This window comes from Notothenia rossii, assembly GCF_949606895.1.
Source record: "Notothenia rossii genome assembly, chromosome: 1".
NCBI classification, from domain to species: domain Eukaryota; kingdom Metazoa; phylum Chordata; class Actinopteri; order Perciformes; family Nototheniidae; genus Notothenia; species Notothenia rossii.
In genome coordinates, this window is record NC_136912.1 from 63,608,641 (window position 1) to 63,680,729 (window position 72,089).

The window sequence follows — 72,089 nt, forward strand, 5'->3', positions numbered from 1 at the left end:
TTGTGGAGTAAAATGTACAATATTGGCTTTTAATATGTTGTGGAGTAGCAGTAGACTCACATTTATTTATTTTTTCAACAAATGTCATATAACTGGATTAGTTTAGTTGAAAGCAATACTATTAAGTTGGACCTAATGCTTTCAACTAACCTAATACAGTAGTGTGAAATCTGTTGACATAATACATTTATTTAAAGTCAACGTTTCGGTTTTTGAGGGTATAAAGTAGCATAAACTGAGAATACTCAGGTATATAACAAGTACCTCAAAATTGTAACTATAAGTACAGTACTTGAGTACATGTACTTTGTTACTATCCATCACTGAGCATAAAGATGTTAAAACATTTTAACTCCTAGGGTTTGTCCACCTGAAAGTCTCGTTGTCCATGCCCTCATTGTTGAGGAGGTTGCTCTGGAGATACAGCTCTCTGAGGTTTGACAAGGTGTCAAAAGCCCCTGCAGGAATTTCCTCCAACTTATTACTCTGCAACGACAAGAACAATCCTTATGCTATAATTTACTGTAGTCATTAAGGTGATGTATTTCATCCACCTTACGCCTAAATGCCCACTGAACAGGTGCTGCACCTTCAGATGAAGACGGAAGAGGCTGGAGGGCAGGTTCCTCGGGACGACCCGCAGGAGGTTGCTGGACATGATGAGGATCTCCAGGTTGTCAGAACCATTGAACGCATGTTCAGGAAACCCTGCGTCCGTCAGCTTGTTGTTATGGAGATACACAGACCTGGGATCCATGATCAAGGGACATTGTCATGCGTACAGTAAATGGACATGATTCCAGTAACTAGGAGTAAATTGACTCAAACACACACATACGTACCTCAGTTTGGGTTTTTGGCCAAATGTATACAGGTAGATCTTAGTAAGCTGATTAGCAGCAAAATCAGCACTAACCAAAGAGGGTGGTAGGACTATTGGTGCTGAGGTGAGCTGTAATCACAATAAAATAAGCAGGACAATACATATTTAATGAGATACGGTCATGAATACCGGTCGGATTGTCCCGATTCATGGTCCCAGGATCCTAATGTCTTTTGGGATCCCCTTTTATATAGTGCCACGAGCGGTTCAGTGTTTGTAGAGTCAGTTAAAGTCCCCTGAGCATGTACAGTATAATGATGAATCTACTGATCCCCTTGTCAAACTTTGAATCTGTAAAATTGTTTGACCAATTTCTGCCAATTTATCCCCAGCTGACTTTGTGTTTACTGCTCATAGGAATATGTTAGCGTGATATAACAGAAGACCAAATGGTTACCATGGTGAAGATAACACCTTATAAACATGTGCATGTTAACACTCCCATTATGATGATTTAAGCATGTTAACAATATTTGTACAATATTAGCATTTATATGTAAGAAGAAGAAGAAGATCGACCCTAACCCTAACCCTAACCCATTATTAATCCCCCGAGGGGGAAATTCAGTTTCCACTCTGTGGTACACACACATGCGTTTTTATACAGGTAATACAGTACACACTTTTTACAACATGCACATACTGTACATATACAAATAAACACAGTTATATGCACACATGCACATGCAGTTGAGAGGTCAGAGCGGAAGCAGCCAGTCTAGCCGGGGTTAGGTGCCTTGCTCAAGGGCACTTCGGCAGTGGCCCAGGAGGTGAACTGGCTACCAGTCAACACTCCGTATTTTTTAGTCCGATCGGGATGTGAAGCGGCAACCCTTCGGTCCAAAGTCCAATCCCCTACAAACTGAACCACTGTAGTGTACAGGTAAATAGAGCTGATAGTTTTCTATGACCTTAACCATCTCAAATAAACACTCAAATGTATTTTTACTTTAGAGATTATAGTGGTTTTGAAAGACAACACATCTATATTGTTGTTTGTGTAGAAGAATTTAATTATTTCCTACGAGTATTTGCTTTGATGCCGTCTGTCTTCTCTAAAGAAGTGGACTACTGTACAATAAGCTTTGCAGCCCTTATTAAAAGCAAGGTTTTCTTCACTTCTTTCTCCACAGAACAAGTACACCATTGTAAAAAATAGCAAATCCGAGAAGCACTGGTGAGATTAAATGTTCATTTAGAGCTCTCTCCTTTATAACATGGTTCATGGATTAAAGCAGCATGGGTGTCTTTGAGGCTTAGTGAGCATTTTAAAATCCCCTATTCTTCCTGTTTACCTATTCATCTCTGTGAAGGCAAAAAAACAATCTGTCCATCCTTTCTCTGTCTCTCGCTGTGGCCAAAAGGGTCAGTAACATTTTAGCTCTCACCAGCTGGCACAGCCATACTGGAAGTGATTATCAGCATAAGCTCGCACACAGTGAATGAGAGGAGACTGCCACCTCTCTCTGCCAGCTGGCACTATGTCAGCGTATCGGAATAAAATGTAATCAAATGATTGTGTTGCCTTTGCATAATTTAAGCACATTTTAAGTTTCAGTATTGAGAATAAACACGAGTTTACTGGGACTCACCTTGTTATTTGCCAGGTATAAATAAGCCAGCTCTTCAAGCATCTCAAAACCTTCATCTTCAAGGCCTATCAAAAGAAAAACATCATGAACTATTAATCAGCTATGAGTAAGTCTCAACTGTCTCTTTTGTTCAAAAGTTAATTGGCTTATTTTAACAACGTGATCACATGATTCCTTCCGATATTATTGAAGGTCTGCTGTAAGCTAACTAGCTGACCTAGCTAACCTAGCTAACAGTAATTTTAAATACTTATGAAACAGACTAACTCTACCAACAGTGAGAGCTGGACAACTTTATCATCCCTGAACTTCAACCATCTGTGTGCATCCATTTTTAGTTTCCCCTGATTTCTGTTGTGTTTTGAGCTTCTTGCAGCATTTTTATTTGCAGTGTTTGTATGTGATGTAACTCTGCAATATGTGTCTGACTTGTAATATGCTCATTTGCGCAAGGGTGGAAATGACCAATAATTTTGCCAATTTCACTCGTGTTCTATTTAGTACATTGATTTATTGGCAATTACTGGACTTAATTTTATTCATAGCACAGTGACGCTAATGTGATGCTTCTGAATGTTTTTTCAGTTCAGCTTGTCCTTCTAAAGCATCTAAAGCAAAATCTTTATTTGTGTAGCTTTCACATTGATGATAATCTAATACATCAGTGCATACCTTAAGTCAGTCCCACTGATAATCAGTGTATGCTCAGTTCAGCTTGACAAATCTGAAGTAAAACTTTATGAAACTAAAACTATAGACAATCCTTGTTCTGACCCTGAGAATGAGTAGTAACTGGGGATGGCTTAAAAATAAGGTATTTTAATGATTGGTTTCTCCCTCTAAAATGTAGAGAAAACCAAAGCATTGACCAGAACATTGTTAGGGCAACTACATGGTAGGTTCAGGAGTCTACAGATAAAGAGATAGATAGAGATTTGAAAAAGAGACTGAAGGAAGAAGAGGTTCTAACTTTCGACTGGACCAATGCAATTGATGCTAAATGATTCCAGGCACTCAAGACTTGATTGGAGATTTTAACTGGGACTGGTTAACTGCAGTGTCAGAGGATTTTAAAAACCTTTGTATCTCTTTAAATTTTATTAAGATTGTTGACAGTCCTACTCGTCCTAACACTAAGTCCCCGAATAAATCCTCCCTAATTGATCTCATTTTAACTAATGTTCCCCTATAAATACTCATCTGTGGGAGTATTTGCAAATGATTTGAGTGATCACTGTGTTGTAGCCACAATTAGGGACACTAAGGTCCAAAAGGTTAAACCTCACATTATCATTAAGAGAGACAAAAAACATTTTGGGGAGCAAGGTTTTTTTCATGATCTGTTTGGGTTTGATTGGGGAAAAATCGATTTGTGTGCAGATGTAGACACTGCATGGTCTTATTTTTATCTTGGTTTTATGGAGATCATTGATAGACATGCACCCCTGCGTAAATTTAGAGTAAAGGGACGAGACAATCCTTGGTTTTCTGCTGAACTGTCCAGTCTCCTTCATGAGAGAAACAAGGCCTGGGCAAAGGCTAGGAAATCAGGCTCAGAGGTAGAATGGCTGCGTTTTAGGCAGCTAAGAAATAGCTTCACTTCACATATCAAAAGTGCTAAATCAAAGTACTATCTGTCAGTAACCACAAAGAATCTGAATAATCCTGGAAAATTTTGGAAAGCCATTAAATCGTTATCCACCGGTGATATCCGTAATGAGCTACCTCCGTGCATTACCACAGCATCTGGCTCCATATCGGACAGGGGCAAGGCTACTATGCTAAATTGCTTTAATGAGCATTTTGTGTCCTGTGGTTCTCTATTTGATTCTGTCACTAACTCTGTTTCTGTGAACACTACAGTCTGTGACTCTGAAAAACGTGTTTTGGAAAACCCTTTTAGTTTTACTCATTTTACTGTTGATGTTGTTCGTGAATCTTTAACCAAGTTAGATCCTAAGAAACCGGCTGGCCCGGACAACTTAGAACCTTTCTTTTTAAAGATAGCTGCAGATTTTATTGCTCCACCTCTTACTACTCTTTTTAACCTCTCCCTCAGCACAAACACAATTCCAAAATTGTGGAAGTCAGCGTATGTCCTGCCTTTACTAAAAGAAGGGAGGCCACCTTATTAAATAACTATAGGCCAATCTCTAAGTTGTCAGTTCTGGCGAAGGTGCTCGAACGCCTAGTGAGTGAACAGGTAAAGGAGTTTTTATGTAAAAATGACATCCTGTCTAAACATCAGTCAGGCTTCAGAAAGCAACATAGCACCATCACTGCCACAATGAAAGTGGTGAATGATGTGGCGAGTATTTTAGATAATAAGCAGAGTTGTGCAGCTCTATTTATTGACCTGTCCAAAGCGTTTGACACCGTTGATCATCGCATCTTAAAGCAGAGGCCAGCCAGTATAGGCATGTCCAGCCATGCAGTGGGGTGGTTTGTGAACTACCTCTCTGAAAGGTCTCAATGTGTTCATTTTGATGGGCTGTCTTCTGAGTGGTTGAACATTGCAAATGGTGTTCCCCAAGGTTCTGTTTTAGGTCCACTTTTATTCTCCATCTACATCAACAGTTTAGGTGAAAATGTCGATGAAGCCACTTTACATTTTTATGCGGATGATACCGTGACGTACTGTGCAGGTCCCTCCATTAAGGAGGCTGGTGTTAAATTACAGGCTGTTTTTAACATTATTCAGACTCAGCTCTCTGAACTAAAGCTTCTTTTAAATGTTGATAAAACCAAGGTAATGCTCTTTTCTAAAGCTTAAAAGACAACAGAGCCTGTTTTAGATATTGTAACTACGCAAGGAATAAAACTTGAAGTGGTTACCTGTTACAAATACCTTGGTATCTGGCTTGATGATTGTCTCACTTTTAAACTTCATGTAAATAACCTGCTTAAAAAGCTGAAGGTTGGGCTAGGTTTCTTCTACAGGAACAAGTCCTGTTTCTCGCTTGAGGCCAGGAAAAGGCTAGTCACTGTGACCGTTTTACCTGTGCTGGACTATGGTGATCTGATGTATATGAATGCACCTGCCAATTGCCTGGTCAAGTTAGATGCTGCGTATCACAGTGCTCTAAGATTTGTGACAAATTGTAAAGCAATAACACATCACTGTACCCTGTATGCAAGGGCTGGTTTGCTTTCATTAATTGTACGGAGGCTCAGTCACTGGTACATTTTTATATACAAAGCCATGTTAGGGAAACTTCCATCTTATATCTCCTCCCTGATCTCACGGAAAATTGTAAGTGGCTACTGCCTGAGATCAAATGCTGTGGTTTTATTAAATGTGCCAACTGCTAGGACTGTCGAAGACAGCTTTTAGATGCGCAGCTCCTCTGTCTTGGAATAGTCTGCAAAAGGAATGGAAGCTGAGCAATCTGGTGCCACTAAATGTATTTAAAGCTTGGTTGGATGCTACTCAATCGGAAGCTATTGGTACCTGTTTCTGTGGATAATTATGTAAATGATGCTGTACTGATGTCCTTGTTGTTCTGTCTATGTTTCTATGTTTCATGTGGAACTACTTGAGCAGGTCTCCCTTGAAAAAGAGATCAATGATCTCAATGGGATTCATCTGATTAAATAAAGGCTTGAAATGAAATGAAATTGATTGACATTTCAGGAGAGCAGTTCCCAGTATAATGTATTTAAATGACTTAAATAAACATTGTGATATTTTGTCTTTACACTACAGACATGTTCACAATCTTGGAGTTATTATATCCCATATAAATGTAATTTTCATCTGAAGAGTGTATGTTGCTCTATTAGGGCTACTATAATAACTAAATGCTTGGTCCATAAGATTTGGGAGACGAAGGAAACAGAAACAAAGCTAGCTGTCGCACGGCTGGCCAGAAAGAGAAAAATCCTCCAAGCTCTCTGTTCCTCTCAGCAGACTGTCAGAATTATAATGACATGTTGGCATTCAGCTACACATCTAGCACACACAACAAAGGCTTAGTCAATGGGGAAACTATCGTTAGCAAGAGGTTTGACGCCTGTTTTGCCATTTGTACTTTTGATGCTTTTGTGAAGACCAGTCTGGTCTCCGTCTTCTTAAGTTAACTGGGAGAAGAGTGAGGCAGTTTTGGTAGGTCAGTGGAGTGTAGGAAATAGGCCCAGTCTTCCTGGTAACCTCAGCTGGGGAAACAAGGGTTTAAAGGTCATGGGAGTATGGTTGGGGTCTGAAGACATGGTGGAACAGAACTGGGAGGGATTGCTGGGAAAGGTGCAAGCGAAATTAGCCAAATGAAAATGGCTGCTACCCCAGCTGTCCTACAGGGCAGGGCCGGCCCTCGGCATAGGCAATATAGGCGAATGCTAAGGGTACGTCAACCCATAGGGGGCGCCGAAAATTGAAAAAAAAAAAAAAAAAAAAGTTAGAAATTTAAAAGATATATTTTTTTAAATTTCATAACACAATTTCCAGATTTTGGATCAACAAAGTACATCTTATTATCTTATACTAACAGAACTACGCATATATTGCATACAGCGCCCGTAAACTATGGCACACCACCCCCCCCCCAAAAAAATCAAATTGAACTGCCCCAGCCCCAGTTAAAACCAGAGGTTTATGTGAAATTGTTCTTTTTTTGAAATAATGGTTTTAGTGTGCAATTATAGGTTTTAATTTTGTATTTGTTTTCATTTAAAATAAATCAAACTTCCAAAACACATATACAGCTTCTGTGTGCTTTTATTAACATTGGAACTTACTGTGTAAGCGTCCGCGGGGGGGGGGGGTCTCCTGAAAGACTGAGCGGCTCTGATAACCTTTGCTCAGTTAGGTAAAGGCACACCTTTATATGATCATTATAGGCGCGCCCCCCCCCCCCCCCCCGGGGGGGGACGCCAGCTAAAATCTTGCCTAGGGCAGCAAATTGGTCAGGGCCGGCCCTGCTACAGGGGAAGAGTTCTTGTAGCCAACAATCTAGTTGCCTCGTCTCTGTGGCACAAACTCCATGTGAGGATCTGCAGTACTTCCTCCTTCTGTTTCCCCTGTCTGTGTTTGTTTTGTCTGTGTGTCTGTCTCCCTGGCTGGGCGTGGCTACCTACATTCCGATTCCAACCTACTCACCTCGTCAGCTGCTGCTCATCTCACTGATTGCCACTACTCACCTGCACCTGCTTAAAACCCTGGTTCCCATCTTCAGACTTCGCCAGTTCTTTGTTTATTCTTCAGTGGTAAACTATTGTCCAGGCCTACTAGTGTTTTTTCCTAGTGACTTTTTGATGCTCCTAGTGAAGGGAGATCATTTCCTAATCCTGCTTGTTTTTCCTGTTCCAGATCCACATACTCCAGCCGCTCTGCCTGCCACGTCCAGCCTCCCCTCCTGATCAGCCCAGCTCCACGTCTTCCCCCTACGTGTGCTTACTCAACTCCTTGTCAGTGTCGTGGACAAAATAAAGCCTTTTTGACACTTCACCACAGTCTCAGTTGTAGTGCTTGCATAGCGGGTTCTCATCTTCAGTCACTTCTCGGGAAGCCTAACACTCCAGGTGTTAACCCCACCGCCGGGCCTCATGAAACATCTGCAGCGGCTCCTCGTGGATTTCTTCTGGTCGGGTCATCACTGGGTGCCAGCATCGGTCCTGTACCTACCTGTAGCGGAGGGGGGGGCAGGGCCTTGTGGACATTACTGCGAGGACTGCTGCTTTTAAACAGCAGGCAGCTCAGCCTCAGCGGCTGCTGTATGGTGCCTCTCCCTGCTGGCTGGCTATGGCCCGGCTGTTGCTCTGGAGGGTAGGGGGCTTTGGTTTTGATAAACACCTGTTTCTGCTGAAGGCCCCTGCGTACAAGATAACTGCACTTTCACCTTTTTACTGCTCTCCGATTGGCTGGTTTAAACCATTTTTTACAGGAGTGGGTGGAAGGGTTGGGGGAGGTTTTCTCCATACCACTTTTTGTCCATGGCCCCAAATACACCCTGAAAAATAAGGAAACTCTAGTACTGACACATTTCTTGCTTGCTAATGCAAAATTAGCGATCTGGAAAAGTCGGAAAAACCAACTTGCTGGAGTGGGATGGACGGATGCAGTGCTCTGTCTGAGGGAGCTGGTGGCAGCGCGTCTGAGGGTGATTGTATTGCACACAATGAGATGGTGCTTTATTCACAAAACCTATTGAAATACACTAGAGAATATTATGGGAGCTAGAATATAGTGTGTACCACCTCATTTCCATGGCATGGTACAGCTCAACTTGATTCTACTTGACTTACTTTTGATGGCGGGTACATGCCTCCATTTCGAAAGAATATTGTTCCCCATCAGTGTCGGTGGGAGGCTTAGCTTTGTAAAATGTTTTTTAAATATGAGTAAAGTGAGCTTGGCTAGTAGGTTGGCAATTTAAAAATGGCGGGTTTCGGCACGACACAGGACACGGTGTGGCACCAAGAACATTCCTTGGGACGATTCTCTGATGAATCAGTGCCCTGTAGTGTTTTCAATGTACCTTTGAGTATAGGTTGAGGTTGCTTGGAACCACAAATGAGGTGGTACTAAAAAGAGCACCAGGTACTTCGACCTTTGTCTATGGAAGCAAACCAAATAATGCTGCAGAAAATAGGCATAATATAAGGGTAGTGATGACCCTATTAAACTAAATGAGGCATACAGTATTTAAGCGGCTTGCCAGTTCATTTTACAGGTAGACAAATAGAGCTCAGATATCCTTGACAGCAGGTCACTGCATTTCTTTCTGCCTTAAAAGACTATTATTGACTGTAAGCAAAGCCTAGTATTGATTTGTGGGAACACTTGACAGCCAAAGCACTTGTCTTTTATAAGCTGTGCTTCAATAAAAGTGTAAAAGTAAATATGGACGCACACCAAACTGCATTTCTCCTCTAAAATATCTCCCAATGGCGATAGTTAGTCATTAAAAGAGTAAAATTGCTTTAATTTGACCTGACAGTGATCCCACTGCTGAGCAGGGAAAAGCATGTACTGTATTCGACAGAACCCTTTCCAACAGAACACTGCTGGGTGTTTAGACTGTTAAACATTGTTTACCAGCTGATGTAAGCCAGTTGTTCTGAAGGTTGAGGGTCTCGAGCTGATGCAGATGGGAGATGTGCTCCACTGTTATCTCCTTGATTTTGTTGTTCTGGCATCGGGGGACAAAACACAGAGAGTTCATACAAAGGCAGCCAGATTGCTTTAGCCTACATAATTTCTGAGCAGAATTACAAAATGTTGATTTAATGAACTGTATGTGTATGCAGTCTACAGACCTGCAGAGAGAGCTGGCGAGTTTTTTCCGACAGCTCGGCAGGAAACTCTGTGAGATCGACTCCAGCACAGTCCACCGAGCCTTCTGCCGTACAGCTGCACTCCAGCGGACATTCAAGAAGCTCAGATTTCGTCACCATTGTTGAGATGTTGCTCTCCTTTATTGGCTCTTCCTCCTCCTCTTCCTCTGGCTCAAGAGGGGCCTGGCAATGCACCAACACCAAGGCCAAGAGCAGCACACTCAGGGCCTGCAGGATGGAATGCTTGGGAAAGGCCATGCCGAGCTTTCCTGTTGCACAAGCACATGGAAAGAAAAGTTCAAAACATCAGGAGGATTTGGTTCCTGGAAATAGGGTCTTGTTTATAGTACAATCTTCTACTGTTGGCCATTAAAGTGGTGGTAGATTCTTTGTTGATCAATGTAACCTATTATTATGTTGAGTGAATGCACCATACACCACTGTGGCTCCCAAATAAATGTTGTGTTGGGATAAGCCATCTTCACTGTTTACTACCCTACTGTCTGTCAATAACGGCAGGAGAACTCTGTCTGGTTATTACTAACTCATCCCTACAAAGCAGATGGGCTATAATTGGCATGGTTGAAAACACACTTCTTGATGTTGTTAAAGCACCCCAAAATCCCAATTACTCACTGTCGATTTCTAAAAGAAAATATTTAGCTCACAGCTACACAACTTACAGGGACACTTGAATTGAACAGAGCCAGAGTGTGTTTAGTGATTTTCCTATAATGACCCGTAAAAAGGCATTCTGTGAAAAATGCCTATTGACTTAGACGAGATGACAGGGGTTAATCTATTTGTCAGACACTGATTATTAAGCCATTCTATCATGCAGTGGGTTTGAACAAAACAAATTACATTATCTAACTTCCAGCCTCTTTGCACATGGTCTACCATTTTGTTCCACGATGAAATGTCAGAAGAATTTTTGTGGATGATTAAGAAATGTGCTGCAGACATTCATTTTCCCTTCAGGCTGAATTTCAATAGCTTTGGTATTCATCTGACTTTTCCTCATCAAGTTGACATTTAAGTTTGTCTAAACATTGGTGTATAACCAAATACATGCAAGACTAATGGTATTCCCATTAGCTTAAAGCTGTAGAAACCGATTAAGCTAATACTATCGTTGCCTTTACACAGATCTGGGCATAGTGACGGGTGAGCCAGTGGCTACCGGCTAACGATGCTAGTCCGTGGGGCACACAAACAAGTACTAACATGAACTAGGATACTAACATTGTAAGTAAACAAAGCACAGAGAAACTTGGATTACACCCACAACACATTATTTGCCTAAATGGGCCCTATTATTCCAATTTTCAGGTTCATAATTGTATTTAGAGGCTCTACTGGGACATGTCTCCATGCTTTAAAGTTCAAAAAGCTCTTTATTTTTCTCATACTGCCTGTGCTGCGGCACCTCTTTTCACCCTCTGTCTGAAACCAGAGCCCAGCCTGCTCAGATTGGTTAGCTGGCCGGTTCTGTTGTGATTGGTCAACCGCTAACAGATGTGTTGGAAAGGTCCAATGTCTTTCCCGATCTTTTTCAATGTGTTTGAGCGCTAGCCAATGGAAGAGTGAGTGTTATCTATGTTACGGATGTAAACAAATAAGTCTAATGGAGCCATGGGATTATGTACGACATCATTTCATTTCAAATCTTTTTCAAAACAGCAACACTGGTCTATCTCTGCAGGGCATTTTATTTAATTGATGAAGGGTTTGCCATATTTACGTACCAGGCTAGCAACAAAAGGCGTCCGGTTCTCTGCCCTCTGCGTGTCTGAAGCTTCGAGCCTCAACAACTTGAAGGGCTAATTTAAAAAAAGAAAACAAGCATCAAGCATCTTGTCATTACACACACACACACACACACACACACACACACACACACACACACACACACACACACACACACACACACACACACACACACACACACACACACACACACACACACACACACACACACACACACACACACACACACACACACACACACACACACACACACACACACACACACACACACACACACACACACACAGATACACACACACACAACAACAGTTTTGAAAACTGGTTCTGATTGTTGTCATTTATGAGGTACTTATCCCTAGTAGTTGTGTAAACTAAAGGCCCTGACACACCAAGCAGTCACCAGAGAACTCGCCGATGCCAACGCCGACTGTTACGTCGGCGTGTTCTCCTGCATCTTGGCCATGTGTCGCACTGGAACACACCGCAAAGACTTCAGCCGAGTACGTACGAACTGCGCATGCGTGAGTGGCAATAACTCTCCTTACCAGCAGGAGCGGTAGGTGTATTCGTCATTAAAAACAGGAAACAACCGGAAGACAGAGAAGAAGAATAGTCTACATGATATAAACAAACAACAAATGACGTGTGCGTTCCATTTTCACTCTCGTCCATCGAAAACATGTTTCGTGCGGTACTGGAGCTATCAGCCATTGGAGTGTTGCTTGTGGAAGACATTCTCAAGCAACCGTTTCGCTTCTCATGCACTGATTCGCTAACTGAACAGCCAATCAGAGTGATTTCTTTGTCCGACTGCCTGTGTCGGCCATGAAAGGACAAATAAGGCGTGTCACACACCAAATCGAGTTTGGGCGACAGGGCATGCTTCGTCGTCCGACTAACGAAAACGGCCGATTTCGGCCTGGTGTGTCAGGGCCTTTTGGTACATGGTGGCCACATTGCCCCCTCCTCCCAAGTAGTGTGCTACTGTGTGAGTCAGCAGCCGTAAAACTTACTTTAGACACCTAGAGGTAAGTCCCTCGTGAATGAACTGAAGCCATTATGTATGTTCTTTTGCCAGATACACCAGACTCCATAAAGAAAAACTGTTATTTAAGCAATGTATAACTCTAGTCTACTGCCCCTCTATTTGTTAGTATGATTGTGTTATTGCATGTCTTTGGTGAATCCGAAGTTACCCTTTAAACCCACAACAAACATAGCTTGTACCTCAACCACTTGACCCAACACTTAAATGGTCTAGTCCATTAGAAACTAATTCCCCAGCACTTACAATGCTTTGGCTTATTTGAAGCGAACATATATGCGCTATTATTTTTGTTCTGAGTTTATATCTTTTCGGTTTATTGCATTTATTGTTAGTCTTTGGATAAAAGCTTCACTAAAAGGAAATGTAATGTAATGTAAAAAAACTGAAACAAACAAAGTAATCAAGGCAGCGGTAGACCAATGGAGTCTGTTGGTTTTGGCGAAAGCATGGATGGACATGAGAGCTTTAGTTGCTGTGGCCAAAGAGCTGTTTTAAGGGAAGGGAAAGCATTTCCACAGGCTGGTACTCAACTCTGTTTCTCCAATGCTAAAGCTTCAGGTATAGATCAAATGAAATAATAAGAATCTAGCCTTTTGTTTCTGTCAGACAAGCACAATAGTGTTTATTTGAGGCTAGAGTTTAGGGAAAGCCAGGAAAAAGCCTGCTGTCCAGAAGTTTTGATAGAACCATTTAAGGGGGCAATCAAGTCATGCTCTCAAAGCAAAGGTCTAAAAGCCATCTATCAGAAGAGCTTGTTTGTTTGTCCACACAGAAAATCCACAAAGCTGAATGCTTACACTCACAACAAATACACACTAAAAGCTTTTGCACTTTACTGCACTTATTGTACATGTGAACGATGGCTAGAATATAAAACAGCAAAGCATCCAGGGGTCAGAGAACAGTTTAAAGCTGTCATAAAGTCAACAGCACTCTTATGCTACCTTGTAATTTAGAGGCTTCAAGAGCAAGTATTTATTAGCAGAGGCAGAGTATTTTAAAAGTCTTCATATCATTTGCATGGTCTTTCTCGGCTGAGCAGAGGTCGTAAGGTTGCTTTGCTAAAGTGGATCGTCTGGAATTCATATTGTCATGCACAGAAGAATGAAGCTGACACTTAACAGCCCAGTATAATATAGAAAGATGACATAACAGCAGCCATCCATAAAACATGCAGCGAAGAAGTCTGCCAAAGCAATATTCTGCTGGTCTGCTACTTTACCCCGTCCGACCAAGGTTTGCTGAAGCGCACGGAAGTCTGACGTCCAGTCCAAACACAAGCTGTCCCATAGCAGGCGAGGAGTCACACAGCCACGGCAGATGCCCTCCAGATGTGAGGAGAGAGAGCGGGAGAGGGAAAGTTAAGAGAAAGACATGAAGGGGAACAGGCAGGAGTGAAAAAGGAAGGGAGTGAGTAAGCGAGAAAGCTTGGATCTGAAATCGAGCCAATACCCAAATGATTCCCTTTTTTTCTCATATTTTCTTCCAGAGAATTTGTTTTTTTGTCCTTAGTGTAGCAGTTTCTGTTGAAGTATAATATGTTTCAACAAAAACTTTCCATTCCCACATGATTGAAGTGAGATTATAATCATAGACTTGGGATAGAAGGCCTGATCACTTCAAATAGATCTTGGGCTGAAAAAATGTGTTCCAATGTATAAAAAGAACATTATCCATTAAACATGTTACTTATTTGAAAAATCTGTACCTCTGTTTGTTGACATGTTCTGAGGTATCTTCTATTTGTGGAAGAAAGAATTTATTTTTATCATAGGAATAAATCAGAAAGAAGATGAGTTGCCTTCCAGATTGGGGCAGCATGTGATCTACAGTAATGTCCCACGTGTTTTTGAAGAAGACCTCTTCAACAAGCCCACCTCCCATTAGGAGCAGTGTGTGAACATCTGCTGCCATTATGATGCGTTAGCACAGCTCATTGAACTTCAACTTCACGTGCAAAATAGTTCTGGTATAATTTATCACCGTGGGCAATCAAAATGTGCTTTTCCTTTTGTCCGCTTTGTTTTCGCATTTTCACACCTAGTTTTTCATTTAACTTTGAATCAAAGGTAAGCGCTATATAAATACAATTTATTATTATTATTATTATTTTTAATTTCCAGCTTATTATTAAAACAATTTCAACAATATGCGAAGTGAGCAAAAATGAAAGCCCAGGTTCTCATCTCTACTATCATAGATTAACAGCGTTATGTTTGGAAGGCATTCAAATAAAACAGTTTAAAACAAAGTAAATGTATAAACATGGTTGGAATTTGGTTTTCTTATCAAGCTCCACTTTTGTGGAATCAGCTTCCAGTTTGTGTTCGGACGGCAGACACCCTATCCGTTTTTAAGAGTGCACTTAAGACCTTCCTTTTTGATAAAGCGTATAGTTAGGGCTGATTAGATTTAGCCCCTAGTTTTGCTGATATAGGCTTAGTTTGTCGGGGGACATCTTACTTCTTCCTTCTCTCTGTCTATACCTGTGTATTCTCATGTTCCGATTAACCCAGCTTCCCCAAATGTCTTTCTTTTTGGTGTCTATATACGCCGGGATCCGGAGTCATGGATGATCCTGCGGTCCTGTGTCATGGATCGCGAGTCCTGGATCTTGAGTAGTGGCTGTGGTCATGGATCATAAGTCCTGGATGGATATCCTCGTGGATTCATCTTCCTATTATACACACATGCATTTCCAAACATTTGGACTACCTATGTTACAAATGTATTATCTTTTCAATTTACACACGGCATCTATTGCACGTCTGTCCGTCCTGGGAGAGGGATCCCTCCTCTGTTGCTCTCCTTGAGGTTTCTCCCATTTTTCCCTTTAAACTGTGGGTTTTCTCCGGAAGTTTTTACTTGTACGATGTGAGGGTCTAAGGACAGAGGGTGTCGTATTATCATACTGATATTCTGTACAAACTGTGAAGTCCACTGAGACAAATGTAACATTTGTGATATTGGGCTATATAAATAAACATTGATTGATTGATTGATTGATTGATTGATTGATCGATTGATTGATTGATTGATTGATCGATTGATTGATTGATCGATTGATTGATTGGTTGGTTGGTTATTAATACCTGCACTATATAAACGATAAAAGTTGTATAATAAGAAAGTTAGATAAGAGGATCGATACCACTCTATAGATATGGTTAGTAGCGTTATTGTTAGCCTAGCTTAGCATGAAGACAGGAAACAAGAGGAAACTGCTAGCCAGCCTATGTCCAAAGTAAAAACTAGTTGTTAACTGTAATTTAATAATATCCATTTTGGAAAACTGGCATCTTGGTTTCAGTTGTTTATAACTGCAAGAAACCACCTTAAATAAGTATTTAAAATGGACTAGAAAGCTCAAAGAACATCATTTTGATATTTGATGTAAATAAAACTAAACTAAAGTCAAACGTATTTCTATAGCACATACACAGCCTGAGTTGACCAAAGTGGTTAGGGCAGAATATGTAAGGGATAATGTGCAGCGATGCCGATCTAGATCCCTCCGCTTCGCGTCGGGCTCCTGATCAGCCTGTCGGTGTTATTTTCCCCATAATGACCAAGTCGCTGCACATTATCCCGCTTATTACATGGCCACATTCTCAACAAAGTAACGTTATGACTCCCAATATTAATTGAAATGCTTTTATGGATTTAGAAAATGATTTTATTGATTTAAATTGACATGCATCCGCTAAGAAAAATAGTCCGTTGTTACCGTTTGAACTAACGTAGCAACGGCAGGAACTGCTTCGATAACGTTTTTGAGGAGCTTTTTGATTACAGATTTGAAAACATCGCTGCTTGCTTTAAAAGTAGCACAATTCATAATGTCAAACCTTGGAAAGTATCTAGATATCCCTGCCCTAATGCCAAAGTAACTGGCAACTGAATATGTGTCGCCGTTTGATGTCTATGTCTGGACCGCTGCGTAAAAAGGAGGGTTTCTGCCCGTTACTTCTCCGCTGTTTTCTTGTCGCTCTTGTCTTGTCTGCATGCAGTTTGCTTTTCGGCCAAAACTGTATACAGTTCAATCGAACGGACTTGTTTGTGCAGATGTGAGCGTCCTTAACAACGGTCAATACAGCGATAAATGTGAAAGCTCAGATAACCATTACAAAAAGGCCGGCCTGTCGTCGCAATTGAAAGCCAAAGAAAAGAGTCTGGCCTTGAGCTTCAGGTAGTTCTGATATGGTGGTGCAATTTATTCCACAGACAAGCGGCCAGTAATAGAGATGGCGCAGTCAACCCTGGTTTATGTGCTCTGAGTTAACATTCTGTGAACAGATGTTATCATGTCATTTTTCGAGGGTATGTTACGTATATAAGGCAGGAACACTTTTCTCCGTTTTTTTAGGTATTGAGGAACTAGTCAAGCCTCATTCCTTGTCAATAACATACTTTTACAAATTCAAAACCAAGATCTATTCCCAAATCTAGTCCAATAGTTGCACAAACCATTAGTCACGCCAAAGGCTCTCGACCAAGTGTCCGTTTGGGAAGTTGAAAATAAGAATAGTTTTGGGAAACAACTACTTCAACTTCAATCTATTTTTTGTTACTTTGCCACGGCCTTCCTCCACCAGATCCACTTCCAGTCATCATATCAATGCCAGGTGAAGCCCATCAAGAGTCCACTCCTCACCAAATCCTGGTCTTCAGCATCCTCTTCAACCCATCAACATCACCAACTGTGTTTAGACCCTGGGGGCTAAATGAAATCACAATGGGGTTCTCATCTTCAAACACTTTTCTTAATTCTGTCATCTTGTGCACATGTCAACAAATATTCTCTAATCAAAATGTAAATAAATATGACAAACATCAGACCCTTGGATCAAAGAAATATTCCCCATGAGTGACACGGAATTAAAACATCATATACTGTAAGTAGGAGGGGACAAATAGTAGTAGTTACTGGTAACTAAGTCTTAAAAATGAATCTGAAACTGACAGGGAGACAGTTGCCAAGTTTGAGGGCAAAATGTATTTTTTTACAGTCCCTCCCGTCTCAGCCTGTCCCTCTCAGGAGCCAAGCCTGGAGATGTTGGCCTAGCGTGGGTAACGCCCCTATTTGCACCAGCTTCCTGAGACAACGCCCCCCGGACCTGAGGAACCGTCCAGGGCTGGCCCACCATCATCTGTGTCACCTCTTTGTACCACGGCGCCAAGCGGCGACCTGGGGCCACTAGGAGAGAATGAGACGCAGCGGTGGAAAGGCGTAGAGCAGCTTTCTTGGTCATGGCTCGTGTGCAAACGTGTCCACCCCCAAGGGTGGATTGTCCTGCAGAGCCAGGGAGAACCACCATTCGTCTGGCAGGGGCCCACCTCTTGACATGAGGCCGGCCGTCCTGTTCTCCAGTCCCGGAATGTGGAGATAAAAACATTCTCTGAGGCCCACAACCACAGGTTCTCCGCTTCGCTAAACAAGGCGGCGGAGCTGACTCCGTCCTGCCTGTTGATGTAAGCCTCTGTGGTGCGTTTGTCGCTCCTCACCAGCACATGTTTTCCCTGTAGTAAGGGTTTGCAGTGCTGTAGGTGCAGTACTACAGCCCGTAGCTCTAGAACAGGGGTCTGCAACCTTTTTGAGCAAAAGAGCCATTTTGCTCCTTTTTCCAAAAAAATGTTTTGTCTGGAACCGCAAAACATATTTCATAGCTTGATAGCTAATAAAGTTGTATTTATTGTTATATCAGACAAAAACTACAGTTTTGTTGCATTTATTAGGCTATTTATTACATTATATAAAACTGTTAACCTCTAAAAAGAAACAAAGAACTCCTATAAGGAGAATTAAAAATAATACACAGGCCTACTTTAAAATAAATTAAACACAGCACTTGGGGAGTCCTCTGCACATTTGAAGGGAAAAAAATATAATTAAAATGGGCCCATTTTGAAATAAATAAAACATATAGCTGCACCCTAAAAAGAGATAAAGGTAGGGTAGGTAAGGTAAGAATGGAGAAACCAGCTCGAGTGCGCTAGAATTTGAAAATACAGAACCGGAAAAAATCTGCCTCTTCCTTCAGACTTCCTTACAGAGCCCCTCCTCCAACACACACAAACGCGCACATGACGTGACATGATGAAAGGGTCACCTGGTGGTTGAAAAACGTTATTGAATTTTATTATTTTATTATTAGATATTAATAGGATCCCTATAAAGTATATTCAGTACTCGTTATTCTCTACTAATAGTTAATTAAAGACTGTATATAATGACTATTTTGATTTTCTAAGCTAAGGTTTATTGACATATCATATTATACACAACTAGGTGTCCCTTTCTATCAGCTCTGCACCGTTATGGTGTAAATACAGCCTATCTACCAATTGGATCAAATATAAAAGTCAGCCGAATTAGTGTTGATACTGCAAGGAGACGTATTGTGTGAAAAGAAATGTAAGATGTTGTTTAATTGCTTATATATTTATGATCCACGTCACGTTTTCAGTTTTGGCGGCAGTTCTCCTGTTTGTCCAGAAGTCTTCTCAGCAGGGCTCTATAAATAGAGAACTTCGGCAGATATGTAATATTTAATGCAGCCGAACCGTGTATTACAATGCCATAATATGATGAATTTCAAAGAGAAAAGCAAGCACACTCGGAATAAAGTATTATTTTATTTAAAAAAAAACGTTTTCAGATTTCACATCACATAAAAACCAAATCCCAGCATGCATTGCGGCTAAACCATCCAAATCATCGAGCTGAGAATCTTGCCTACTCAGTTTCCGGTTTCGTTTATCACCGATGCATTTTGTTATACACACGTTCCTTCACATTTACATTTTAATTTGCATTAAAGTATTTCGTGAGGCCTTCTAACATGTTTTTAAATATAACTACGGTTGTAGTTGAAGAGTTTGTAAATTAACATGAACCGAAGCTGTTGCGTGGCAACTCAATCTCAAAACGTCACGTCCGTTAATTCCACATCCACACGCATGGATTAACATCGATTTAATACATTAATGTAGCCTTTGTTTCTGCTAAAAGAGGTGTCGACCAGCTGGGGCAACAAGAAAATTGGCGTAATCGAGTGTGACTATTAAAAAATAAATCATTATTGTATTAATATTGACAATAACAACCAACCGTCGGGGTAGCATTTGCTTGGCATTTCCGGTTATTTCTCCACTGGTTAACATGGGTTAACAATACCGTGTAACTGTCACGTTTGAAGGGACGAAATTGTAACATCTTCACGTCTCCCAGCATGGTAAATTGTCACATGTTCACGTCTCGCCGTGATGTCGGGTTAAATTTTTATTAGCCTAACAAATTATTAGCCTGTTATGAAGTAACATTAAGTAACCCAAAATGTTAAACAGTCATATTTCGTGAACCCTTTGAAAAGTACTGTCACCGGTGTGATCATTCTATAATAGACAATTTAAGCCCGGGGGAGAAATGCTAACGCTAGCATCGGCGATCGCCGATCTTTTCTACTTCATGCTATCTGCACAAATGGTTGACATTAAACATTAAAAAGACCAGGCAGTTCAGAGAGAATCAAAGGAAGGCAGGCAGGCAGCTTTTGCATGATATTCTTTGTGTTTCATTGTGGTGATAGTGAGGGTAGTCATTCGTTTTGTTGACAAGACAGTAGTGACGGCCATCTTGGTGACGTGTATTGTTGTGCAAGAGATGTAGTTCATTGAGAGTTTCACACAAAAGAACGTGTTACTTCACAGTTTTAAGACAATTTTTTTTTTTTTTGACTTGCAAAATTATCTTTTAAATTGACAAACATCATATGTTTAATTTGTGGCACAAAGAAAATCTTTCTCTCTCCATTGACTTCAATACATAATTTTTTCAAAATAAGGTCCCATGGAGGTCCACCGGAAGGGGAGGGACTTTGCCACTCTATGAGGGCACGAGATAAGTTTCACCAGACGTTGTTTGTGCCTCTTGGGATCTAAACGAAGGCCGGAAAACCACCTCTGCAGGCGAGTAAGTAACCCCAGCGGTACCACGAGGGGAGCAGCCGCCATGAGACCCATAGTGTGCATGATGGTCAAAGCTGTCACCGTTGCCCTCTGTCGCAGTCTGCAAACTGCCTGAAGCAGGGATGCCTGTCTGCTCTCTGACAGGGTGGCACGTATGTGTAATAGGGGTTTCACCAACTAATCGACTAGTCGACTAGTCGACTACCTTTACCACTAGTCGGCGCTGTAGGCCCTAGTCGACTAGTCGTGGAAAAAAATGGAGGTAAACGAGGTGCTGCAAAATGCTACAAAACACGTCCGACATTCTTATGTATGGCAGTACTTCAACGAAGATGTAACCAACTCCACAGTGAAGTGTCAGTTGTGTACAGCTGTACTGAAGTACAATACAAATGCATCTGCTATGCGCAACCATCTGAAGATGAAACACCCGCTGCCGACAGCTAGCACTAGCAGTAATGCTAGCACCAGTGAGCAACGGACCGGCGTCAGCACTGAACAGAGGCAAACGAACAGCAAGAAAACACGGGTCAACAGTGATGCGGATGATGAGCTACGGGATTACTGCCAACGGACACCGCATATCCCCACAATGGATAATCCACTGGAGTGGTGGGCAGAAAACGTGCACCGCTTCCCCCGCTTTCGAGGAGCTACCTGGCTATTCCAGCCACAAGCACCCCGAGTGAGAGGGTTTTTTCCCTGGCAGGCAACACTGTCACCCGAAAGCGGTCAAGCCTCCTTCCCTCACATGTCGATGCGTTGGTGTTCAAACCAAAAATATGGAAAGGTGGACGTTATCGTGGAGGACAGCGAATAAAGTATTGCGCAATGCGCTGTTGCGCACTGGATTTACGTGGCATTTATGTAAACAAGAGTTTTTTGCTGTCGATTTTGGTGAGTCCAGTGTTTGTTATTTACTCAGCCATGTAACACAAATTAAAATGCAGTGTTTAATGTTACTGTATGAGTTCCAAAAGAAAATACAGTTGTAAACCTCTCTTTGTGTGTCTCTATTATGACGTAACGACTAGTCGACTAGTCGACTACTATTTTGAAAAACTAGTCGACTAGTAAATATTGGTAGTTGTGAAACCCCTAATGTGTAATCACATTAGTTTCCAAATCTATCAGTAAGCAATTCGAATTTTTAGCCTTAAATATAGAAGTGGCAAAGGGGCAACAGGTCATGGTGGTGGGCTTTTACAGACCCCCTCAGCTGTCAAGGACTCCTTGTCTTCGCTAGCAAATCTTTTATGGCAACTAGGTCTTATTTTTATCTTGGTTTTATGGAGATCATTGATAGACATGCACCCCTGCGTAAATTTAGATTAAAGGGACGAGACAATCCTTGGTTTTCTGCTGAACTGTCCAGTCTCCTGCATGAGAGAAACAAGGCCTGGGCAAAGGCTAGGCAATCAGGCTCAGAGGTAGAATGGCTGCGTTTTAGGCAGCTAAGGAATAGCTTCACTTCACATGTCAAAAGTGCTAAGTCGAAGCACTATTTGTCAGTTACCACAGAAAACCTAAATAATCCTAGGACATTTTGGAAAGCCATAAAATCGATATCCACCGGGGAAATCCGTGATAAGCTACCTCCTTGCCTTATCACAGCATCTGGCACTATATCGGACAGGGCCACCATGTTAAATTGCTTTAATAAGCATTTTGTGTCCTGTGGCTCTCTGTTTGAATCTGTTACTAACTCTGCTGCTGTGAACACCCCAATCCGTGACTCTGAACAATGTGGTCTGGAAAACCCTTTCAGTTTTACTCCTTTTACTGGCAATGTTGTTCATGAAGCCTTAACCAAGTTAGATCCTAAGAAACCGGCTGGCCCGGACAACGTAGAACCTTTCTTTTTAAAGATTGCTGCAGATTTTATTGCTCTTCCTCTCACTACTCTTTTTAACCTCTCCCTCAGCACAAATGCAATTCCAAAAGTATGTAAGTCAGCTTATGTCTTGCCTTTGCTAAAAGGAGGAGAGGCAACTATTTTAAATAACGACTGTATAGGCCAATCTCAAAATTGTGAGTGCCTAGTGAGTGAACAAGTAAAGGAGTTTTTATGTAAAAATGATATCAGTCAGGCTTCAGAAAGCAACATAGTACCATCACTGCCACAATCAAAGTGGTGAATGACATTACGAGTATTTTAGATAATAAGCAGAGTTGTGCAGCTCTATTTATTGACCTTTCCAAAGCGATCATCGCATTTTGAAGCAGAGGCTACTCAGTATTGGCATATCCAGCCATGCAGTGGGTTGGTTTGTGAACTACCTCTCTGAAAGGTCCAAAGGTGTTCACTTGGATAGGCTGTCTTCTGAGTGGTTGAACATTGCTAATGGTGTTCCTCAAGGTTCTGTTTTAGGTCACTTTTACTGTCTATATATATCAACAGTTTAGGTGAAAATGTGGATGAAGCTACTTTACATTTTTATGCGGATGATACCGTGATGTACTGTGCAGGTCCCTCCATTCAGGAGGCTGTTGTTAAATTACAGGCTGTTTTTAACATTATTCAGACTCAGCTTTATGAGCTTAAGCTTCTTTTAAATGTTGATAAAACCAAGATAATGCTCTTTTCTAAAGCTAAAAAGACTACAGACACTGCTTTGGATATCTGAGAGAGATCTATTGAGTCACGTGGTCTGCTGGCACAGTTGGATCTAGAATTCATTGTGCATCTTGTAACACTCCGTAAAGTGTTTGCAGAAACAACATTTCTCTCTGACATGTTACAGTCTTCATCCCTTGACCTTTCACATTGAATGACTTCAGGCAGGAGTCATTTTTTGATAACTTGTGGGATGAAGTGTTGAAAATGTCTGAGCAATGTGATACTGCAATACAGCCAGCAGCTAAACGACAAAAACGACTGAGCTCTAAACTTGCTGAAAGCTTTGCACTGACTACTGTTGGACAGGCTGTACGAAACACGGGTTTCGTACAGCCTTTTTCTACCCTGTCATTGATCAGAGGCTCAATGAGCTTAATAGACTTTTTTCAAACACAAACTGTGACATGATGAATAGCATCCAAGCTCTTAACCCCAAAAGTGATGCATTTCTGAAGGAGACAACCCTGTTTTCATTTGCTCAGTTGTATGATGCAAATATTGAGGACTTGGGGCATGAACTACATCAGTTCAGCAGAATTTTAGATAGGAAAATAAAGACGGTGATGCAGAGACCTGATAGTACAGTGTAGCTTGTTCATTTCATTGATCCTTATAAAGAAGTGTTTTTTGAGCTCTTCAGACTCTGCAAAATAGCAGTCGCAATCCCAGTCAGTTCTGCTTCCTGTGAGCGTAGTTTTTCTACATTGAAGCTGGTCAAAACTTTTCTCAGATCCATCATAACTGATGAAAGACTGAGCAATCTGGGTGTGCTTAGTATTGAGTCAAGGAGGTCAAAGGCTTTGAATCTTGACTTATTTGTTGATCGGTTTGCCAAAAATCACAAAAAACGCAGGATTTTGTTGCTGTAATGTGACATTTTGGGAAGGAAACTACAGCCCGGGATGCAGACACCCTTATGTAAAGTAGCGATGTAACTGTTCATTGCCTTTATTTTTATATGTAAATCTTTGTGTTTTCCAGATATCACTGTTTTACGTTTATTAGAAATGTGACGGAATAGACGAAACTGATTAGTGCGCGTGCAGAACAGGTGTGCATTCTGTATTCAGTCTTCATGTTTGTTAAATAGCCTAAGTGTCTGTGCTTATGTGAAATAATACATCTGAAATCTATGTTTTCTATCTATATCCATGTATTTTATTTCATTTAAAGTCAACTTTTAAGATTTGTAGACTTTTACATTAAATCCTTTTCTGTGGATTTAAAAATGTACTCTTGTTGCGTAAACTTGTTGATCGGTTTGCCAAAAACCGCAGGTTCTCATTCGTAACACTCCGTTCGATGTCTCACTATGGGATGCGCCTCATCGCGGAGCAAACAGAAGCATCAATCTCATTACGCCAATCCTGATTGGCTGGTGATCTTGACGTCAGCGTCAGGGAATCCACCCCCTATAAGTAGCTTGCGCTACGCCGCATGCGTCATTCAAACACCTCTTCTCGCTTCAGAGCACATCTCTATATTGGTAGCCGGGCTAGCTCACACAGTCCACAGATGGAACCAAGCTATCCAAGCTAACTTCGGTCGACGGGCGCTCGCCGGCTACTTCTATATATACTTCTGCAAGAAGACTGTTAATACTAACACACCAGTTAGTATTGCAAATCGACCTCGCCGTTTTTTCTTCGGAAATAAAGGTAATGTTTTGATTTTTTTTCTTCCCTCGTTACCGACACCACGGTAGAGAGGAAGTTTTTTCATTTTCTCTCTCACACCAGAGGAGTAGAAGATGAAAAGGGTATTAACACACCAGTTAATATTCTTTGAGAATAAAATCTACACCGTCGCTTTTTCTCCAGACTAACGACAGGTTGTGATTCTCTTTTCTCAGCAACGCACCTGCTACGAGCGCGTCCTTCCCACGTTGCCATAATGGCGAACAAGATGGACACATCTCTCCCTCACACCAGAGGAGCCAGGGAATCGGAGGCTCGGCTCTGCGGCTGCGGGTTGAAGATTTCGGACACAGACGCACACCAGGTCTGCTCGTCCTGCCTCGGGCTGCAACATGCCCAGGAGGCTATCGACAACCCCGGCTGATGCGGGCATTGTGCCCGTTTCACCGTGAAGAGCCTCCGCCGACGGTTAGCTCACCAAGCTAGCTTGTCGAGTCAGGACTCCCTCATGTCCTCTGATTTACCGGACGGAAATCAGGACACGGGGGCGTCCGCCACAGAGATGGAGCCCCGCACTGTGTCGGTCTGGGGCTCATCAGTAGTGGCAGCTGCAGAACCGGAGTCCCGCGCCGTGTCAGGCTGGGACTCGGTGGCAGCGAGGGACGTGCGAGCGGGGCCCCACGCTATACCAAGCTGGGGCCCTCGGCTGGACCTCACCATGGTCTCGCCCGCAGAAGATGTCCTGGAGTTGGACTATACGGAGGGCGAAGAGGATGAAACCTCTGGATTCCTCCTGTCCGACTCTGATGAGCAGGAAGACAACGTCTTCATGTCATCGGCTCAGGCTGCAACGCCGGGAGCGATGGCTGCTCTCCCGGGCGATAGCACATCAGCTTCGCCCTGTCTGAGTATGGACCTGCAGGCCGTGTGTCAGCGTGCCGCAGCCAGACTAGACATCCCATGGCCCGAAATGGCCAAGGAGACCTGCAGGTCCCGTTACGAGGGGAAAAATTTGCCCCAAGCAACGAGGACAAAGAGGCAACTCCTGCCGTTCTTCCCGGAGATGTTGGATGAGGTGTCGGTCTCGTGGAGAGACCGGCCCTTCAGCAGCAAGGCCCCAATCCAGGGTGCCTCCTCCCTAGACTGCGACGGTATGGAGAGGCTCGGCCTGCTCCGCATACCGCCGATGGAACCGCTGGTGGCAGCTCACCTCCTCCAGAGGATGGCGACTACACCGCAGGAACCCCACGCTGCCGGCAAAGGCGGACCGGTTCCAGTCAACCATGACTGAACGGTCCTACAGAGCCGCAGCATTGTCTGCCAGGGCTTTGAACATTTCCTCGCTGCTAACTGCTTACCAAGCGGAGCTCTGCGAGGATCTGTCAAGTAATCCTGGACCGGCAGTACTGGACGAGATAGCCACGATCACGGACATCTGTTTCCGCGTTCAACGCTGCGCCGTCCAGGCCACGGAAAGGCAATGGGAATTATGGTGGTGCAGGAAAGAGCTAGATGGCTCAACCTCACCAACCTCCCGGACCGGGAAAGAGAGGATGTGCTGGACATGCCCATCGTTCCCGAGGGGATTTTTGGATCTGCGCTCGCTTCTATGCAGAAGAGATGCGAGTCCAAGAAGAAGGAAGACGAGGCCCTCCACCTCTGTCTTCCTCTAAGGGTCCAGCCGCTGCCTCCACAGCGGCAGTCCTTCGCCCAAGCTACCTCAGCTGCTCGGTTTAAAGTACCAAAACAGCAGAGAGCTGGAAGGTTCCCCAGCTCCAGATGTGTTCCCGCTGCCTCGAGAGATGCCTCAACGCCATCCTCAAGTGCACCAAAACACATGTCACAATATTATTCTGTTTTCTCGGATGAAGCATTATCCGCTGACGTATCCAGGCCTCAAGCTGAGGGCGCAGCTCAACAAAAAAAAATGAAAGAGAAAACAATAAAACCAATAAAACCAATAAACAGCCCGCCATTTGTTCCCCTTTTGAGAGCAGCTACGGCCTCTCTCAAAAGGCGGACAATGAACGGGTCTGTGAAGGCACCGCCGCCACGTGCATGCGCAGTGACGACTGGGGCTGTGAGGCTACCACCGTCACGTGCAGGCGCAGTGCCGGCTGGGATTGTGAAGGCACCTCCGTCACGCGCATGCGCAGTGTCGGTGGGGACTGTCAAATCGGGGTACCACCGTGTTCAGACACTAGAGGGCCCAATAACACAACAAATAGAGACTCAGAGGGCAAAAGACGTGACATCTCCGCTGGCTCTAAGGAGCGAACAGTGGAAGATGCTCACAAAGTCTGCTTGGGTGTTCAAGACAGTTACACGGGGCTACAGACTCCAATTCGCTGTCACCCCCCCTCGCTTCTCGGGCGTTCTGTATTCACAGGCCCGAGGGGAGTCAGCCCACATTCTAGAAAGAGAGATCCTCTCGCTTCTAGAAAAGAAGGCTATATCTATAATACCCGCCGAGCGGAGTCAGAGCGGCTTTTATTCCAAGTATTTCCTGGTTCCCAAACGGGGAGGGAACGGAATTCGGCCAATACTAGATTTGAGGGCTCTGAACAAATATCTAAAACGATACAAATTCAGAATGCTCACTCACACATCTCTGCTGCGTCTCGTGCGACAAAACGACTGGTTTACATCAGTCGACCTGAAAGATGCGTATTTCCATATCCCAGTATATTACCCACACAGGAAATATCTGAGGTTCGCATTTCAGGGGATCTGTTACGAATACAGAGTACTTCCCTTCGGTCTGTCTCTCAGTCCAAGAGTGTTTGTACGATGTACGGAAGCCGCGATAGCCCCGTTAAGACAACAGGGTATTCGCCTGGCAACCTACCTAGACGACTGGCTGCTTCTCGCATAGTCGGAACAGGAGGCTATTACGCAGACAAATGTCCTCATAAAGCACCTGCTCAACCTGGGTTTCATAATAAACACAGAAAAGAGCATGTTGTGCTCGGCACAGACTGTACTCTTCCTGGGTTTACACCTGAACTCGGTGCCCTTTACAGCCCGCCTGTCAGCGGAAAGAGTGAAAGCTTTCAGAGCTTGCCTCGCTCATTTCCAGCTGCGCAAACATGTTCTTTTCAGATCATGCCTGCGGTTACTGGGGCTCATGGCGTTAGCCATCCTGGTCGTAGGACTGGGACGGTTACACATGAGGGAGTTTCAGCGCTGGGTAGCCGCTCTAAAACTAAACCCCGCGCGTCATGGCGCGCGAAGAGTGATGGTTACTGTGAAATGCGTAATGGCACTGCGCCACTGGCTGCACCCGACTTTTCTGGTACGGGGCGTGCCTATGGGTGCTGTCCTTTCACGGAAGGTGGTCACCACAGACGCATGTCTGACAGGCTGGGGAGGTATTTACGAAGGTCGTCCGGTGAGGGGTCTCTGGAGCAGAGACCTCCAGCGGTCGCACATAAATTACCTGGAGCTTTTAGCGGTGTTACTCACCCTAAAATGCTTTCTGCCTTTTCTCAGAGGACACCATGTCCTCGTGAGGACGGACAATACGACCACAATATCGTATATAAACCGACAAGGGGGTTTGCGCTCTCTCCAGTTACACATGCTGGCACGCAAACTGATCTTGTGGAGCTGCGGCCGTCTCCTCTCTCTGAGAGCGACGCACGTACCGGGTGTGATGAACCTCGGGGCAGACCTGCTGTCCAGAGGTGTACCACTATATGCAGACTGGACTCTACATCCAATTGTTGTGAGCCAGCTGTGGGTGCGTTACGGCCGAGCCGCGGTAGATCTGTTCGCATCAAAAGAAAATGCTCACTGTCACCTTCTTTTCAATGCGCGATCAAAACGCACCATTAGGCGTGGACGCACTCGCGCACATTTGGCCTCTGGTCCTCCTGTACGCGTTTCCACCCCTGGCGCTGATACCCCCAACTCTGGCCAGAGTGAGGGAACGGCGACACACAATGATCCTGATAGCTCCGCACTGGCCTGCAATGTACTGGCTGGCGGAGATATATTAGCTGCTGTGCGTTCAGACGTGGCAGCTCCCCCTACGCAGAGACATACTGTCTCAGGCGGGGGGGGACGATCTTTCACCCACACCCGGAGCGCATGGCCCTATGGGCCTGGCCCATGAGTGGTATAATCGGAATGCAGTGGGTCTCCCGCAGAAGGTGATAAACACTATTCAGAGTGCGAGAGCTTCCTCCACTAGGTCTCTTTATGACTGTAAGTGGAGGGTGTTTGAGGACTGGTGCCTTCAAAAAGGGGCACACCTCTTTTCCTCCCTGTGGGAGTGATTTGATCATTTCTACAGGACCTAATTGATAAACACAGAGCTTTCTCCACGATCAAAGTCTACCTGGCTGCTATTGCTGCATGCCATGTGGGTTTTGAGGATAAGACAGCCGGCCAGCATCCTCTGGTCTGCCGTTTTATGAAGGGAGCTCGCAGGCTCCTTCCTGTTTCCAGGTCACTGGTGCCCTTATGGGACTTAACAGTGGTTTTAGATGGGCTCACTCGAGCCCCATTTGAACCCCTGGAAGAAGCTGACATGAAGCACCTGTCACTCAAGACAGTGCTGTTACTGGCCCTGGCATCCGCCAAGCGAGTCAGTGACATTCATGCGCCATCTGTACATCCTTGCTGAAGCCCAACCCTGCCCAACCCTGCCTTTATACCTAAGGTGGTTGGTTCATGTACCCCCATTGACATTGAGGCATTTCCTCCGCCGCTGTGTCCCTCCGGGGAACAGCAGCCGAATTTGCTATGTCCAGTCCGTGCTTTACACACTTATATGGACAGATCAAAAGAGTTTCGTCATAATGACCAACTCTTTGTGTCCTGGGCTAACCCTCAGAAGGGCAAGCCTGTTACTAAGCAACGGCTGACTCACTGGATTGTGGAGGCAATTGCTTTGGCTTACACGAGTCAGGGTCTGCAGGCACCTTCGGGTTTGCGTGTTCATTCGATTCGTGGTCTGGCTACATCCTGGGCTTTGTTCAAGGGTGTTTCCATCCAAGACATTTGTGCAGCAGCGTGCTGGTCCTCGCCGCTCACTTTTGTCCGCTTTTACAGATTAGACGTCTCTACTCCCAGTGTGGCTCATGCAGTGCTGGGCCCCCTGCTGAGTTAGAGCTCTAACTGTTAAGTTCTGGTTGGTCTTGGTGACTTTCGAGATAAGCTCGTCTGGCAATACGGGAGCTACAATATCCCATAGTGAGACATCAAACGGAGTGTTACGAATGAGAACTATAGGTTACTTACGTAACCCCAGTTCTCAGAGTAACATGAAGTGAGATGTCTCACCAGACGGCCCTCCTTGCTATGGTGAAGCGAGAAGAGGTGCTTATTTTGAATGACGCATGCGGCGTAGTGCAAGCTACTTATAGGGGGTGGATTCCCTGACACTGACGTCAAGATCACCAGCCAATCAGGATTGGCGTAATGAGATTGATGCCTATGTTTGCTCCGCGATGAGGCGCATCCCATAGTGAGACATCTCACTTCATGTTACTCTGAGAACTGGGGTTACGTAAGTAACCTATAGATTTTGTTGCTGTAATGTGAGATTTTGGGAAGGAAACTACAGCCTGGGATGCAGACACCCTTATGTAAAGTTGAGATGTAACTGTTCATTGCCTTTATTTTTATATAAATATGATATGGTGTTAGTGCAAAAATTGTACTATAACTTAAGCTGAAGCTAACAGTAATAACTATAAGATCTATCTGAAATAAATAAGTGTACTGAAACAAATACCAATAACTGTATTGGATTGTTTTCTTATGCCCAATTACTTCATACTGTCTAGTTCTCTTTTTCGTCCTGCATTTATTGTGCCCCCCTCAGAAAATAACTGGCCCAGAGTGGCCCCCCCAGTCAAATTGGTCTAGAACCGCCACTGGCAAGGACAAGTACTCAAAGTGGTTACCTGTCTGGCTTGATGATTGTCTTACTTTTAAACTTCAGGTCATTAATCTACTTAAAAAGCTGAGGGTTAGACTAGGTTTCTTTTGCAGAAACAAGTCCTGTTTCTCACTTGAGGCCAGGAAAAGGCTAGTCACTGTGACCTTTTTACCTGTGCTGGACTATGGTGATTTGATCTATATGAATGCACCTGCCCATTGCCTGGAAAAGTTAGATGCCACCTATCACAGTGCTCTGAGAGTTATTACTAACTGTAAAGCACTTACTCATCACTGTACCCTGTATGCCAAGGCAGGTCTGCCTTCACTAACGGCCCGTCCACACAGCAGCTTTGAAAAAATCTTGAAAATCTTGGAAGTGGGCGTGTCTGAAAGCTTGGGGATCTTTTTAGCGAGCAACGCGACCAACAACCAATCACATGAATCTACCGCCCCCAACATACAAAGCAAAATACCCCGGGGATTTTATGCGAGCAATATATAAGTGGGGCAAAAAAGTATTTAGTCAGCCACCAATTGTGCAAGTTCTCCCACTTAAAAAGATGAGAGAGGCCTGTAATTTTCATCCTAGGTATACTTCCACTATGAGAGACAGAATGGGGGGGGGGGAAATCCAGGAAATCACATTGTAGGATTTTTTATGAATTAATTGGTAAATTCCTCTGTAAAATAAGTATTTGGTCACCTACAAACAAACAAGATTTCTGGCTCTCACAGACCTGTAACTTCTTCTTTAAGAGCCTCCTCTGTCCTCCACTTGTTAACTGTATTAATGGCACCTGTTTGAACTCGTTATCAGTATAAAAGACACCTGTCCACAACCTCAAACAGTCACACTCCAAACTCCACTATGGCCAAGACCAAAGAGCTGTCAAAGGACACCAGAAACACAATTGTAGACCTGCACCAGGCTGGGAAGACTGAATCTGCAATAGGTAAGCAGCTTGGTGTGAAGAAATCAACTGTGGGAGCAATTATTAGAAAATGGAAGACATACAAGACCACTGATAATCTCCCTCGATCTGGGGCTCCACGCAAGATCTCACCCCGTGGGGTCAAAATGATCACAAGAACGGTGAGCAAAAATCCCAGAACCACACGGGGGGACCTAGTCAATGACCTGCAGAGAGCTGGGACCAAAGTAACAAAGGCTACCATCAGTAACACACTACGCCGCCAGGGACTCAAATCCTGCAGTGCCAGACGTGTCCCCCTGCTTAAGCCAGTACATGTCCAGGCCCATCTGAAGTTTTCTATGGAGCATTTAGATGATCCAGAAGAGGATTGGGAGAATGTCATATGGTCAGATGAAACCAAAATAGAACTGTTTGGTAAAAACTCAACTAGACGTGTGTGGAGGAGAAAGAATGCTGAGTTGCATCCAAAGAACACCATACCTACTGTGAAACATGGGGGTGTAAACATCATGCTTTGGGGCTGTTTTTCTGCAAAGGGACCAGGACGACTGATCCGTGTAAAGGAAAGAATGAATGGGGCCATGTATTGTGAGATTTTGAGTGACAACCTCCTTCCATCAGCAAGGGCATTGAAGATGAAACGTGGCTGGGTCTTTCAGCATGACAATGATCCCAAACACACCGCCCGGGCAACGAAGGAGTGGCTTCGTAACAAGCATTTCAAGGTCCTGGAGTTGCCTAGCCAGTCTCCAGATCTCAACCCCATAGAAAATCTTTGGAGGGAGTTGAAAGTCCATGTGGCCCAGTGACAGCCCCAAAACATCACTGCTCTAGAGGAGATCTGCATGGAGGAATGGGCCAAAATACCAGCAACAGTGTGTGAAAACCTTGTGAAGACTTACAGAAAACGTTTGACCTCTGTCATTGCCAACAAAGGGTATATAACAAAGTATTGAGATGAACGTTTGTTATTGACCAAATACTTATTTTCCACCATCATTTGCAAATAAATTCTTTAAAAATCAGACAATGTGATTTTCTGGATTTTTTTTTTTCTCATTTTGTCTCTCATAGTTGAGGTATAACTAGGATGGAAATTACAGGCCTCTCTCATCTTTTTAAGTGGGAGAACTTGCACAATTGGTGGCTGACTAAATACTTTTTTGCCCCACTGTATATAAACTCCCCAAACAAGCAAAAACCTACCAGTTTCACCCACTGTCTCTGCCACCTCCCTCCATGCCTGGTTCCTCCGGTTTGTATCCCGGTAAATAGTCTGGTTGTAAAGAACCGGGTGATTTGCTACCATAATTTCTCATTTGAAATATGAACTTACACGTGGTTTGATTGGCTAGCGCTTATACTTTCAGATTTGCATAAACGGGATTTGATTGGCTGACGCTTCCACCTCAGCTTGAAAATCCTGGAAATCCTGGAAATCGCTTTGCTTCCCCACAATGCAGTTCGGCAAAAAGCGAGGCAAAGTGACGTCACCCCATTCAAATCGTTGGAAGCGTTGGAAGATTTTTTCAAAGCTGCTGTGTGGACGGGCCGTAACTGTACGGAGGCTCAGTCATTGGTACATGTTCATTTACAAAGCCATGTTAGGTAAACTACCTTTTTATATCTGCTCTCTGATCTCTCGACTAATTGAAAGTACTTATTGCCTGAGATCTCATGATGTTGTTTTATTAAATGTGCCAAGTGCTAGGACTGTCTTAGGGAATAAATATTTTAGTTGTGCAGCTCCACTAACTTGGAACAGTCTGAAAACATGTTTAAAACTGAGCACTTTGGTTCCCCTGCATCATTTTAAAACTCGGCTGGGTGACATGTTGTTTAATACTCATGGTACCTGTAACTGTAAATAGAGTTTGTAAACTGTACCCTGTACATTCTGTTGTATGTCATCCTTATTGTTGTTCTGTTGTTTTTATGTTACATGTGTAACTAATGTCCTGCAGGTCACCCTTGAAAAAGAGATCTTTTGATCTCAAGGAGCTTTCACCTGGTTAAATAAAGGCTACAAACAAACGTAGTCTGCCTGCATCGAGCAAAAATCCCTAGATACCCCACCTTCTGATGAGGCATGGGACTGCTCTTCTTCCAATTGACTGCAATCCACTTGGATCAATTGGGCTGTTTTTGCCTCTTCCTTGGACCCGGCCATGACTATGAGGTCGTATTACAAAACCCTCATGCCATGGTCGCGCTGAACGCACACATTTGCTGAACGTGCGTGGGGATAGGGAGTAGCCAAACCGTAGTCTGTTGTACTCGTAGGCTACCCCCTGGAAGGCAAAACGCAAATACTTTCTGTGCTTTGGAGCAATTTTCGAAATGAAAGTAAGCGTCCTTCAGGTCGATGGTTGTGAACCAATCCCCCGGCTGCCCTAGTTCCAGTAATTGGTTTACATATGGAACTTTTTGGAGGCAATGTGGTGATTCAGGCTGCGAAAATCCAGAATGGGTCTGAATTCTCCTGTCTTCTTGGGAACCAGGAAGTCAATCAATCAATCAATGTTTATTTATTTAGCCCAATATCACAAATGTTACATTTGTCTCAGTGGACTTCACAGTTTGTACAGAATATCAGTATGACAACACGACACGCTCTGTCCTTAGACCCTCACATCGTACAAGGAAAAACTTCCAGAGAAAACCCCACAGTTTAAAGGGAAAATGGGAGAAACCTCAGGGAGAGCAACAGAGGAGGGATCCCTCTCCCAGGACGGACAGACGTGCAATAGATGCCGTGTATAAATTGAAAAGATAATACATTTGCAACATAGGTAGTCCAAATGTTTGGAAATGCATGTGTGTATAATAAGAAGATGAATCCACGAGGATATCCATCCAGGACTTATGATCCAGGACCACAGCCACGACTCAAGATCCAGGACTCGCAATCCATGACACAGGACCGCAGGATCATCCATGACTCCGGATCCCGGCGTATATAGACACCAAAAAGAAAGAAATTTGGGGAAGCTGGGTTAATCGGAACATGAGAGTACACAGGTATAGACAGAGAGAAGGAAGAAGTAAGATGTCCCCCGACAAACTAAGCCTATATCAGCAAAACTAGGGGCTGAATCTAATCAGCCCTAACTATAAGCTTTATCAAAAAGGAAGGTCTTAAGCGCACTCTTAAAAACGGATAGGGTGTCTGCCGTCCGAACACAAACTGGAAGCTGATTCCACAAAAGTGGAGCTTGATAAGAAAAGGCTCTGGCTCCCATTGTACTTTTAGAGACTCTAGGAACAACCAACAACCCTGCATTCTTGGAACGCAATGCCCTAGTAGGACAATAGGGTATAATGAGTTCTTTAAGGTAAGATGGCGCCTGCCCATTAAGGGCTTTGTAGGCGAGAAGAACAATTTTAAATTCTATCCTGTGTTCTATAGGGAGCCAGTGTAAGGCAGCCAGAACAGGAGTAATGTGGTCCCTTTTCCTAACTCTGGTTAGTACACGAGCTGCAGCATTTTGAATCAGCTGAAGCGACTTGATTGACTTCTTGGTACACCCTGATAATAAGGAGTTACAATAATCCAGCCTTGAAGTAACAAATGCATGGACTAGTTTCTCTGCATCGTTTTGAGGCAAGATATGCCTGATTTTTGCAATGTTACGTAGATGGAAGTAGGCGGTCCTTGAAATGGATTTTATGTGGGTGTTAAAGGATAAATCCTGATCAAATATAACACCAAGATTCCTTACAGTCTCACTGGAGGCCAAATTAATGCCATCCATAGTTAATATATCTTTAGATAATTTGTTTCGTAGAGTCTTCGGGCCAAGTACAATAACTTCAGTTTTGGTCGTGTTTAACATCAAAAAATGTAAGGTCATCCACGTTTTTAAGTCCTTGAGGCAGTCTTGAATTTTATTTAGATGATTAATTTCATCAGGCTTGATTGATAAATATAGTTGAGTATCATCCGCATAACAATGAAAGTTTACAGAATGATTCCTTATAATATTGCCTAACGGAAGCATATATAGGGTGAACAAAATAGGTCCAAGCACTGAGCCCTGTGGCACTCCATGGCTAACTTTGGTTTGCATGGAAGATTCATCGTTGACACGTACAAACTGAGAGCGTTCAGATAAATAGGACCTAAACCAGCCTAAAGCAGTTCCCTGTATGCCAACTAAGTGCTCTAGTCTTTGCAATAGGATATCATGGTCGATAGTATCAAATGCAGCACTAAGATCGAGCAAGACAAGAATAGAGACAAGTCCCTTGTCAGAGGCTATTAGAATGTCATTTGTGACTTTAACCAGAGCTGTCTCTGTGCTATGTTGTGTTCTAAAGCCAGACTGAAAATCTTCAAATAAATCATAGTTTTTTAAGTAATCACACAGCTGTTTTGCGACTGCTTTCTCAAGAATTTTTGAGAGGAACGGAAGATTAGAAATAGGTCTATAGTTGGCTAAAACCTCTGGATCGAGGTTGTGCTTTTTAAGAAGCGGTTTTATCACTGCTACTTTGAATGATTGTGGAACATAGCCTGATAATAAAGACATATTCATAATATTTAATAAAGAAGTGCTAATTAATGGAAAAACTTATTTTAACAGCTTAGTTGGAATCGGGTCTAAGATACACGTTGATGGTTTAGAAGAGAGAATCATTGAATTTAATTGTTCAAGGTTTATGGCTGAAAAGCATTCTAGTTTACTATCTAGTGTAATATTAGAACTTACGTTTCCGGGAGCTGTTGATAACACTATACTGGTCAAAGGCAAGAGGTCATTGATTTTGTTTCTAAGAGTAACAATTTTATCGTTAAAAAAGCACATAAAATCATTACCACTGAGTGCTATGGGAATAGAAGGCTCAGTCGAGCTGTGGCTCTCTGTCAGCCTGGCTACAGTGCTGAAAAGAAATCTTGCATTATTCTTATTCTCATCTATTAATGAAGAGTAGTATGCTGCTCTCGCTTTACGCAATGCTTTCTTATATTCATTGAGAGTAATATGCCAAATTAAACGAGATTCTTCAAGTTTAGTGGAACGCCATATCCTTTCAAGTTGTCTCGACTTTTGCTTTATTTTGCGGGTTTTGGCATTATGCCATGGAGCTAATCTATGTTGTTTTATTTTCTTCTTTTTCAAAGGAGCAACAGAGTCTAATTTTATTCGCAGCGCATCTGTAGCACTATCAACAACATGATCAATTTGGGGTGGTGTATATTTTGTATAAGTTTCCTCCCCTACATGCAGACATGCTATCGAGTTAAGTATTGGTGGAATTTCTTCCTTAAATTTGGCTATAGCACTAACAGATAGGTTTCTGCTGCAGGAGCTTTTGGCTAATGCTTTGTAGTCTAGTAACAGTACTTCAAAAGTTACTAAGAAATGGTCGGATAAAGCAGGATTATGCGGTTTGACTAATAGTTGCTCAATTTCAATACCATAAGTCAAAACAAGGTCAAGAGTGTGATTATAGCAGTGGGTTGGTTTATTTACGCTCTGACAGAAACCAACAGAATCTAAAATAGAGTTAAATGCAACAGTAAGGCTATTTTTATCATCGTCAACATGAATATTAAAGTCACCTACGATAATTACTTTATCTGTTTTAAGTACCAAAGCTGATAAAAACTCTGAATAAGGACCTGGTGCACGGTACACTGTAACAAATAAGATTGGCTGCAAATTTTTCCAGGTCGGATGCGTAAGACTGAAAATGAGGCTTTCAAAGGAGGTATAATTTAATTTTTGTTTAGTATTGATAAGTAAACTTGAGTCAAAGATTGCTGCAACTCCACCTCCTCGGCCCGTGCCTCGGGCAATATGAGTATTGATATGGCTGGGTGGAGTGGCCTCATTTATGCAGACATATTCTTCATGTCTCAACCAAGTTTCAGTGAGACAGCATATATCAATATTATAATCTGATATTAAATCATTTACCAGTATCGCTTTAGATGCTAGAGATCTTATGTTTAAGAGACCACATTTAATCTTCCTGTTTTGTTGCACTGTATTAGTTGTTACATTTACTTTTATTAGGTTATTATGTATGACACCTCTATTAGGTTTTACCTTAAATTGTGCTTGGGCAGACACACACACCGTTAATATTGGGTATTTTATTGGGGTCGGGATTCCTATGGATGACTGCCTAGGAGAGAGCGCAGAGAAGCGTGTAAGACTGCGACTCTGCCTCCTGGTCTCAACTCCAGTTTGTCATGGATTAAGTCCACAGAGCCCTGAAATGTTTGCCGAAATGAGATTTGCCCCTTCCAAAGTAGGATGAATGCCGTCTCTCTTAATCAGACCAGGTTTTCCCCAGAAGGCTGTCCAATTATTCACGAAGCCCACATTGTTTGCTGGGCACCACCAAGACAACCAGCGCTGAAATGATGACATGCGGCTATACATGTCATCATTGATCAGATTGGGGAGGGGACCAGAGAAGATTACGGTGTCCGACATTGTTTTAGCATAACTACACACCGACGCCACATTAAGTTTGGTGCATTCTGATTGGCGTAAACGAACATCATTACCACCGACGTGAATAACAATCCTACTGTATTTACGTTTATTTTTAGCCAGCAGTCTAAGATGCGCCTCAACGTCGCCCGCTGTAGGAAGTACATTGGGGAAAAGTCCCTTTTCTCTGTCCTGAGAGTGCACAACAGCCACAGCCTGTTTATGCAACAGGGCCTGAATCTCTGTTGAAAGGAAACCTATCTCCTCCTGGTATGATAGATTTGCCTCTCTTAAACCCCTGAATGGAGGAGGGAAGCTGCAAAACTGGAGTGAGTACCCCAGCTTCAGTGTCCTGCCCATCCATTCTGTCAGTACATAGCTACGCTTCCATTCCCCATAAGACTATGTTAGGGGACCTGCAAGTAGCTGTGGAGCAACCCTGTCTCCTAAAAACACAGAACTAAACTACATTCTCAATTACGTTTAGCTAGAAGCGTATTTTCTCCCACGTTACGTTCGTTATGAACGTATCTCAAATACGTTTATTTTCTACATATCTTTGCCATATATTGTCTTGCTTATGATAATGATAATAGTCATTTATAAATATCATTTTAGAGCACACATTTGAAATCAGTAGGCTAGGCTGTAATTTCGCCAGCTGTTACTCTCATGAGCGAGGCAGAAAATAATAGTTTTAACATGCCAAAAAGCTGCGGTGTCGTTTATTGCACCTCAAACATTAAAACAAATCCAGAGTTACGTGTTTCGGTACTTCCTCTAAGAACAAAGGACAGTAAAAGAAGATCTCTGTGGCTTCAGGCTTGATCGCCGTTCAAATGACAGCGTTGATTTCCCCAAAAGTGGGCGGGGCTGTAAAGTGACGTAGATTTTACTCTCATCTATTATTCAAAGCCATTCTATTTATTCTAACGTAAATTACATGCCAGTATTTTATCTTTTTATTTATTTGTTTTTATTTTAAATCGTATAATGTCTGACTTTTTTTGCTGTATGTGAGGAAAATAAATGGGGCTCAGACCCTCAAAATACTGAAATCTGTATTTTTTTAAATCTCTTTTTCCTTCTAATTTGTTATTGTTTTCTAAATAACACACTGTTATTTACTCAACAATAACAAACAATTATCCTTGTTTTTATTAATTCGTTTAATTCTATAAACTTGGGCTTTTTAGCATGCTTTTTAGCCGTAAATAAAGCCACCGGAAACAGACGTAGGCCTATAAGTGACATTTCGAGCGATACACACCACAAACCATAGACATATAAAGAGTAGACGCCGCATTGGCTGCTGGGGCGCAAGAAATACGGCCGCCATCTTGGACCGGTCATCCTACCCATATTGTACAGAAATTCTACCCATAGACAGAGGTTTCAAGATGCCAGAGCACTGTGCGGCGTATTGCTGTGCAAATCGGCGGACGATTGCGAACAGGGGTCCGGGGATTACTTTTCACAAGTAAGATTCAACATTATTATTGGTTGTATTTTGTAAATAGAATATTATTGTACTGTATTGATGTCCGCCAGCGAAATCGTAGCCAGCAAACATTATGTTTATGGCCAAGTGAGACTTTATAAATCATGCTGCTGTAACAAGTGAATTTCCCCGTTGTGGGATGAATACATTTCTTAATTTTTTTTTGTGTTGACTCTCTCAAATCTCCTGTTTTTATTTTGAAGGTTTCCCAAAGACAAAGATATGAGGAAGAAGTGGGAAGTTGCTTTGAGGAGGGAAGGGTTCACTGCAAGCGAGTCATCCGTGATTTGCAGTGAGCATTTTAAGCAGGACGACTTTGAGAGGACAGGACAGATTGTCCGACTCAGAGATGGTGTTATTCCCTCCATCTTCAGCTTCCCGGTTCACCTCCAAAGAGTAGGTGTATCATCATAAGGCTATTAGCATTCATAAATGTAAATATTCTATTATCAATAACAGGGCAGGGCGAAATACCTATCCCTGTGTGTGCGTGTGTGTGTATATATATATATATATATATATATATATATATTCTTTTCAAGTATTATGCTTCTTCATTTTAGCCGGAAAAGGGCAGGACTACGTCTACTTCCAGAAAAGCTGAAGAGAGCCTGTCTGTGGCCCCTCAGGATGACCCAGAAGCTTCAACCTCACACTCACAACCTCAGCCTAATGATGTGAGTATTTCTATTTTCAACATCATATCATAATGGTCCTAGACAAAGTAAAATCTCTCTTGTTTGCTGCCACTAGTATTAAACACACTCACAAATAAACCCATACACACACAATTGAAGACATGTTGAATGTGCATTCCTGGCACACACACACACACACAAACACGCATAATGCAGGCAGTGGCTTTGACAGGTGATGACTATAAGAAAGAATGTGGGCCATACTCTAGTTGTGTCAAAGTGATGTGTGTGAGGTGAAACATCACTCAAACCATGTTCATCCCTCTTTCTACTAGGATCATAGCTATGTCTTGCCTGCTTCTCCTCCTGCTCTTAAGGCCAGACTCAATGAAGCTTTAGCAAGAGTGGAGAGTCCCGAGCGAGAGAGGAAGAATGCCATGGCTAGAGAAAAGAGGGCAAGGCCACAGTGAGGAGTCTTTTGGGGGATTTGAGTGAAATCATTTCATGAGAGCTACCACCTTCTAGCCCTGAAAAACAACGGTGGCCTAGTGATTCCATCACAAGGCACAGTGAAGGTGCTGAGAGCTGCAGAGAGGGTGATTCGCCAAGCTTCAACAAGGCAAGCTCCAAAGGTGTCGATAGTCACCTACATCGTCCGGGAGGAGATTGGAACGGAGGATGTTTTTCAGCTTGGGGAACACATTAAGGAGACGCAGTTTGGCATCGACAACCATTATTCCAACTTGTTGTCATTGGTTGTGTCTGTGTTTCTGAAAATAAGACTACACCACATTGCCAAACTCACCTCTCTTGACCTGCAGAAAGGGAGCACGAGAAAGAAGCTCTGCAAAACAGTCCTCTTTCAGGGCTTTTAGCTCATTTAAACTTTCATGAGCAACTTTGTGTAAATATGGTTTGGGGCGGGGTGGTGTCATGTTCTTGTGTTTAACTTGAACATTTACATTTTTTATATAGATGTAGATTTTCATTTTTTCTGACATAGATATAGATATTCATTTTTACTGATATATAACTTCTGTCTATGTATAATGTATTATTGTTTCTTCATTTTTCAACTTATTAAAATAGCTGAGTAGTAGGCCTACACAATCTGCTTCTGCTTCTCTATCATATAGACAATTAGTGTTTTTTTTATGTGTGTGTGTGTGTGTGTGTGTGTGTGTGTGTGTGTGTGTGTGTGTGTGTGTGTGTGTGTGTGTGTGTGTGTGTGTGTGTGTGTGTGTGTGTGTGTGTGTGTGTGTGTGTGTGTATATTAGCCTATATTATATATCGTGTGTCTTTTGCAAAATACCTATCATACATAACATATAGGCTATCAAATACCAGAATATTCTATTCCTGTTAAGCCTACTATGAATATTAAAATACGCCGAATCATGAGTCCGGTATCACGCCTACATATATGACGTTTGCAGAAGAAAAAAAAACGTGAAAATCAGTTTTGTATTCAGCGAGTTATGATTGATTAAATGCGCTGACACTTCATTACGCCTGCCAGACAGATTACACTTAGTGGAGCGGGTGACCGGTCCAAGATGGCGGCCCCACGGCTCGTCAGCGCCAATAGGCAGTAGCGGTCGATGCGGCGCCTACTCTTTATATGTCTATGCCACAAACCCACTGAACAGATTACACAAAATCCTCAGCTTGAAGCTTGTTGATTGGATGTTTTAGCCGCAATGCATGTTGGGATATGATGTTAATGTGATATGATATCCGAAAACATTTTTTCAAAATAAAATAATACTTTATTCCGTGTGTTTTTGCTTTTCTCTTTGGAAGTCATCACATAACGGCAATGTAATACACGGTTCGGCTGCATTAAATATTACACATCTGCCGTAGTTCTTTATTTATAGAGCCCTGATGAGAAGGCTTCTGGACAAACAGGAGAACTGCCGCCAAAACTGAATATGTGACGTGGATCATAAATATATCAACAATTAAACAACATCTTGCATTTCTTTTCACAAAATACGTCTCCTTGCAGTATCAATAGTAATTCAGCTGACTTTTATATTTGATCCAATAGGTAGATAGGTTATATTTACACCATAACGGTGCACAGCTGATAGAAAAGGACTTGTAGTTTTTAAAGATATTACTGATTTTCTTTGAATATAAGAATGTAAATATTGAGTTGAGAGTTAAAAGGGGATTTGGGTGATGGGAGACACATCTATGGAATCACAATTTCAATAGCTTACCATTAAATGACGGATATACCTTTCTGTCTGTGATGTTTTACAAATCAGATATTAATGTGTAGAAGTAAAACATGAGAAATAGTATAGCAATATCCTGTCAAATTATGTAAAAACATGAATAAAACTAGTAAACTGCATATCTTCAGATGTTATACATACATAAATGTCCTACACCAATAATACAAAGTTATTATTACAGGATTCCTGCAGGTTTCGCCAACTCAAATTTAAGACTTTTTAAGACCTTTTGAAGACCACTTTGAATAGAATTTAAGACCTATTTCACGGCAAGAAAGTATGAAGGAAAATTGCTATGAAAGAAGAAATATGTCCCATAATTACTTACAAAGTAAATTAATTCATGTTCAACATAAAAACATAACAGTACACAGAACTGTGTTAGCATGTTAGACAAAAAGTGTGTATGTGTGTGTGTCTGTGTTAGGGCTGTGCAATTAATCGTATTTTAATCGCAATTACGATTTTGGCCTGCCACAAATACGAAAACAACATAATCGCAAAACGATAATTTAGCTTTGCTAGGTTGTGGCAGTGCACTGCAACATATTTGATCTAATTAATTTTAGTCTAATTTATTTTTAAATCATATTTATATATGTTTAGTAGCTTGTGGAAGTGCGTTCCAAAATATTTATTTATCTTGTTTATTGGTATTTATTATTTTGATATTATCATTTATTTAATTTATTTTTGTATAGGTTTTTCCGTTGAATTATACGTTCAGGGTAACCAACAGTTAAAAAGATACTGTTCAAGTTATTATTTGTTTTAAAGTTCAATAAATGGATGTTTTCAAAGTCAATGAATAATCATATTTAATAATCGTGATATCAATTATTGACCTAAATAATCGTGATTTCTAACGTGATTTTTGCCATAATCGAGCAGCCCTATTGTGTGTGTGTGTGTGTGTGTGTGTGTGTGTGTGTGTGTGTGTGTGTGTGTGTGTGTGTGTGTGTGTGTGTGTGTGTGTACGCGCGCGTGCGTGCGTGCGTGCGTGCGTGCGTGCGTGCGTGTGTGTGTGTGTGTGTGACAAGAGCTATATTCAGAGCTCTGCTGCCATGGCTAAAATCTTTCATCGTTGCTGTTGTATGATTGGTGTTTAACTACGGTATTTAGCGTCGCCATATAGGTCCACAGCACCTCCGCTTTTAGGGTTGACGTCGCCCGGAGGTCCCCCGGTGTTGTTGCGGGAGCTGCTGCACTAGATAACGCTGCACTAGCTAACGCTACATTAGCAAAACAAATGCTAATTTATTTCGCAAAAGGTGCAGCGGGCTTCAAACACGTTCCCCTCCACTGGTTTTGACTAAGCACTAAATGTGATGTTTTCCAACCAAATACGGTTGAACTTACACTTCCCCATATTTATTTGCAAGTAGATTCGAAGATACCTGAATTTCTGACTGCCGCTAGCTGAAGCTTGGCTGCTAGGTTACTAGCTGGGGGTTCTCCGATAAGGGGCCGGGGGAAACAAAGTTAGTGATTACTGGTTCCATGTTGATTTATTTCAATACAAATTGTTGGGGGGAACTGAAAGGCTATTACCATACTGGTTACTTTGCAGCCCGGACATTTCCCCCAAAACACATTTAGACGCGATTGCAACACAGAAGTACCTTTCAAATCCGATCCTTTTTAAGACCTTCTAAATCATATTTAAGACCTTTCTTATTTTTTTGGTCATATTTAAGACCTTTTTAAGGCCTTAAATTCATATTATCAAATGAAAGACTTTTCAAGACTTTTTAAGACCCCGCGGGAACCCTGTATTAGTATGCTGTGCGTAACTTGTGTGCACCGCCTAGTGGTTAGAGCATGTTATTGAATTATTTTTGTTAAATAATGTCATTTTTGTTGAATAATGTTATTTGATGAACAAAATATTAAGAGTACATACTTTCATAGGGGGAAACTAGAAGGTCAATGATAGAAATATAGAATATAAAAAATCAAGAAGATACTGTAAGTGATCTCTACAATAATACAGTTTAGTGCTGATGTACAAGGATATTAATATGAGAATGTGCAAAACAGACAAACGAATTAACCTTTATTAACACATTTGAGAATACTTTAGGTTAAGGTCTTCTTTCAAAAAAGAAAAAAGCTTTGGGGGTATCTATCCACAGATAGATATATTAAGCCTTACAAAGTACTTAACGTCTAATATATTGCTTTCCTGCAATGTTAACTATGTTGAAGCACTTATTTTAACCGATATTATACACATTAATTATCCTCTTATGTATGTAGATAGTATAAGAAATGTGCAGAATTTGACAGTTTAATGGTGGAGGTATACAAACATATTTATAGATGTCTTGTAATGCACTGTTGCATAACTACTTGTGTATATGTCAATAAACCTTAGGAAATCTTGAAAGGGATGTGCAAAATAGCAATTGTATACTGTTTTTAATTAACTATTAATAACGAGTAATTAATATACTTTATAGAGATCTGCAGATAAATGTTTAGTCTTCTCAAGCACCAACTATCAAATATCTCTCCTGATTGTTGGCACTTGACAATCACCTTTCCCTGAATTTTACTCAGGTGTAACTAAAGTCTGCTTTAAGGGTTGTTTATATTTCACATCATTAATCAGAATCTGTAAAGTAACTAAAATAAATGTAGTGGAGTAAAAGTACCAGGTTAACCTCTGAATTGTAATGGAGTAGAATTACAAAGTAACAATGAGCTGTCATGTGGGTATATATTAATGCTGCCCATTATGGATACAAGCGATTTTCACCCATTTAGTAATTACATGTTTTAAATTTGTACACACCAATGTGTTTCCTCTCGCTTAAACCTCCAGGGCTGTACACAGTTTAATACTGTCAACTTCTAATTTTGGGAAAAACCAAAACGTCTTTTAAAAGTACAATTAATTAATTTTTTTTTTTTATTAAAAAAAAGAATCTCAGTACACAGTCGCCATGATAAGTATGTTTAACTAATTGTGTTAATATGCCTAGATTGCCTACTCTCAAAGTCATGTATTATATTATTGAGTCAATAATCTCCACGTGCAGTGCTGCATAAACATGGCTGAGTCAGCGATAATTTTCGAGGGGTGGAGGTATGCCCATTATTTTGAGTTTGTCCGAATAATAGACAGGAATGTGACGGTGAGGTGCAAACTGTGTCCAGGCCAGAAGCTGTTATCCGCTGCTGTACACACCACGTCAAACCTCAACAAACACCTGCAAAGAACACATGCTAAGGTGAAGCACACGCTATTTGTTGTTTGTTTATATCACGTAGTCTGTTCTTCTTCTCTGTCTTCCGGTTGTTGCCTGTTTTGAATGACGAATACACACTACCGCCGCCTGCTGGTAAGGAGAGTTATTGCCACTCACGCATGCGCAGTTCGTACGTGCTCGGCGAGTAAAATAACGAGTAAAGTAACGAGTTTACTTTATGTAGAGAGTAAGGAAGTAGTGTAATATATTACTTTTTAAAAAAGTAATATGTAATATATTACATTTTTTTAGTAACGATCCCATCTCTGCCTATATGTGTGACTGTCAGTCCGATATTGTAAAAAAAAAAAAAAAAAAATTCAAAATAATATTTTATTTGTATTCTCAAAATAATTTTCCGGGCCAAATATTATTGCTGGCGGGCCACCAATGGCCCGCGGGCCGCCTATTACCGACCTATGGTTTACAGCATTCGCACGCATTTTCTGCAGGAAATGCATTTTCTAGTTTACAAACAGTAATGAGAGAAAATAAGTGCTAATTTGCCACTGTTGAAAAACAAAGCGTTTATACAGTATTTAGCTATAACAAAAACCTCTGAATGCCCTCTCAAATAAAGACAGGGATTTGGACATTGTTTTTGTTATCTCACACACGAACTTAGTGAACCACCAATATTTCTTTAGTGTGTTTTAAAGGCACACTACGTAATTTTGTTGAACTCAGTTTTTAAATCAAAAGAAAAACAAAAGACGGAGTCCAGAGACTTGTGAAATCATGCAGGATCATGGGGGTGGATCACCGTCTTTGCAGTCAATTTCTCAGGGTTAGAATATCTTCTGTGTCCAGCAGGTTTCTAACTGGATCCAAATGATATGCAGAGGTTGTCACCTCTAAAAAGTGATTGGATAAATAATGCAGTTTCACATAAAATCAGTGTTTCTCTGATGCTCCTTGGCAGACAGTGGTTGTGCGTTGAGTTTCCAATAATTGTGCCTCAGCTTGCTTCCCCAAAGGGGGCTTCAGGAAGTTTATCCAGGAGCCGTTATTAAAACCCTTTATCAGGTTGAAGTAGAAGCTAAATAAATATGGTAAAGATGTCACCTAAAACTGGATAAAAAGTTTATTTATGAGAGCTTTTGGCAGAAAACCACAACGCTGACAAGCTCAAAAAACAAAGGGATCGTGACACACTGAAATAGCCTGTTTACCTTGATTAAGATGAAGTTTTTAACGGATTAAACATAAGAATTGTAGTTTGTATAGATTTGAATGTGGAAATGTTACATAATATAGGCCCAAAATCTGAGTCTGAAGCATAATACATGTTTTTATGAAATGCATCTGGATTCATTTAATACTGAGCAATTGCAAGGACTCTTCTAGAAGTGACCTAGCATTTGTTTCTAGAATATAAATCACCCACTTAAAGCTATTTGTGCTGGAACAGCACACACAAACTGCAGACAGGAATGAAGACAGAGATGAATGCTTGGAGGAAGACGAAGAGTCGCTGGGGGAGAGTGATGGGGTTTTGGGAGTCTCACTTACCGATGTCATGCCTGCTGGGCCGCTGAGTTCACACTGAGAGGGAGACAGACCTCGGTGTGTAGCCCTCATTGCTCTCCTGAAATGAGAGGAAACACACTCTGATCTCTGCTAATACTGCTATGGTTATTACTCGTCATGTTTTTTGGCAGGCTGATTTCCAGAGGGGCTCTCTCCCTGCGACATGTTTTTCATACGTTTCCACTGTTGTTTTTGGAACATGTTCAGGGCAGGCAACTCTCTGAAAGTAATGGTCGCTCCAATGGATTTCAAAGTTTTTCTATATGCTCTACCCTGAAGCTGCTGCTGAGGGATAGTTCGGACTGTCTCAAGTGGGTTTGAACCAAGCGGCAAACTCTGTGGAAGAGCCGGGACGCCAATACGGAAGTGGCACACACTGCAGTTCATATATTGGCCGATAGGGACTGACTGCAGAAAGGAGCAATTTCCATAGAACCCCATGTTAAAATGCCCAAATTTACAGCAGAAAAAAACATGTTTCTACCCATGGATGCAATAAATATTATTAGGAATATAGTTAGATTCCACCTTCATGATTATGGATCTGTGAGTGAATTGTTTTCTAACATGACCCTTTTATTTATAATAGGTCTTAAAGTGTTTGCATAAATTAGGGCGTAGTCACATTGAGTGACGGCTCTGTGAAGTGGCTGCTGCTGTTAGCTTCTTGTCTCTCTGCTAGCTGCTCCGTGAAGCTACAGGCACTCTGCCTGTTCAGCTCATCCAGGGAACACAACTTGCCCCCGGCCGTGTTTGTTTGTTCTTCATACTTATATATCGGACTATTGTGACTCGCTCTGCGGTTGAAACAGACGGTGCATGAATGCGGTTTTGCGGTAAGGGAAATTCGAGTACTTATTTATGTGTTAATGATTTGAATCAACTACGTAATTAATGTTACGGCTTGGGTTAGCGTGTAAGCCAGTGGTAGCTACGTCGGTGCTAACGACGCTAATAGTAGCCTCCAAGTTAAAATCATAGACTATATTTATAAAGGTTAAAATGAAATAGACAAGTGTTAAGCGTTAAGTGGGATAATACTGTTGAACAAACGGCTTCTGTTTGAGGTTGATAAAATAAGGTCATCCTTGTAACTTAGAGAGATGATTATTATGTAGGTAGGAACTGTATGCATCGCTAAGGTTAATTTAAATTGGCTATGCTCAAGTATGTAGACAAGCTAATGTCGAAGTAGTGTATGTGAAATCAACCTCACAATAAGATGTGGTAACACAACTTCCAAAGTTACAGTAAAATAAAAAGGACCCTGACTCGGACAATACACAATCCAACATGTTCAAAAGAAGAGAATCAGTTATATTGTTTGTACACATGGTACTTTACATATATATCTGTTTGTTTAAGGTGTCCAGGTGATGCAGACAGGTTGGACCAGAGAGTGAGCGACAGAACTGGACTCCTCACAGCAGTGAACTTCAGCACAGGTACAAATACTATTTTTTTCATACTGTACAAAAAATCAAGAAAGTATTGACTTTAATACACTGATATACATTCCGTTAAACAATACTAGATCACCTACAAACCAGTGAAGTTGAGGGTTTTTTCTGTGCAAAAAGTTACATTTAGATGTTAACAAGCAATATGATTTTGTCAGCTTTCTAATTTAATGTATTAAAGGCAAAGATATTTAACACATAGTGAGAACTGCTACTATTTATCTCTCAATATTGTCTGTAAAAAACGTGGTAAAAGTTATTCTTTCAGTGAGACAACAGAGCAAGCTTCTACAGTTGCACTACGTTTTGATAACAGTTAAATATTATTTTGATAATAACATATATTTCAATGTTGATGAACTTCATAATTTTCATTCATAATCTGATTGTTTTTGTAGCTCACTGTTGAAATAAAAAAAAAACATTACAATTACAAAATAATTATATCTACAGCCCCTAAACACACAAACACACCGCTTTCATAAATAACACACTTGTTCTGCAATAATGTTTTATGTTTCCTGTAATTTTTGTTAGGAAAGGACATGCCCGAAAGACACAACATTTTCTCTTTCTCTGAGGGTCAAGAAGAACATCCAAGAGGAAAATTAAAAGCTGATGCTATGATATTTTAAGACCAGTACACTACTTTTATTGTAAAAACAGTCAGCTGATCAAATGCACCTAATTCCACATCGACACTCCATCAGCTGATTATTTCTATTTGCCTCGCTTTATGAGCTTCACATCACTTGTGCCTTGTACCGCAGAGTTTGCAACGTCACAAATAAATGGGGCCAATCTTCAGTCAGATGTGAATGTGTAATCTAACATTTTCAGTAAGAATAATGGACAAAAGGAGTGCAAATACAAATACAATTTATTGAAATGTGAACCAAAACTTAATCAAACATGTTTTAAATAAAAAGCACATACAGACAGAAGGTGTAAAACTATTAAAGTAAAAACATTTAGTCAAATAAAGTGACAGACTAGGCCTGTGCAGTTGGTATCAGCTTTGCCCAGCATGGGCTCCTCCATCAGGCCTGGACCTCCTCACAGAGGAAAGACCCTCAGTCCTCTCCAAACCAACAGATAGGACGTCCATCACACGGAGGTTTCTCCCTGAAGTCTCTGCAGCTTTCTGGACACCACGCTGTCTCAATCCGTCCACACTGAATATGAGAGGGGGAAAATGAAAATAACAAATGCTTTAGACAATAAGAAACATAAAGTTGACTGTTGAGTTGCTCAAATTTTTTAGATTGTCAATGCTATTACTGTATAACTAATATATCAGGTTAAGAAGCACATTCAAATAAAGATTGGTCTTTAAATACATGTTGTCTTTTGAATTGTTTGTCTAAAGTCAAGGATCTAGAACTGGTACTTAGTTTTAATGATACAGTCTGGTTATTATGCTGTTTGGAGGAGGCCTCACAGGTAAGAGCATTAACTAGCTACCATCACATGTACCTTAGCTTGACTTAAATGTATTAAACGTATAATTAAGTGATATCAAAATATAAATAACTAATGTCATGCAAACATATTAATATTTGCTTGATTCCAGTGTTGAATTGAGCACAATTGCATACAAACGTTAAGGGATTTTAAGATTCTGAAGTATTATGCTAAAAACTCAATAACTTTATAGTTATATTTATAGTTTTGCTGAATAGTTTCATGTCCGCTTACCTTAGAAACGTAAAATGCCACGGCAGTGTGCAGATGGGGAGCATGTTAGCTTAGCTTGGTAGCTTCAGCTAGCTCTGGAACTTTCAGCTCGGTCCTCCTGAGGACCCAGCCTCGCAGTCCTCCGTGGACTGCGAAATGAGACGGTCTACGGAGCATGTCCTTGTACGTCACCGGCAGTTACCCCTACATTTTGCCGCCCCCGTCACCTAGCAACCAGCTGCAGTCACAAGTGCCGGTAATAATTTCTGACACTAGGCAAAATATTTTCAAACTGTTTTCAAACTGTTTTCAAAACTGTTTTCAAAATTGTTTTCAAAACTGTTCAATATGGAGTCAGATCTAGCTGTACTTATTTTGGTGTTATATAATATGTTTAAATTATTTTCCCGAGGTCGCAACAGGCCCCCGTGAAGAGGGCTTCATTCTCCCCGCGCATCTGGATAAATTTCGCAGTCTGCTCCTTGCTCCCTATCAAAACAAAATTGTTGCAGTAAGATTTGTATAACAAAAGCAGTTAAATAAATAAATTAGCTTTATAATGAATCCCAACAATATGAAAACCAAACAGGGTTTAGAAATATTTTCACTTCATATTATTTTATGTATGTAATATAAAGAAGACATTTCCAATTGCCCGTATATTTAAATACACCAATTAAATAGGTTTACTTTTCTTTCATGTCATTTACTATTTGGGTGAGTACATTTAAAAATGAATCCAGCTGAAACCGTTGTAGCCGTTGATGGGACGTTACAAGCCATATATTTTTTTTAAAACTCATTCGTCACCGTCACCCGTTGCATCCTGGGATATGGTACACCGCGGAGTGTACATCAGATGTATCCTCTAAATCTGGGGAAAGAAGGCTGCATTTGCGGGCCGCATTCGGAGGAGTCTTGTCTTTTTTTTGAATTGGGACAGCCTTCGTTTGGCGGAAGTGACGTATGCGGTCTCCGAATGCATCCTCAGGAGGATGCGGCCGCTGAATTGGGACACAGCTATAAGTGGTTGTATGACATTGCATGTAACGGTGCAAAGTCTCAGAAAACGGAGCAGTGGCTGTGATGCTAGCTTTGCGGCTAGCGGTTCGTTTTTCCCTTTAAACTGTGGGTTTTCTCTGGAAGTTTTTCCTTGTACGGTGAGGGTCTAAGGATAGAGGGTGTCGTTTTTCTCATACTGATATTCTGAACAAACTGCTGTTGTATTAGCTGTAACATGTCTTTACTGTAGGGTATTTTTATTATTTGTACAGCACTTTGGCTCATCCAAAAATCGTTTATAAATGTGCTATAGAAATTACCGATATTCTGAACAAACTGCTGTTGTATTAGCTGTAAAATGTCTTTACTGTAGGGTATTTTTATTATTTGTACAGCACTTTGGCTCAACCAAAAATTGTTTATAAATGTGCTATAGAAATAACACTTGATTTGATTGATTTGATTTGAAAGGGTGTGCGCCAAGTCTGCCTTTGATGTTCTTCCATCCCATTTATCTCAACTCAAGTTAGTATTAAATGCAGACAACTCCAAAGTCATGATATTCTCAAATGGCAAAAAGTTAACTTATTTTCTCCCCAACATTTGCACTGTTCAAGGGACTGACATTGACATTGAAAGGGTCACAACATACACATATCTAGGTTTTATTATTGATCAGAACTTATCTTTCAAGTCACACACTGAAAATGTTGTTTTAAAATCAGGTTTCTCCTTTCAGACAAGGAAACATTTGATCTCTGCAATATGAAAATTATTAGTTGGTTACTGTTAGTAAAAAACAGTAAGGTTAATACTGGATGTTTGTTACACACACACACACACACACACACACACACACACACACACACACACACACACACACACACACACACACACACACACACACACACACACACACACACACACACGTATGCATAGAGAAGCTGTTTGATCCTGTTTTCCCTTGATCTTTACTCTTTGTAGTGTGTACACAAAACTATCCTAGAACATTATAAACATTTTAGATCTTCCACCTGCACGCCGGAGGAGAGACTAAACAGAGACATAACCTCAGTGTAGTAACAGTGTAGTGCAGAACTTCAATTATCTACCAACAAAATGGCCAAAAGATATTCTGCTCAGAGAGCCTTGGAGCTAATAATGGATGAGAGTGAGTGGAATGCATTAGAAGAACACGGTGAAGTGGAACAGGAAGACATTTCTGAAGATGAGGATAATGTGGAGGTAAACTCAGAATTTGACAGCAAATTGGAAGAGGAACTTGACTCAGAGCCAGCTGCTGGAAGACCCCCACAGCCAGCCGCAAGAAGAACCCCACAGTCAGCTTCTGGAAGACCCCACAGCCAGCTGTGAGGTCTGTGGACCCTCAAAGGACTCAAAGACACAGACTACATGCAGCAACTGCAACAAGTACTCTGTGCTATACACACGAATAAGTTCTGTACATCATGTGTTTCCTAAACAGACTTGCCCATTGACTCACATGATGTTCTGCAGCGTCACTTCATCAATATATTTTTCGGATATACTGTATTTCATGAATAGTGACTGGTAATTATTTGTATTTGCTTTGTGTTTATATCTGTTCTATGTCATTTATATGGATGTTTCATTCTCTATATATTTCACAGCGAAATACTTTTGGATGTGTTGTTCTTGTGTTTCAATTGCTGCTAAATTGCTTTATTTCCTTCAGGGCTTTGATTAATATATGACAGATTAAAAATAATAAACATTAATGAAAAAATGTTTCATTTACATTTGTCCTAGAAAAGCATGAGCAAAATGTAAACCTAGTTTTTATTACAGTGTATTTTTGTTAACATAAATTACATTTGTATACCAAAAAACGATGGACACTTCCATTGTTAAATTTGATCTAGCAAAGGGTATTTTCAAAAACTAATCATATATTTGATTTATATTGTTGGGGAATGAGTTAAAGACAATATATATTGTAAGTCGCTTTTGGATAAAAGTCGAATGCACTTATTGTAAGTCGCTTTTTGGATAAAAGCGTCCGTTACATGCAATGTCATACAACGTAATGATGATACTGTGACGGTTGACGCAGAGAAGCCCGCGAAAATGACGCCGGATATGACGTCATATGTTGGATGACGGATGCGACGGATATGCACCCGAGCCGATCGTGTACTGACACCGGCGAGGAAAGTGCGTATGGCACTTTCTACACCGGTTTCCCTTTATAAATCACAACCGACTCGAAATGCGGTGCAGCTTTTGCGGGCTTCACGTAACGCCCATATTTGCCTATAAATAGTCAAAGAAACGCCCTTTCATTCATTCATCGCAGGAAATGATGACAGAACAGCTAAAAAAGACATCTCACACCGTGCCAGATTTTGGTTATTTTGGGGAGGTTGAGATAAATCATATTGTTTGGTGGATGCAGTTTGAACCAGAGTAGCAGCATGGAGGTCGGATCGTCAACAAAGTAAATAAATAAGTGGTCCGAAAAAGGTTAATGACAAAAAAAATACACATAGCCTTCTTCGGGCAGTGTGTTTGTACCGGGGACAGGAGACCCCCCCTTGATGAGAAACTGTAAGAAATGATCGGGGAATCCCTCCGGAGTAGAGTCATGACGACTGGATCTGAATTATGTTTTTGTATTTGGTGGTTTGTGTCCCAGCTGTTGATCAGCGATCACTGCAGCCTGTGCATCTCAACCCCCCCCCCCCCCCTCCGCAGCAACTCTATATCCACCAGTTAAAGGAAATACAAAGTGTTCTGTTATATTAGCTCTACAATTTATCACATATGGTGCTCTTAGTTGCCATACCTCCTGTGTTTTACGAGCGACTTATCAAGTCTTGGCAAACAGCATAAAACACGATTAAACATGTATTAAATATATATAAAACCATGCTCGTATCTACAACCTATAGACATTGTCACGCTCCTAAGTTCATGTCACGGTTGGAGTTTTGTAGGTTTGGGTGTTTTTGCTGTTCCAAGTTTATGTTAGACCTTGAAATAAAGGTTATACCAAGTGTTATCTGCGTTTGGGTCCTACCTGCTTCACTCACCGTGTCAGAAAGCATCAACCAAGAAATGGGCCCAGCAGATCCGTTCGAGCTGGAAGTATTGAACTTTTCCTTTTTTTTGGCTCGGATCGATGGAAGAGAGCACCCGGATTTCAGCAGCGAGAGGCTGTGTTGTCGGAGGCGCGCCAGATGGCTAGAGAGAAAACAGGTTTGGTGAAGTTTTTACCTGGCTGGATTTCAAAAATCCTCCCGGTGTGTGATTCCCGGCCTGCTAGCCCCAGGCATGCTAGCTCCCTGTCTCCCAATTCCCAACCTTGCACCATACGCCTCGGTGGGTTCCATCTGAAGTCAACCCGTGCTTCTGCCCCAGTTCCTGCTCCTGTCCAGGAGTCGTATTCCGGAACTCGTTGGGCTTATGGAGGTCCACGGAGTATTCAGGCGGCTGCGAAGAGAAGGCCAGGCTAGCAGCCCGAGCCCCAGCAGCCATGGTTCCGGCTACAGAACCGGCCCACACAGCCATGGTTCCAGCCCCAGTTCTAGCCCCAGCAACCATGGTTCCAGCCCTGGTTCCGGCCCCAGCAGCCATGGTTCGGGCTCCAGTACAGGCCCCAGCAGCCATGGTTCCGGTTACTGAACCGGCCCCAGAAACCATGGTCCCGACTCCAGTTTCGGCTATAGGACTGTCTGTCCGTCCGACGCCAGCTCCCCGTGTCCTGTCGGCATAGCGTCCGACTCCAGCACCTCGTCTCATGTTGGCTGTCCGTCCGACGCCAGCTCCCCGTGTCCTGTTGGCTGGCTGTCCGACGCCAGCTCCCCGTGTCCTTTCGGCATACCGGCCGACTCCAGCACCTCGTCTCCTGTTGGCTGTCCGTCCGACGCCAGCTCCCCGTGTCCTGTTGGCTGTCCATCCGACGCCGGCTCCCCGTGTCCTGTTGGCTGGCTGTCCGACGCCAGCTCCCCGTGTCCTGTCGGCATACCGGCCAACTCCAGCACCTCGTCTCCTGTTGGCTGTCCGTCCGACGGCAGCTCCCCGTGTCCTGTTGGCTGTCCGTCCGACGCCAGCTCCCCGTGTTCTGTTGGCGAACCAACCCTCTCAAGTCCCTGCTCAAGTCCCCTCTCCAGTCTCCTCAAAAGTTCCTACCCGAGTCCCCTCTCAAGTCACCTCTCAAGTATCCTCTTGAGTTCCCTCTCAAGTATCCTCCCGAGTTCCCTCTCAAGTCCCCTCTCAAGTCTCCTCTCAAGTTCCTACCCGAGTCCCCTCTCAAGTCATCTCTCAAGTCTCCCCTCGAGTTCCCTCTCAAGTATCCTCTCGAGTCCCCTCTCGAATCCCCTCTCGAGTCTCCTCTCCAGTTCTCTCTTAAGTCTCCTCTCCAGTTCCCTCTCAAGTTCCTACCCGAGTCCCCTATCAAGTCACCTCTCAAGTCTCCTCTTCAGTCCCCTCTCAAGTCTCCTCTCAAGTTCCTACCCGAGTCCCCTCTCAAGTCACCTCTCAAGTCTCCCCTCGAGTCCCTTCTCGAGTCACCTCTCGAGTCTCCTCTCGAGTCCCCTTTCGAGTCTCCTCTCAAGTCCCCTCTCGAGTGTCCTCTCAAGTTCGCTCTCAAGCCCTCTCTCTCTCGAGTCTCCTCTTGAGTCCCCTCTCGAGTCATCTCTCAAGTCTCCTCTCCAGTTCCCTGTCCAGTCTCCTCTCAAGTTCCCACCCGAGTCACCTCTCAAGTCACCTCTCAAGTCCCCTCTCAAGTCTCCTCTCAAGTTCCTACCCGAGTCCCCTCTCAAGTCACCTCTCAAGTCTCCCCTCGAGTTCCCTCTCGCGTATCCTCTCGAGTCCCCTCTCGAGTCCCCTCTCGAGTCTCCTCTCCAGTTGTCTCTCAAGTCTCCTCTCCAGTTCCCTCTCCAGTCTCCTCTCAAGTTCCTACCCAAGGCCCCTCTCAAGTCACCTCTCAAGTCTTCTTCAGTGCCTTCTCAAGTCTCCTCTCGAGCTACCTCTCGAGTCACCTCTCAAGTCACCTCTCAAGCCTCCTCTCGAGTCATCTCTCAAGTTTCCTCTCCAGTCCCCTCTCAAGTCTCCTCTCAAGTTCCTACCCGAGTCCCCTCTCAAGTCACCTCTTAAGTCTCCCCTCGAGTCTCCTCTCGAGTCCCCTTTCGAGTCTCATCTCGAGTCCCCTCTCGAGTCATCTCTCAAGTCTCCTCTCCAGTTCCCTCTCCAGTCTCCTCTCGAGTCCCCTTTCAAGTCACCTCTCAAGTTTCCCCTCGAGTCCCCTCTCGAGTCACCTCTCGAGTCCCCTTTCGAGTCTCCTCTCAAGTCCCCTCTCGAGTCTCCTCTCAAGTTCGTTCTCAAACCCTCTCTCGAGTCTCCTCTTGAGTCCCCTCTCGAGTCATCTCTCAAGTCTCCTCTCCAGTTCCCTCTCCAGTCTCCTCTCAAGTTCCCACCCGAGTCACCTCTCAAGTCACCTCTCAAGTCCCCTCTCAAGTCTCCTCTCAAGTTCCTACCCGAGTCCCCTCTCAAGTCACCTCTCAAGTCTCCCCTCGAGTTCCCTCTCGCGTATCCTCTCGAGGCCCCTCTCGAGTCCCCTCTCGAGTCTCCTCTCCAGTTCTCTCTCAAGTCTCCTCTCCAGTTCCCTCTCCAGTCTCCTCCCAAGCTCCTACCCGAGTCCCCTCTCAAGTCACCTCTCAAGTCTCCTCTTCAGTGCCTTCTCAAGTCTCCTCTCGAGCTACCTCTCAAGTCACCTCTCAAGTCTCCCCTCGAGTCTCCTCTCGAGTCCCCTTTCGAGTCTCCTCTCAAGTCCCCTCTCGAGTCTCCTCTCAAGTTCGCTCTCAAGCCCTCTCTCGAGTCTCCTCTCGAGTCTCCTCTCGAGTCATCTCTCAAGTCTCCTCTCCAGTTCCCTCTCCAGTCTCCTCTCAAGTTCCTACCCGAGTCCCCTCTCAAGTCACCTCTCAAGTCTCCTCTTCAGTGCCTTCTCAAGTCTCCTCTCGAGTTACCTCTCGAGTCCCCTCTCAAGTCTCCTCTCCAGTTCCCTCTCAAGTCTCCTCCCCAGTTCCCTCTCAAGTCTCCTCTCGAGCTACCTCTCGAATCCCATCTCGAGTCCCCTTTCAAGACACTTCTCAAGTCAACTCTCAAGTTCCCTCTCGAGTCTCCTCTCAAGTCCCTTCTCAAGTCCCTTCTCAAGTCTCCGTTCAAGTTCCCTCTCAAGATCCCTCTCAAGTCAACTCTCAAGTTCCCTCTCAATTCCCCTCTCAAGTCTCCTCTCGAGTTCCTTATCGAGTCCCCTCTCGAGTCCCCTCTCGAGTCCCTTCTCAAGTCCCCTCTCAAGATCCTTCTCAAGTCATCTCTCAAGTCAACTCTCAAGTTCCCTCTCGAGTCTCCTCTCGAGTCCCTTCTCAAGTCCCCTCTCAATTCTCCATTCAAGTTCCCTCTCAAGATCCCTCTCAAGTCATCTCTCAAGTCAACTCTCAAGTTTCCTCTCGAGTCTCCACTCAAATCCCTTGTCCTGTGTCATTGGAGGTTCCGCTGGGGGTCCTGCCAATCCTATGTCCTGTGCCGTTGGAGGTCCCGCAGACTGCTCTCCTGCCGGGGGTCCTGCCAACCCCATGTCCTGAGCCGTTGGAGGTCCAGTTCCCTCTCCAGTCTCCTCTCGAGTCCCCTCTCGAGTCACCTCTCGAGTCCCCTTTCGAGTCTCCTCTCAAGTCCCCTCTCGAGTCTCCTCTGAAGTTCGTTCTCAAGCCCTCTCTCGAGTCTCCTCTTGAGTCCCCTCTCGAGTCATCTCTCAAGTCTCCTCTCCAGTTCCCTCTCCAGTCTCCTCTCAAGTTCCCACCCGAGTCACCTCTCAAGTCACCTCTCAAGTCCCCTCTCAAGTCTCCTCTCAAGTTCCTACCCGAGTCCCCTCTCAAGTCACCTCTCAAGTCTCCCCTCAAGTTCCCTCTCGCGTATCCTCTCGAGTCCTGTCTCGAGTCCCCTCTCGAGTCTCCTCTCCAGTTCTCTCTCAAGTCTCCTCTCCAGTTCCCTCTCCAGTCTCCTCCCAAGTTCCTACCCGAGTCCCCTCTCAAGTCACCTCTCAAGTCTCCTCTTCAGTGCCTTCTCAAGTCTCCTCTCGAGCTACCTCTCGAGTCCCCTCTCAAGTCTCCTCTCAAGTTCCTACACGAGTCCCCTCTCAAGTCACCTCTCAAGTCTCCCCTCGAGTCTCCTCTCGAGTCCCCTTTCGAGTCTCCTCTCAAGTCCCCTCTCGAGTCTCCTCTCAAGTTCGCTCTCAAGCCCTCTCTCGAGTCTCCTCTCGAGTCTCCTCTCGAGTCATCTCTCAAGTCTCCTCTCCAGTTCCCTCTCCAGTCTCCTCTCAAGTTCCTACCCGAGTCCCCTCTCAAGTCACCTCTCAAGTCTCCTCTTCAGTGCCTTCTCAAGTCTCCTCTCGAGTTACCTCTCAAGTCCCCTCTCAAGTCTCCTCTCCAGTTCCCTCTCAAGTCTCCTCCCCAGTTCCCTCTCAAGTCTCCTCTCGAGCTACCTCTCGAATCCCATCTCGAGTCCTCTTTCAAGACACTTCTCAAGTCAACTCTCAAGTTCCCTCTCGAGTCTCCTCTCGAGTCCCTTCTCAAGTCCCCTCTCAAGTCTCCGTTCAAGTTCCCTCTCAAGATCCCTCTCAAGTCATCTCTCAAGTCAACTCTCAAGTTCCCTCCCTTGTCCTGTGTCATTGGAGGTTCCGCTGGGGGTCCTGGCAATCCTATGTCCTGTGTCGTTGGAGGTCCCGCAGACTGCTCTTCTGCCGGGGGTCCTGCCAACCCCATGTCCTGAGCCGTTGGAGGTCACGCAGACTGCTCTTCTGCCAGGGGTCCTGCCAACCCCATGTCCTGAGCCGTTGGAGGTCCCGCAGACTACTCTTCTGCCGGGGGTCCTGCCAACTCCATGTCTTGTCCCGTTGGAGGTCCCGCAGACTGCTCTTCTGCCGGGGGTCCTGCCAACCCTATGTCCCATGCCGTTGGAGGTTCCGCCGACTGCTCTCCTGCCGGGGGTCCTGCCGGCCCTGTGTCCTCTTCCATGGGGGATCTTGCCGACACCGGCTCCTGCCCGGCCTCCGGAGCTGTCCGGTCTTCGCCCTCGAGCCCGGTCCCCTGAGTTCGCCCGCGGTGGTCTTCGCCTCTCCTCGAACTCTGCCTTGCCCCCAGGCCGTCCGCCCGAGTTCCCCTCTTTGAACTCTGCCTTGCCCCCGGGCCGTCCGCCCGAGACCTCATCCATGGTCTCTACCTTACCCCCGGGCCGTCCGCCCGAGTTCCCCTCTTTGAACTCTGCCTTGCCCCCGGGCCGTCCGCCCGAGACCTCATCCATGGTCTCTACCTTACCCCCGGGCCGTCCGCCAGAGTTCCCCATTTGGAATCTGCTTTGCCCCCGGGCCGTCCGCCCGAGTTCCCCTCCTTGTTTTCTACCTTGCCCCCGGGCCGGGACCCCCTCCACCCACCCTGCTGTTATTTGTTTTTTGGGACGTCTGGAATCCGTCCCTTCAGTGGGGGGTTATGTCACGCTCCTAAGTTCATGTCACGGTTGTAGTTTTGTAGGTTTGGGTGTTTTTGCTGTTTTCCATGTCATGTTTTCCTCTGGATTATTGTCTGGTCCTTTTCCCTGTGTTTTTCCTCTTGTCATTAGTTCCCTGGTGTGTCTAGTTATCTGATTGTGTTCACCTGTGGCCCTTGTGTTTCTCCTCCCCTGCCCAGCTGTTTCTTGTCCTGTGATTACCCTTCTTTGTATTTATTCTTGTCTCCTCCTGTGTTCAGTGTTGGTGCTTCTTTTGTGTGTGACTTAGTTCACCGGAGAGTGTTTTGTCTGTTCCAAGTTTAGGTTAGACCTTGAAATAAAGGTTATATCAAGTGTTATCTGCGTTTGGGTCCTACCTGCTTCACTCACCGTATCAGAAATGCAAAACGGCGTCAGTTTAGACGTAATTCTGTCCTCCTGCTTACCGCATCATTTATGAAAAACATTTCATAACATTAACACAACATATTCGAGGTGGTTTTAAATAACATATCCGTATTTATTTATTTCTCCAAGTTATGTTTTTGTGTGCACTGAGGATTCTCAAATAGGCGTTTGTTAAATCATTTTAAGATTGGCTTTAATCAATGTTTGAAAATGAATTCTTCATACAGTATATGATAAATGAGAGGTAACATTTTATTTATGGTATTATTTCCACATATTTATCTCCATTCTTCCTTCTGCCAATGGTGTCGCAGTTTCTCGTCTCTCCCGTTTGTGTGCTTGCTTAGTGCGTACGCATGGGTTAGAGTTCGCGTGGAGGACCGCACGTTTTCCCGTCAAGTTAGTATTTTATAAATCGCAAACATTGCGTAGAAACTGCCGTACGCCATTTTTTGAGCGTATATCCCTTTATAAATGAGGCCCCTGGTCTACCACTGCTTGTATTGGTTAGCCTGTTATTCTGTTACTTTGGTGAATTCAGACTAACCCTTTAAAATGCCAAATTAACACTAACACAAAAAAAAACAGTCGAGACAGTGGTTGACCAGCAACCCTCAGAAAAATGACTGTTCTTGTAAATGGAGTCTGTTGTTATTTAAAATAACTTGGATGGATAACAGCATAAGAGTATGCCAGCAGCATGCAATCAAGAAAAAGATTCAAGGCCTTCTTAGACTTGACACAATAATAGTTTGCTTAAGTTAAAGCTTTTATATCTAATAAATATACCTAAGTATGGTTAATGAGTGTAAACAAATATTTATTAACCGATTCAACTATTAAATGTATTTAGGATAGATCAACTCAAATGTATTTGTTAAATTGTTGCAGTGAATGTGCAACCACGGTTACCTTTTTTGCTCTGCAACAAGTCCGGTGGGACAACCCAGTCTCACGGCATTTCGTGTTATAGTCACAACATTAAATCTATTGATTCGTGTTCACCAACTCGATTTTCCCCTTTTTTTCGGATCACACAGAACGATTTTAAAAGCAATGTATTTCTATTGGTAGTATGTTTCGTGCCTGCAGCACGTCTTTTTGTCCGTTCGGGTCTTCGAAGACCGGAAGCTGTGTGGTTCATAAAAACATGTTCTTACTCAATATCAAGCCACGATTATTGTTTTTAATTTCAAACCGTATAATGTCTGACTTTTTTTACCGTCCGCGAGTTAAATAAATGGGGCTCAGAGCCTCAGAATACTGAAATCAATCTTTTTTAAATCTTTTTTTCCTTCTAATTTGTTATTCTTTTCTAAATAACACACTGTTATTTACTCACCAATAACACACAGTTATCCTTGTTTTAATTTATTTGTTTAATTCTATAATCTCTGGCTTTTTTGGCGTTTGTGCTAGAATGTGAAATTACGTATCCGCAATCAAGCATTGTCCTTCCCCACTTCCACGTAGCTCCATGAACGCAGAACCAGAATACCTTTATTAGTCCCACAGGGGATACATTTACATTGTTACAGCAGAGAAGAGCCAAAGACAGCTTAATGTTACCTAAAGCATGCATAAAAAAAAGTATTAAAGATTAAAGCAGCCACATTCACTTTACATTGGGGTTGTTTGCGTAGTGCAGACACCTAAATGTTCTTGATTCCACCACGCAATGCGGTGTTAAGGAGTCGTGGTGGAGTCACGCATTCTGGTGAGATCAGGTTGATCTGAAAGTGAAAAACGATCTGAAGGTGAAAAGCAATGTGAAACCTGAAAAAACAAGATTTGAAACTGAAAAAATAATTGTTTTGAATCTGAAAACGAAAAATCTGCAACTGAAAAAAAATAAGGATTCAAATATCAAAATATGTATAAAAGTGAAATCTGAAAATAAATATTTTATTCAAAAAAATTGCTGAACTGAATCAAAAATAATATTCAACCTGAAAAACGATTTCAAATACTTATTTTTATTTTGAATACATCATGGTATTTTTCAAAGTTCAGGATAAAAACTTGAAACATCGAAATGGCAAGCTAGCTAGCACATTAGCTGGCAAGCTAGGTAGCTGCGGTTAGCATTTTAGACCTGCCTGGAGATGAATACTACCATTACATTTATATAGCCTACAATGTTAAAGCAGTGAAAACATTTAAATATAGCGCAAACTTAGACTGAAATAGATTTTTTAGAGTATCTAAACTATGTTTTACTTGTGTCTCTGTCCACTGCAGTGCATTGTTTAGCTTTTTATCCGTCCCAAAAATGGGGTGTTCCAACCACCATCTATGTACACTCCGCGGTGTACCATATCCCAGGATGCAACGGGTGACGGTGACGAATGAGTTTTTAAAAAGATATATGGCTTGTAACGTCCCATCAACGGCTACAACGGTTTCAGCTGGATTCGTTTTTGAATGTACTCACCCAAATAGTAAACGACATGAAAGAAAAGTAAACCTATTTAATTTGTGTATTTAAATATACGGGCAATTGGAGATGTCTTCTTTACATACATAAAATAGTATGAAGTGAAAATATTTGTTTGGTTTTCATATTGTTGGGATTCATTATAAAGCTAATTTATTTATTCAACTGCTTTTGTTATACAAATCTTACTGCAACAATTTTGTTTTGATAGGGAGCAAGGAGCAGACTGCGCAATTTATGCAGATGCGCGGGGAGAATGAAGCCCTCTTCACTGGGGCCTGTTGTGACCTCGGGAAAATAATTTAAACATATTATATAACACCAAAAATAAGTACAGCTAGACCTGACTCCATATTGAACAGTTTTGAAAACAGTTTGAAAACAGTTTGAAAATATTTTGCCTAGTGTCAGAAATTATTACCGGCACTTGTGACTGCAGCTGGTTGCTAGGTGACGGGGGCGGCAAAATGTAGGGGTAACTGCCGGTGATGTACAAGGACATGCTCCGTAGACCGTCTCATTTCGCAGTCCACGGAGGACCCAAGCTGGGTCCTCCGCGGACTGCGAATCTGGGTCCTCAGGAGCTGCTCAGGAGGACCCAGCCTCTGAATTGGGACACAGCTATAGTCATAGTATCATCATTACGTTGTATGCAAGCGGCAAACTCTGTGGAAGAGCCGGGACGCCAATACGGAAGTGGCACACACTGCAGTTCATATATTGGCCGATAGAAACTGACTGCAGAAAGGAGCAATTTCCATAGACCCCCTTGTTGAAATGCCCAACTTTACAGCAGAAAAAAACATCTTTCTACCGATGGATGCAATAAATATTATTATGAATATAGTTAGATTCCACCTTCATGATTATGGATCTGTGAGTGAATTGTTTTCTAACACGACCCTTTTATTTATATTTGGTCTTAAGGTTTTTGCATAAATTAGGACGTGGTCACATTGAGTGACGGCACTGTGAAGTGACTGCTGCTGCTAGCTTCTTGTCTCTCTGCTAGCTGCTCCGTGAAGCTACAGGCAGGCACTCTGCCTGTTCAGCTCATCCAGGGAACCGGCTTGCCCCCGGCCGTGTTTGTGTGTTCTTCATGCTTATATATCGGACTATTGTGACTCGCTCTGCGGTTGAAACAGACGGTGCATGAATGCGGTTTTGCGGTAAGTGAAATTTGAGTACTTATTTATGCGTTAATGATTTTAATCAGCTACGTAATGTTGGAGATTTGGAGGATGTTTAAAACCAACCTCGTCTCCGCGTGTCGTTTGGTAAACTGGGTAAATTCGTAAAAAGGAAGGGATTAAGAAACACCAGAATGCAAGTTAAACAATAATCTGCTTTAATGGTAAAACATACAAATACATCACCGAATCACGAAGCACTCTGCAGAGTAGTCCGGGCTCAGGTTTCTACCACCGTGTGAGACATGTCTCAGGAACGGCAAGTCAAAAACAAGAGCCCCGATGTTCAAAAGGATCACAACCTTTATACACAGAGTTCACTTCTGAGCGAGCTAGACAGTGAGTTGGCAGTGTTCCATTGGTCGGTTTCCCTTCTGGGCGGGATCCCAGGTAGTAAGTCCACAGTTGTTGATTCCATGTTGCTTCTGTGCGTGTGTGTGTGTGTGTTTCTGTCCCTCTGCCCTTAGGCAGATCCCCCAATCAATGATTTGGCGTCATGACAGAGGACTCTTTGACAGGACACATACTCATTCCCCCTAAACATCTTCAACACACACATCCTATCATGTATCTTTAACATAAGTTAATTGTTCTTATCGCTTAATGGCTTCCCTGAACTTCCCTTCACCCCAAAGTCAGCTTACTAGGAATCAATACATTTTATTGATAAGCTCAAAAGGACCTTCATCTCATTTACTGCTGGGTGACCCAAGTCTCAAGGCCTGCAGGATGTGTAGGAGATAAACATTAATTATACAAGACTTTAACTGCCTTATATCTGAAAATGTATCTGGGAATTCCCCTGTTAATTGCAAGGACTATTGATAATTAACAGAGGGACCGTAGGGGCCTCTTCTTGGTATCTGCTAGGCAGAAGTCACTCAATGCAGAAATCACAAGTTTAACACACATTCTATATAAGGTGACATTAAAATGAATATACCAGATTGAACTTTCCTGCCATAACACGTTACTTTAATACTTCAAATAATTCAAATAATACTTAAATTCCCCCTTTTGGTCTCACCCCACGAGACCAACTCACATAAGACATTTGAAACACAGCTACTGTCATTCCTTGCCACTGTGTCTGCTCCCCAACAGTATACCTTTGTGAACAGAACACAACTTTCAATGTCAGTGAAGGAACTATCAGAGTGCGAACCTGAGTGCCAGAAAGCAGCATCCTTGCGTGTTGTTGAATCCTCAGGGCCCCCCCCCCCCCCCTCCCCTCAGCGGAAAACGCCAACAAGGGCAGCTGATAGGGAGGGGGAGATGCGGCCTTTCCTTCAAAGGTGGAACTGATGAATCTGATCAGAGAGAAGTAGACTCCTCTGCTGCCTGCCTCGAGAAGTTCCCCAGCCCTGCTGTCGGGATGTCCGCGAGGTCCTTCTCCTCCAGTCCGCTGATGTCAGCTTCCGAGTCGTCTGCTGTAGGGATGTCCTCGTTGACGATAGCCAGGTCCGTCCTGATCAGTGTTGGGTGTAACGCGTTACAAAAGTAACGGAGTTACAGTAATATATTACTTTTTGCTGTAACGAAGTAATGTAACGCATTACTAATGAAATGTGGGTAATATATTACCCGTTACAATGCTCAGTAACGCAGTTACAACACATTTTAACCCGAAATTAAATGGTGTTTTGTTTTTTAAGAAATGTATTAACATAGCGAGACATTCCGACACCGGACAAATTGTGCGGGTCGATTAGTAAACCTGGTGTTTACCCTTCAGGCTTCGCGTCGAGATCTTCGGGGAAGTTGAACGTTATGCAACCATTCAAAAAAGAGAACGTAGCGAAAAATACAAACAACAAATTGTGTCAGGTGCGCGTGACCTGCTCCGCTGCGCATGCATCATTTCCAAAGTGCTTCCACAGCAGTGACACACATCTGATCTGTGGATAATCATTTATACGAAAATGGTTAAAGCAACCATCACTAAACGCCAGCAACACTGCATCTACTGCAGACAGTAGCAACAGGTCAGATGCGGACATCACGTTACCCTCCGTTGTGGACACTAGCTTACTCCCGCCTGACTCGCCAGCCCCGGAGCAGCAGTCTTCGTCGCCCGAAACTACGCCGCCCCTCTGCGGCCCGCAGGTGCCAGGTATATCTAAACAACTACCCGCCTGTACAGTGGTGTAAGGCGGTCATTTTGCAGCTTGTGGTATAAAAATAGACAATGGCTAGAATATTCATGTGAAAATAGTACCATATTCTGACATGCCTGTAGAAATGTTGGGTCAAAAATAATGCATACAATAGCCATACTTGTCAACCCTCCCGATTTTCGCGGGAGACTCCCGATTTCATTGCCCTCTCCCAGTTTCCTCCCGGGGTCATATTTCTCCCGCATTTCTCCCGATTTCTGACAAAATCTGATTTAAACACGACTGTTTCCACTCCGACTTTAATACAGCTACACCATTGTTTGGTTTCCATGGTAACACGTCTCTTTAGTAGCGCGCGCAACTCAAAGTCTGAGAGGGTGAGGCAGATATTCACAGAAAACAGAACAAGAATCAACAACTACTCTACTCTCTGCTCACTCCTTTCCTGTAAAATACAGGTCCAACCCACACATATGCTCCATCAAGGATGGTGCTACAGGCCGCAAGGCAGTGCACTTACAACTACAATAAGCATGTTAATGTTAATCTAACAGCTCCGGCGATCCACTAGCACCACCCCCCCCCCCCCCCCTCCAATTTTGCATTTTGAAATGCTCCCGATTTCTGAGGTCTAAAGGTTGGCAAGGATGACAATAGCACAGATGCCTTCACCACGAATGGCTACAAAAATATCTCATATCCCAAGCTTATTATCAACGAGCTGATGTTGCAGCTGAAATGTTCTCCAGGTCACAAAGTCAACCTCACATAATGATGTGATACCAGTTTTCAAGCACAGTAAATATTCTCTTCCCATCGTATATGATGGGACCAAGGTGATGATGTAGTAGGCTACATGGTTTTAATAATACTTTTGCCTTTCAATGTTTGCCATTTCAAACCATGAGCATGGTTTAAATAATATTTGCCTTGATTTACAATATGTTAACCTTCATTATAGTCCTTGACAGCGGTCTGTACTGCTGTATTAACAACATGTCACATGTTAAGAATTTACAATCAGAATCGAGTATTCAACGAAGCCCTGTAATACAATTTGTTAGTAGCCTTAAGGGCCTACACAGTTGTTATGCTACCACATCACCCTTCACTGGATGCATAATGAGCTGCACTAAACTACATTTTAGCATTTAAAATACCTAGCTATTCTTTTGCGGTTATTTTGGTGAAAGTAACTAAAAAGTAACTAAAGTAGTGTAACTCATTACATTTCAGAGACAGTAATATTGTAATGTAACTTATTACTTTCAAAAGAGAGTAATGAGTAATATGTAATATATTACATTTTGGAAGTAACTTGCCCAACACTGGTCCTGATGTCCTCCATGATCCTAGCCGGTGATTTCCTCGCCGCACACTGGCTCCAGTAGTTCCAGATGTCCCCCTTTGCTCCTCGGCGGACGGCATGAGATGTCCTCTGGGTCACTCTGTAGAGGCCGGAGAACCTGGGGTTGAGCCACGTAGGCCTGACGACCTTCAGCCAGACGAACTCCGCTGCGTCGGCCTCCTGCTCCTCGGGTCCCCCTTTTGGCGTCAGCAACCTGTGTGGAGAAATCTGATACCCACCCCTCCAGTCTACGCTCAGGGCTTCTGGGCCCTCAGGTGTTTGACCCACCACTGGTAGGCCGCTTCAGAATTCTAATACTTGACCTGTGTCAACAAAACAAACCCCAACATCTTCAGGTGAACTAAATAACATATCTCAATAGCTCTGAATTTCTGACAAGCATCTGTGTTATTATAAATGAAATTCTTGAGATCCTATTTAAAATCTAAATATAATATGAACTGCTAATGTCTCTGGTAAAGAAACACACTAATGTTATGGATTAAAAACAACTAAAATCATGATACTGACAAAGTGAATAATTTCCTGGTGATACTGCTTCTACTTGTCAGTGCTTAGATATTATCAAGCTGAAAAATGAATACAGAAATCCAACATACTGTCATCAAATGTCTTTCTATTATAAATTTAAATTAAATGTACATCCCAATAATGATCTAAACAATAAAGTCTATGGCTTTTACTTCTTTACCAGGCTAGTTACAAGATGTTGTCTAAATTAAATTCTATCTCATTACATTACTATGTTTTAACTTAGCTGTAATATGTTCTTTCTACATTTCAAACCTCAGTTACTTTAATACCTGTTGAAATATTACAAAATTGTTTTCATTATCACAGGTCACCTTCTCTGGTATTCTCATTCTGGAATTACCTCTCTCAGTAGCTCCTTGGCCACTGATTCTGCATCTGTGTTACCTGTTATAACTCAATCAATATTAGAAACATGTCAACATTTTTTAGGAAACCTCTCATTTCCCTTGGAGCTCCAGAATAATGTGTTAGTCTAAAAACATGCTTGGTTATTGTTTTAGAATCATGCAGTTACACTGATCACATGCCGGCATTCCATTCACACTCACACTGTCAGGTTTTAAAGTCAAGTTTGGTCAGCCCCAGAGTCTGTCATTGATAGTGCTTTTCTCAAGTCACACTGTCAGTCAGGGTCAAAGGTCATTTGGTCTCAGTCTTTTTGGCCATGTGTCGTGCTCTGCAGAGACTTTAATATTCTACTAGCTGGAGTTGTACTAGTGACATCATTGTGTTGATGTCAACCAATGCAACAAGGTTTTTCTCGTGTTCGCAGCACCATTTTCTTCAGATGTTTAACAAACAAATTATCAATACACTTTATTAATATACCGCCCCTAGGAAACACAATACCTGACAAATGTTCATGCAAGGCATTCTTAAGTGAACCTGCAGAAAACAGCCTTTTGAATTAATATTCCAAATTAATCAATAACAATAATAATCCATTTTATCAATTTGTTTACCCTTAGAAGTGAACATACCTCATAATGTTACATCAGGATGTTCAACTAAGCTTTAGCCAAATCAATCATTATTACTGTTTCAGATTTAATTGGAGCTTGAACAAACAAAACCTTTTTTTGTTTACATCATGCAAACCACTAACATATTTTCCAATTTCAGCATCAGCCTTGTTACTCTAAAATTACGTCTTAAATAGGAATATTAGAAATTAAACAAATATTTAATCTTCAGAAATGTTCTCAACAAATGGAGAGTAATGCCATCTTTCTATCTAGTGAATAGCCAACATATTTTAAAAATGTCAGATATACAAAAATAAGCCTAAATACTCTTTTAATATCAAAGTCTAAAGCTAGACCTAAGCTGAACAGTTTTGGTAATGGACAATTTAATCTAGAAACAAAACAAAACTGGACCTGTGTTCTTATGTGTTCTTCAAAATACATTAGTAAATACCTTGTGAAGTATTCACAATATAACTAATCCTCTCTAGGATATGAAATCCATTCATCTTTAACCAGATACTATTTCCCTATTTATTTTTAGTTCATGATAATAATGGTATAACGTCCACACGTTTACCCATAGCTAGTCACTATGTCAAGATTATCATGTGTGACATAATAATCAGATGTCTTGTTTGCCAAACAAGGATATTAAACTTTATTCTTTTCAGCATTCCAGACCATCATTAAACAATCAGCCTCCCTTCCTAAACACTAAGCATATCGTTCTACACCACCTTCTGATAAACTCTTGCACAGTTATGCTGTAAAATCATTGCATGATTTCTTCAGAGTCTGAACAGACTGAGACCAGCCTGTCTCTTGATCTTGTCATATTGAGAACAGTCAATGATTCATTGTCCTCTTCAGCTGTAGTCAGTGGCAGGGCCCCCAAAAAGCTAGAACCGGCCCTGGTCAGTGGGCTCCAAGGAAACTCTCTCTGGCATTGGGATGTCCTGAGGGGGAAGGGACCTCTGGATCAATGTGATACAAGCAGCAGACACACGTTGTCCTCTGTACCGCAGAAATCCCCAAAAACTGCAGTACCTCTTCACACCACTGTTGCCTTGACAACGAGGCACAAGCAAACTGTCAAAACCTCCTCTGAGATGTGTTCTTTGCACAGTTCTTCTGTTTGCAATGAGCAACATTTCACCAACACACTGATTCAGAGTACAACCCAAAGGTGGCGCACAACTATCCAATGCTGCTGTAATCACAGCAAATCAGCTACTGAGAAAAACTCAATGTAAATCTCTCCCCCAGCGGGTTACAAAATAAAACAGCTGAGTGTCTATATGGTCAGGAATGCTGAAACATGTGAATGTTAAACCCATTAATGGTAACAGTCTTCCTATTCTTCATTACTTCAGTTCTAAGTTAATAGGCAAAACAAAAAACTTTTCTTAACCACTATAGATTCATCTTTAATCTTCTTGCTTATTCTATTATTTTCTAATTGTTTATCTAAGTTGTGTGTTACAAGCATGGTTAGATTTGTAACAGAATACAAAACTAACTGTATCCAGCGCTATATATTTAAAACAAGTAATCTGACTACAGTTAATGAATATATTTTTGGAACACTTAAAGGAATTATTACAAAATGTAATCTTCATTATTACTAAAACTGAAACCTAAATAAATCATCACGGAACATTTTTCTGTCCTTATTACTTAATTGTTTAAATAAAAACTAAAACCATTGTGAAAACTCCCATTTTTGAGAACATCTCTCAACACTTTTATTCCATCTAAGCACGAATGTTTATGACAAACTCGTCCTATTAATCCCAAACGGTCTTTAATGGTATCAATTGTGAACTTTCTTAATATTAATTATAAATGCAACGTATTTTCTCTTTAGAACAAAGACAGGATAGTTGCAGCTGAAACTGGTTAATAGCAATTTTCTGTTAACCTAGATAAGCCTGTTGTTCTCATATCTAGTAAATATATTCGTATCTTATGTTACTCATAAAACAATATGACCTTTTCCAGAATAGTAGTAACTCTATATAACCTGTACTCTCTCTATACTTCTTCAAACCATCTGACTTTTCTCTCTCTCTTCCTCTCTGCGCCCTGCAGCTGCCGGCCCAAGCTTCTCTCATCAAAACCTCTTTTGTTCTCCAACTTTGTGAGATGGCTTTTAGCCTCGTGCAGCACCTCTGTCATGCTTGAACATTAACAGATTCCCTCTGACAAACTTACAAAAACCTTCTTTTTACTTTCTACTCCTTCTTCATAAACTTAAAAACACCATTGTGGTGAATCGTTCACGTTTTCAGTTTCCTATCTACTTTAAACAACCATCAACTGAGAGTAACTGTATATGATAACAACTCCTAAATAACCTTACAATATATATTTCCTCCAATGAGTTCGTTATTTCATGTCTAACAAATTCTCCTCTTTCCATGTCGTATCCTAGATGGAAAAATCCACCTATCATATTTAATTTGAATAAAATCTTACCCTTAATGTACTTCATATACTCAGTAAATCTCTTTTTACTTTCCCCTAAGGTTACTGTATGTAATATAATTTTCCTTGAAGTATAATTAAGTACAATCCCTAGTTAATGACAAATACCATAAAATTCACAACGCAATGCAACGGTATCAATCAGTTCTCAAAGACTATGTTTAAATAGCAGCAAATCATTGTTTCTTATTTATTTCAATATATCTACCACTTCAAATCAGACATTGATCTGTTAATTTTCAATGTATTTCAGTCCAACTTCAGATCACTAGAGACAAAAGCAAGCAGACACCCTCCGGGCCGCTGCTGCTCCCGAGAGGAAAAAAGGGGGGGGGAACTCTCACAGACAAATACTGACACCCCCTTCTCTCTCCCCCGCTGTAGCTCTCAGCCTCTTTAGGAAAAGGGGGGCTTCTTTCAACAATTAACACTTCTGCTATCCTTTTATTCAATTGTTCTGCTTGAACCCACTGTTCTCGTAAGCTCTTAACTCACGCTCCTCTCGTTCAAATTCTCCCTTCATTATGACTTCGTATCTATTCATCTGACTTAGGCTGTTTCATGTTCAATAATATATTCTATTTATTCACAAGAAATATATCCTCCTTACTGTCTGTCCAGCTTTTAAGATGCGATATTTCTTTCAACAGAATGTGAGTTTAAACCCAACAGACTTATAACG

The 72,089-nt window shown here is 42.5% G+C and overlaps 2 protein-coding genes and 3 long non-coding RNA genes across 5 annotated transcripts in view; 2 read left to right on the forward strand and 3 right to left on the reverse strand.

Annotated features, from left to right (window-relative positions):
* The window catches only part of podn (podocan), a 19,149-nt gene extending 5,212 nt beyond the window's left edge, over positions 1 to 13,937 (reverse strand). Inside the window, exons 1-8 of the mRNA XM_079673291.1 lie at positions 13,788 to 13,937; positions 11,496 to 11,570; positions 9,730 to 10,016; positions 9,509 to 9,602; positions 2,476 to 2,540; positions 843 to 952; positions 590 to 746; positions 371 to 486 (exon numbers count right to left, since the gene is read on the reverse strand). Of these exons, the coding sequence (XP_079529417.1) occupies positions 371 to 486; positions 590 to 746; positions 843 to 952; positions 2,476 to 2,540; positions 9,509 to 9,602; positions 9,730 to 10,005 (818 nt within the window). The 5' untranslated portion in view covers positions 10,006 to 10,016; positions 11,496 to 11,570; positions 13,788 to 13,937. The remainder of the gene's footprint in view (positions 1 to 370; positions 487 to 589; positions 747 to 842; positions 953 to 2,475; positions 2,541 to 9,508; positions 9,603 to 9,729; positions 10,017 to 11,495; positions 11,571 to 13,787) is intronic.
* A 24,637-nt stretch (positions 13,938 to 38,574) lies between these two features.
* LOC307025193 (THAP domain-containing protein 6-like) lies at positions 38,575 to 43,421 on the forward strand. Its single transcript, XM_079659818.1, has 4 exons — positions 38,575 to 39,546; positions 39,771 to 39,963; positions 40,131 to 40,244; positions 40,541 to 43,421. Exons 1-4 carry the CDS (start codon positions 39,467 to 39,469, stop codon positions 40,673 to 40,675), a joined length of 522 nt encoding a protein of 173 aa, XP_079515944.1. The 5' UTR covers positions 38,575 to 39,466; the 3' UTR covers positions 40,676 to 43,421.
* Positions 43,422 to 47,779: 4,358 nt separating this feature from the next.
* On the forward strand, positions 47,780 to 50,372 carry LOC307022144. Its single transcript, XR_013803314.1, has 3 exons — positions 47,780 to 48,071; positions 48,601 to 48,680; positions 49,233 to 50,372. It is a non-coding gene; the product is annotated as an uncharacterized lncRNA (long non-coding RNA).
* On the reverse strand, positions 49,558 to 50,967 carry LOC307022148. The gene is made up of 2 exons (XR_013803315.1): positions 50,394 to 50,967; positions 49,558 to 49,870 (listed from the first exon to the last, which is right to left on the reverse strand). It is a non-coding gene; the product is annotated as an uncharacterized lncRNA (long non-coding RNA).
* Positions 50,968 to 64,069: 13,102 nt separating this feature from the next.
* Positions 64,070 to 66,611, reverse strand: LOC307039127. Its single transcript, XR_013808150.1, has 2 exons — positions 66,199 to 66,611; positions 64,070 to 65,400 (listed from the first exon to the last, which is right to left on the reverse strand). It is a non-coding gene; the product is annotated as an uncharacterized lncRNA (long non-coding RNA).
* Positions 66,612 to 72,089: the final 5,478 nt, after the last annotated feature.

What these genes read in the sequence shown, in the direction of transcription:
- LOC307025193 (XM_079659818.1), top strand. Translation starts at nt 39,467, where the DNA reads ATGCCAGAGCACTGTGCGGCGTATTGCTGTGCAAATCGGCGGACGATT. An exon ending in CCGGGGATTACTTTTCACAA is followed by an intron (nt 39,547 to 39,770) that starts GTAAGATTCAAC and finishes TTTATTTTGAAG; the next exon opens with GTTTCCCAAAGACAAAGATA. An exon ending in TCCCGGTTCACCTCCAAAGA is followed by an intron (nt 39,964 to 40,130) that starts GTAGGTGTATCA and finishes TCTTCATTTTAG; the next exon opens with CCGGAAAAGGGCAGGACTAC.